At 44.8% G+C, this 72,089-nt stretch overlaps 1 long non-coding RNA gene across 1 annotated transcript; it reads left to right on the plus strand.

The window, feature by feature from the left end:
- Positions 1-11,869: 11,869 nt before the first annotated feature.
- Positions 11,870-44,831, plus strand: LOC134943687 (uncharacterized). The gene is made up of 5 exons (XR_010181678.1): positions 11,870-11,932; positions 24,040-24,063; positions 32,001-32,039; positions 42,061-42,084; positions 44,642-44,831. It is a non-coding gene; the product is annotated as an uncharacterized LOC134943687 (long non-coding RNA).
- Positions 44,832-72,089: the final 27,258 nt, after the last annotated feature.

A 72,089-nucleotide genomic window follows, 5' to 3' on the forward strand; every position in this document is an offset into this window, starting at 1 on the left:
TTACTCATAGTATATTATTATAAACTCTATTTAATCTAAAACAGAAAACAAGAACAAACAGGTTTAACACACATATATATTATAATAAAACTGGGGTAGATTGTAGGTTTAAATTGTGCATGAATATTCAGCATTTGGAGCCTTCAAACTTGGAAATATCCCAATAAAAGTCCAAAGTATAAATACAAACGGGATGGATTCATGTGACTGGTGGACGGGAGACTGCTGGTCACCATACAGACGCCATACCGACAGTACATCCCATACAAACACATGAAAAGTCCAATTTGGGATAGGCAATAAGGCATAGTCCCAACAAATTTTGTCATTAAAATCCAAATCCAATGATTATCTATCTATCTATCTATCTATCTATCTATCTATCTATCTATCTATATATATATAAATAAATGCGAAAGCCCTCACTCACTCACTGACTCACTCACTGACTCACTCACTGACTCACTCACTCACTGACTCACTGACTCCTCACTAATTCTCTTACTTCCTGATATGTGAGGAAGCTGAAATTTAACATAGGTATTCTTCATGTGGGAAATAGGAAAACTACATAATTAGACTTTTAATAAACCTCCCCTAAGGGAATGAACAGTGGGTTGACATAATGACATCATTACCGATGCGTGGCTTGCATTGCGTGAACGCTAACTCCCAAACGGATAATCAAATCAAAATTTGTGTTACACCTCCAGTGGGTAGAATTTAATAAACTACAAAAATGGTCCTGTCACTTTTTATCGTATTTCTACGGGTGCTCCTCGGGTAATGCCAAGAACCATGGATTAATACTTACTTACATTAAGACGTCTCAAATTTACATCTCTATACATTTACCTAATTTTTAACACTCATTTATATGTACAACCGTGAAAATCAGAAACTTCCATGCGAAGAACGGGTAGATCAGCTAGTTGAAAACTAAATGTGTACTGACTGTATGACTTTGTTTTCGCCAAGACTAATTTTATTTTATTTCTTTTTTTAAGACCCTGCAACATTATGTCCTGACCTCCATTGTGGTGCCTCCTATATTAATGTCACTTTTAACAAAAGCGACCTTAATGATTCTAATGTGGATATAGAAAACCTGCATGTCAATCAAAAACAGTGTCATGATTTATATGAGAGCGGAATTAGTGTGTCAATAGGATGGCCTCTTGGAAATAAAGTATGCGGAACCACACTAACTGTAGGTATCATACATGCTAGTTTTCTTTTAGTTACCTTCACATAGCTCCACAACAGACATTGAATTATAAATAGGGGGATATGTACTAAGCAGTGATACAAGTGGAGAAGTGAGCCAGTGGAGAAGTTGCCCATGGCAACCAATCAGCTGCTCTGTATACTTTTATAGTATGCAAATTATAAATGTTACATCAATGCAACTTCTCCACTTGCTCACTTCTCTACTTTTATCACTGCTTATACATCTCCCCGTCTTTAATCTTGAATATAATTTTTCTGTAACTTTTTCATACTGTATAAGTTTGTACCTTTCTTATAGTACATGCTTGTTTGCTTTTAGTATTTATTAATATCATTAAGCAGATTTGTTTATACTTGCTATACTGGATACCAACACAATTCTGTGGAGCTCTCTGCATTTGTTATAATTGTATTCAGAGATTAGTTTTGCATCATACCCAATGGCAACTGAAATAAACAACTGTGCCTGATGTAATAAATTAAGAATAAAATGCTCAGAAGTCAAAAGTAGAAAAACCAACAGCATATTTAGTTAATAAAGGTGGTTTGAGAGCATGTTCAAGCCATTAATGTCATATGAAGATGAAAGACCATTTTAAGGTTGCCAAAGTTGCATCATAGCCATTATGTCAGTACCCGAGGAGTATTAATCAGATGATGTTGGACATGAGCAGGTGGATTTTTTCTTCCCCTCCTTAGGTTATATAAAAAGAAATATGTTTATGTAGTGTGCAACGACCCTCTAACCTCAGGGCTAATTTTGGTCTTGCTCACTAGAGCTCCTGTGTACTACCTACCTCAGGCTCGGTATTTGGTCTATAGAGCTACACTAAAAAGGTCTACAGTCAATAGGTCGACCACTAATGGTAGACATGCGTTAGGCCGACAGGGTCAAAAGGTCAACATGGTCAAAAGGATGACAGTCAAAAGGTCAACACATTTTATTTTAGGTTTTTTTTTCTTTCCATTTTTACAACTTTTGCTGCATTTACTATCCATGTCACAAACTATTAACTTTGGTTACTTTCTGGTGAGCGAAGCGGAACAAGCCACCGAGCCCGTGAGGGGACAAATTTTATAAAATTGACTATCCATGTCACAAACTATCACCATTAGTAACCTTGTGACGAGCGAAGCTGAACGAGCCACCATGCCTGAAGCTTGGCGAGCGAAGCGATCCTGCGAGAGGACTTATTTAAAAAAAATGGGGTAAGACTAAAAAAAACCACAAAACAACATCCAAAATAGTTTTTGTGTGTTGACCTTATGACCCTCTTGACATTTTGACACTGTCGGCCTTTAGACTGGCGACCGTTTGACCCTTTCGACCTTTTGAGACCTTTTACTGTCAACCTAATGACTGTCTATCTTTTAATGTCTATTTTCTGTATCAGAACCCTCTGGCTCATACATGATATATTAGTGAAAGTCTGACTCTCACATGGTGACCTGTTGCAGTTCCTTACAAGGTCATTTTAGTGCCCCAGGGTAGTCCCTCAGTGGCACATAGATTTAATCAGTGGCAGCTTTAGTCCTAGACTGCAGTGCCTACTACCCAGTGCAGGGGGGAGCCACTAAGCACATATAAACATACATGTTTAGATGTATGTAATATATGTGCTGGCAGTGATTGCATCTGGACCTGCAGCAGTGCTGTGTACCATAGCCACTGTGGTGAACCTGGGACTTGGCATTGGCTTCACTCTCTTAAACCTGCCCCCAGACTCTCATTGGCTACTTTCTCAGAAGTCTGGGGGCGGGCTTAGGAGAATGAAGCCTAATGCCGGGTCCCAGGTTCACTACAATTGCTATGGTACACAGCGTTGCTGCCGATCCGAACACACTGCCAGCATATATACAGTATTACATACATCTGCACATGTATATTTATATGTGCTTAGCATCTCCCCCCCCAAGCACTAGATAGTCGGCACTGGATTTAATGTAAAGTAATCGAGGTTCTTACTATGTGTGTTATAGGAAATCCCGGCAATCAAGATGCCAGTGGTCACATGACCGCGGCATCTTTACTTCTAGAATGCCAAGGGATGGGGTAATTAATTTACCTCTCTCCTGCCCCCTACCCTTACCCTAGCCCGTTTGGGGTGGCAGCTAGGGCTATGATAGGGTGGGTGGCGGCTATGGCTAATCACAGGGTGTGTCGGCTAGGGCTAAGATTTTGGGAGGGGGGGGCACTATGGCTAACCCTCCTGCAGTGTCTAGCCCTAACCCCCTGCCCCCGGTGCCCTAACCCTCACCCCAATACTTACCTTCGGGATGCCGGGGGTCGGGTTACAGCACCGGTTTTCCAAGAAGTGTCGGGATTCCAGCGTCAGTCACTTGACTGCCGGCATCCAGACCACCGGGTTGCTGCCCGCATCCCCTCATTATACATGACAACATTTACTAATTATCATTTTTGTTTCCTTGCAGATGAATGCAACACATGCCATTTATAAGAATTCCATTTATCTGGCACAAGTCCCTTCACAAATCATCTACAGAGAAGAATATTTCCTTAATGTGTCCTGCACATACCCACTGGATCTGAATGTGTCCCTACACAATTTTCTGAATCCCATTATAAGGTTCCTATGCTAGTTTGTCTTACAGCATTAACAATATTTACATTTTTTATAAAACATGATTGATACTGTATTTCTTTTACAATTTATTTTTCAATTCACGCCATCCTTTTTAAGGTACATATTTTTGCTAACTATTTTGCCTCATTTCCTAGACATTTAACAGAACATTTTAATATAATAATGTATATGTAATAAATCAATATTATACACTCTGCTGAGTAGATATAAAGCTGGGGAGGTTACAGCCTCAAAAATATAGTAAATTGTATGAGGAATACAATTTATCCACTCTTCTAGTTAGCTCAGTCCTGGCTACCATTAATAGGTACCCCATCTCTGGTATGCAATACAGTACATATTGTATCTACAATGGCAGTGAGTGATTATAGATTATATTATACATGGTCGAGTCACATTATTATGACCACCTCCTACATTTGATGTCAGCAGGGCGTAGCCCATGAAGTACGTCACGTGTTGTGCGCTCACTTGGCGGATGTATAAGGTGTGCGATAGGCTGTCTGCACATATATCACTCGAACCTGTCATGGGTAAAAGGGGCTAATTTATATGCATTGCAAAAAGGGATGATTATCAGCTTTCAGGCCAAGGGTGGCAGTATTTCTGAAACAGCGCAGTTTATGAACTGTTTACGTGATGCTGTGGTGAAGGTGTATCGTGACTGGACTAATAGCACCATTGTGAATAACTGAGGTGGAAACTGTGAAGCACCACGTGTCATTGATGTGAGAGGTCAACATCGGCTATGAAGGTGCTCACCATCTAAATGAGCTGCTGTCCGTGCTGCACATGGCGGTTACTCTGGCTATTAGTTGGTGGTCACAATAATGTGACTAGACCGTGTATAATAAATTAAAATAAGGCAGTGAGTGGGTTATTATATTAACCACTAATAATGATCACTAAGGGTGTTCTTAGCTTACAAGTCCTATTATGCTCAGCCAGTATATTTTTATTTTCTATGTATTTACAGCACAATGTATTTGTTAATTGAAGGCAACGGGGAATTTGAAGTAATAATGGCTGCTTTCACTGATCAGAGTTATCGTATACCTTACAAACCAGGAGAATTGGGGTTATCTACCAAGGACAGACTATATGTTGGAGTCTTTATCTCCAAAGGAGACATAAGTCGATTTGACATAGTTCTGCAACAATGCTATGCCACACCTACAAATAAGGTGCAAAATTCGGTACGCTATCCAGTCATCGAGGACAGGTAATTTCATGAGATATAAAAAATTACAATATATGAAAATGAAATGTTTGCATTGGTTTCCTCTGAGTGCTTTAGTTTCTTATCACAGTAAAAAACATAAGGAAATGTTAATTTACTAGTGACAAAATGAACCTGGTAGCATGTGTGGATCATTGTCCAAATGTTACGTAACACATACCATAAGCTCCATTGTGACATGGAAGGATATAAATAATTGAATTGTCTGAAAATTTCAATCTGTGTAATATGTAGCCACTATGTAAATAACTGTTACTAAATAACTGTTAATAAATACATACACTAACAGAAACTAATTCATAATTTAAAAATAAAAACATATTTCTAACATTACATTATGGTATATTACAATGCAAGGGGCTATAGGGTTTAATAGGACAGAACCATGCATTAGAATGAGGAAGCACAGCGTCACATTGGGGCAGGCAATTTAGTTTTACTTTGAAATTAGTTAGAAGTCTTTAATTAATGTGGAAAACTTGCATAAATGAATTTCATGTTAGAAGGCAGAGGAGGGTCAGCACCAATTCTTTTTTTCTTTCAATTTTCGGGCAAAAACACATACAGCCGTAGCCAAAAGTTTTGAGAATGACAAAAGTATTTGTTTTCAAAAAGTTTGCAGGTTTAGTGTTTTTAGACCTTTTTATCAGATGTTACTATGGTATACTGAAGTAGCATTTCATAAGTGTCAAAGGCTTTTATTGACAATTACATTAAGTCTATGCAAAGAGTCAATATTTGCAGTGTTGACCCTTCTTTTTCAAGACCTCTGCAATTCGCCCTGGTATGCTGTCAATCAACTTTTGAGGCACATACTGACTGATGGCCACCCATTCTTGCCTAATCAATGCTTGGAGTTTGTCAAAATTTGTGTGGGTTTCTTTGTCCACCCACCTCTTGAGGCTTGACCACAAGTTCTCAATGGGATTAAGGTCTGGGGAGTTTCCTGGCCATGGACCCAAAATTTTGATATTTTGTTCCCCGAGCCACTTAGTTATCACTTTTGCCTTATGGCAAGGTGCTCCATCATGCTGGAAAAGGCATTGTTTGTCACCAAACTGTTCTTGGAGGGTTGGAAGAAGTTGCTCTTGGATGATATTTTGGTACCATTCTTTATTCATGGCTTTGTTCTTAGGCAAAATTGTGAGTGAGCCCACTCCCTTTCTCTGAGTAGCAACTCCTAACATGAATGGTCTCAGGATGCTTTATTGTTGGCATAACACAGGACTGATGGTAGCGCTCACTTTTCCTTCTCCAGACAAGTGTTTTTCCAGATGCCCTAAACAATCTGAAAGGGGATTCATCAGATAAAATTACTTTACCCCAGTCCTCAGCAGTCCAATAACTGTACCTTTTGCAGAATATCAGTCTGTCCCTGATGTTTTTCCTGGAGAGAAGTGGCTTCTTTGCTACCCTTGTCTGGAGAAGGAATCAGTCCTATGTAGGGTGGCCAGTCCTGGGATCGGGATCAGCGGGATCCCAGGATCCCGGACTAAAATTGGCTGGGATTCCAATCCCTGGGATTTCGGGATTGGCCACTAACCTATTTTTGGATATGTCGGGCAGCGTTGAGTGTCCTCAGGACACTCAGACTCTGCCCATCTCCCTTGCTCACCTCCCCTTGCTCCAACAGAGAGATCCAGCAGCTGCGCAGCGTGACCACTGACTTTACGTCATGCTGTGCAGCCGCAGGACCTCACCGCCGCACTGCCCGCCCAGCCACCAGAACACAACGAAAGTGTCCCTCCCCCCTACCTGGTGAGATTTTTGTGCTTTATCTGACCTGGGCAGGGCAGAAAGGGGAGGGGACACTGAAATATAGCCAATCTCGGGTATCACAGGGGGTGGTCTTCTGTATGCCGGCGGTCGGGCTCCCGGCACTCAGTATACCGGCGCCGGGAGCCCGACAGCCGGCATACCGACACTTATTTTCCCTCGTGAGGGTCCACGACCCCCATAGAGGGAGAATAAAATAGTGTGGCGCGCGCAGTAGGGTGCCCGTAGCGTGGCGAGCGCAGCAAGCCCGCAAGGGGCTCATTTGCGCTCGCCACGCTGTCGGTAAGCTGGCGGTCGGGCTCCCGGCGCCGGGATGCTGGTCACCGGGAGCCCGACCGCCGGCCAGCCGTAGTGAACCCATCACAGGAATCCCAGGATTGAAAAAACGTCCCAAGATTGGCCACCTTAGTCCTATGTCATGCCAACAGTAAAGCACCCTGAGACCATTCACGTGTGGGGTTGCTTCTCAACCAAGGAAGTGGGCTACTCACAATTTTGCCTAACAACACAGCCATGAATAAAGAATAGAACCAAAACATTCTCCAAGGCAACTTCTCCCAATCATCCAAGAACAATACCAATAGCCTTTTCCAGCATGATGGAGCTCCTTGTCTTAAAGAAAACATGATAACTAAGTGGCTCTGGGAACAAAACATCAAAATTTTGGGTCCATAGCATGTAAACTCCCCAGAACTTTATCCCATTGAGAACCTGTTGTCAGTCCTCAAGAGTCTGGTGACCAAAAACCCACAAATTCTGACAAACTCCAAGCATTGATTAAGCAAGAATGGATTACCATCAGTCAGTATGTGGCTCAGAAGTTGATTGACAGCATGCCAGGGTGAATTGCAGAGGTCTTAAATAGAAGGGTCAACACTGTAAATATTGACTCTTTGCATAAACTTAATATAATTGTCAAATAAAAGTATTTGACACTTGCTTCTAATTTTACCTCAGTATATAATAGTAACATCTGATAAAAAGGTCTAAAAACACTGAAGCAGCAAATATTGTGAAAACCAATACTTTTGGCTACGGCTGTACAGATGTGTCCTCCTACATTTTTGCTGTAGTCTCATTAAACAGCCCTTCTAGTCTCACCTACTATTGAGAATGTCTTTTTGTGCATTTCCCCCCCGAAAATGCAGCATATTCACATCGCTATGCAGATAAAAAAACACACAGGATCTGGCGTTCGGGATGACATCAGTCAGACTAACAATGCCGAATCCAGACACATTTTGCAATAGATAACATGTCTATCCTTGATATGGTTTGGGAAAAGGTTTAAAAAAAAAGAGAAAATAAATGTAAAAATGTTATCCTGCTTAAGCTTATGGACTAAGCAAAATTAAACTTTATTGAATTGATGCTCAGAGCCAGTATCATGTACAGGACCATGAGGGGGCTATCTGTCTCAATAGTCATACAGTAAGTTCATATCATCTGGTACACAGATGAGACACAGCAAGTGGGGGATTTTACCTATGGGCTGCAGGACTGCAATTCCCCCCCCCCCCCTTCCTCTCCCCCACCCCCATCACCAGGCCCAGTAAAATCTGCCACTTCTGTAAGCTCAACTGAACCAGTTGCAGTCCGTGCCTGCCATGGCTCAGTGGCTTCACTGTGACTGGCAGTCCTACCTGCCAGTCACCTGCAGATCAGGCAGTCCCATTGGGAGGTGTTTCCTTCACTCTGGACTGCCAGGCTGGGCTGCAATTAGCAGAGAGCTGGCTTCCTGTAGGAAGCCACTCCCTGCCTGATTGTCAGATCAATCCAATTTCTATGTGTTGCAGCCGATGCAGTCCATAGAAGCTGGGGGTTTACGCATGTGCCGGTCCTGGCACCTGTCAGCTCCATTGTGCAGGCGCAGGGACCCGGCTGGCTCTCTCCTCTCCGTCATGGGTAGCGGCAGCTCCCTACCCAAAAAAGCTAGGAGCCGCCACTGGACACAGCTAAAAATGATTCTGTGCAGAGTTTACTAGGCTGCTTATAATAATAGCTGCATATCTAAAAGTCACATTTCAGTAACATTTTATACTGATTACTCATTTAACTCTAACAGCATTGAAATGATTTGGGTTTTTTCTTAATCTTGTGCAGTTGTCCTAATGATGCAGATGGAACAGTGGTAGTGTATGCAAATGGAATTTCTAGCCAAGCACAATTCTCTTTTCAAATTTTTAAATTTATAAATCACGATTTGGTTTACCTGCATTGCGAAATTCATCTGTGTCTTAAATCAAGTGTTTGTGTTCCTGTAAGTAAACATTTTAAACTATATTCTGCTAATTTCAATTGTATCAATTGTGTAAATAATTATTTGTTTAAGACGAGTAGATCATAATGATATCTCAATTCTATGTCTATGAGACTTCATTAATTCTAGTTTTTTTCTTAAACTAAATGAATAGCTTAGACATTTGTCCCACTTGTAGTAAGTCTGTGATGTCCTTAATGATCTGAGTAGTATGGCTAGCATGCATGCTTTAACAGTAATTGTTGTTGTACTGTATACTGTATTTCTCACCTCTCAAATTACAGTTGGATTTAATAGCTCTTGGTTTCCCATCATGCAGAGCCATAATGAGGGGTGGCTTCAGAGGTGGGTCTGCAGCGCACTCCAAATTTCAAATCGGCCAGCAATGTTTGGCAGTGTTTGGGGTGGTAGTTGGTGTGGCTCCCCTATGTGAATTTTGGACTGCGCTGCAGCCCCACCTCTGGATCTGCCACTGATCGCAACCATAGTGGCACCTCACCACCCTTTTCTACCTTGTGGAGTGCCTGGAGAGGCATCCTGTTGCAAGGATAGATATAGGGCCTAAATCAGACCCGATTGCAGCAGTTTTTTTCTTCTCTAATGGGCAAAACCATGTGCACTGCAGGTGGAGCAGATGTAACATGTGCAGAGAGAGTTAGATTTGGGTGGGTTATATTGTTTCTGTGCAGGGTAAGTACTGGCTGCTTTATTTTTACATTGCAATTTAAATTTCAGTTTGAACACAACCCCACCCAAATCTAACTCTCTCTGCACATGTTATATCTGCCCCCCCCCCCTGCACTGCACATGGTTTTGCCCATTAGAGAACAAACTGTTCCTCTGCTTCAGCCCTTAGCGCATGCTGTATGATGTCGTGAACATTGGGTGGTGGGGGGTTCAGATTCAGGGCAACTGTGCGCCCCCAGCAACTGCCATCAGGAGAAGCAGAAGTGTAAATACATAATTTTCCAGGTCTTGATCAATCAGAGAATTTGCAGCACCTAAAGTTAAGAGAAAATGTATGTGAAACCTAGTGAGCTGAACAGTCCTAAGCTTGCTGGCTGGTATCACAGTTAGATGTACTGTAGAGTGTTGTTTATTCAGGGCCAGTTCTACACCTTGTGGCGCCCAGTGCAAAAGTTTCCACTGGCTCCCCCCTGCATGGCAAAACAGAGGCGTGGCTTCATAGGGGAGGGTCGTGGTCACAGATAATATGCCCCCAGTAGCTGTGCCCCCAGATTTGCCCCAAGTAGTTGTGTCCCCCATTAGATTTGCCCCCTGTAGCTGGCTATGCCCCCAGTAGTTGTGCCCCCCTGTAGATTTTCCCCCATTAGTTGTGCCCCCAGCAGCTGTGCCCCCCGTTAATTTGCCCCCAGTATTTGTTCCCCTAGTAGTTGTGCCCCTTGTAGCAGTGCCCCTGTAGTAGTGCCCCATGTAGTAGTGCCCCCAGTTAACTTGCCCCCAGTAGCTGTTTCCCCTGTAGCAGTGCCCCCTGTAGTTGTTCCCCTAGTAGTTGTGCCCCTGCAGTAGTGGGCCACCAGTTGATTTGCCCCCTGTAGATTTGCCCCCAGTAGTTGTGCTCCCAGTAGCTGTTTCCCCTGTAGCAGTGCCCCTGTAGTTGTTCCCCTAGTAGTTGTTCCACCTGTAGCTGTGTCCCTTGTAGCAGTGCCCCTGTAGTAGTGCCCCAGTTGATTTGCCCCCAATTAATTTGCTCCCAGTATGTGCCCCTTGTAGCAGTGCCCCCAGTATGTGCCCCCTAGTAGTTGTGCCCCCAGTATGTGCCCCCTGTAGCCGCTTTGAAACCTAAAAGAAAAATCACAATACTTACCAGCCTTGCACCTGCTTCCGGACCAATGCTTCTGCTGCTTCTGCTTTCTCCGGGCGCCGGCTCCTCTCTATGGGAGAGACGTCATGACGTCTCTCCCATAGCAGCGCCGCACTGACATTAGAGGTCAATATTGACCTCTAGCCAGAGTCAGCAACGCCGGCTGCAGCGGGCACACACGGCACTCACTGCAGCCGGGGGCCGGGAGCCAGGGAGTGGGGAGGGAGGATAATAGTAGCGACTCTTGCCACAACGGCACCCTCAGGGTAGCGGCGCCCCGGGCAAAAAGCCTGCTTGCCCGTGGCAAGAGCCGCTACTGTGTTTATTGTTTCCCTTTTATTATCTACAGTCAAGCTGACTCATGAAATTTTATTCTGAACAATCATGCTATACAGTAAATGATTTATATTAGAAGCGGTGTAGAGCCAAAATGCTGGTAAATGACAGTAAATGGTTCTATTTCTGCTTTTTCCTATTCAACAAAGGATTTTAGCCTACAACACCCTAGTAATGCAAATGAATGCGTTCCTGCAGATCTCTATAGGGACAGCTGATTGAATCAATTTATATGCTGTTTGCTGCTAGCCACTGCTATCCCAGGATTCCCAGTAGATAAAAAAAACTATGCCCATGTGCTAGTCTCTAACAGCCTGTAACATGGCAGTTATGAGCTGGTTGGTTGGTACTTTATCCCCATTTATCACTCTCCAAGACTTCATAAATCTAAGCGTAAGACACTGTAATTTGGACAGCCTTATACTGGAACTGTTATCTCTTTTATGCTGCCATGAAATGATGGTGATAGCCTTACGCAGAGATTACATTCTACAAAATTTTCACTTTGCTCTCAACATCATTTGGGTTTGAGTTTAACATGTCTGGTGTAACATACTACTGTAAATATCATTTTTTATTCTAGATTTGTCCTAAAGTAAAAACTCGCAGTTCTAATCAGGACACCGGAACTATGAGCTTTGGGCCAATTCAACGTATTGGTAATATTTCAAAAGTTACATTTTTCTGTAAAATACCTACCTGTAGAATAGCTTTTTGTAACTGTTACTGTATTTTATTCCTTGTTGCTAAATACCAATCTTTGTCTCTCTCTCTCTGTATATGAGTCTCTTTGAACCTGGGTCTCTATAATACAGGGCTGGCCAAACCGGTCCTCGAGATCTACCAACAGTTCATGATTTCCAGGCCTCCTGGAGATCTGTAGAATTGACAGTTAGGAATGAATGCAGCACATCTTCATTAGTAATGACTACACCTGTGCACCAGCTAGGTGGTCTGGAAAATGTGTACTGTTGGTAGATCTCGAGGACTGGTTTGGCCAGGCCTGCTATAATAGAATAGAATGGGGCCCCCATGCCAGAACAATTTTTTGTCCAGCAACAAAGTCAAGGTTCACAATTTAAGCCCCACCCCTCATGACATTTGGCCACACCCCTCTCTAAATATTTGTGACTCACACTGCAAGGGAGTGAGGCCTAATGCACCTGACTCCCACCCTCATCAGTGACAATGTTTGAGAGAAACAAATACAGTCTTTGGTGTTTATTCAAAGATTATGCTGAGTACCCTTACTCTACTTACAATATAAATTCAGCCTAAAAATTGGTTTCATAAAGGTTTTTTTTTTTTTTAATTAGTTATTGTCTGTGCTTTCTGAAACACATCTCCAAGGCAGCTAAGTGTTATTCACTGTTACCAACAAAACAGGGCCCAGAACAATAAAAGTTATATTACAATCTTTTTAAGGAAGCCTCCTTAGATATGGCCATTGGTGGGTTAAACATCGATGGTCAGCAATGATGGTGCCATTAGTGATTTCTACCGATGGTAAAAAAACATAGACAGTTAATCATCGATGGTTTGCACTAGAGATGAGCGGGTTCGGTTCCTCGGGATCCGAACCCCCCCGAACTTCATCTATTTTACACGGTTCCGAGGCAGCCTCGGATCTTCCCGCCTTGCTCGGTTAACCCGAGCGCACCCGAACGTCATGATCCCGCTGTCGTATTCTCACGAGATTCGTTTTGCATATAAAGAGCCGCGCGTCGCCGCCATTTTCACTCGTGCATTGGAGATGATAGCGAGAGGACGTGGCTGCGTTCTCTCAGTTTCTGTGTTCAGTGTGCTGCAAATATCTGTGCTCAGTGTGCTGCAAATATCTACGTTCTCTGCCTGAAAACGCTCCATATCTGTGCTGCATTGTAGTATATAGTAGTAGGACAGTGCCGAATTTTGCTGACCACCAGTATATATATATATATATATATATATATATAGCAGTACGGTACAGTAGTCCATTGCTCTACCTCTGTGTCATCAAGTATACTATCCATCCATACCTGTGCTGCATTGTAGTTGTGCGCAGTATATAGTAGGAGGACAGTGCAGAATTTTGCTGAACACCAGTATATATATATATATATAGCAGTACGGTACAGTAGTCCATTGCTCTACCTCTGTGTCGTCAAGTATACTATCCATCCATATCTGTGCTGCATTGTAGTTGTGCGAAGTATATAGTAGGAGGACAGTGCAGAATTTTGTTGACCACCAGTATAATTATATAGCAGTACGGTACAGTAGTCCATTGCTCTACCTCTGTGTCATCAAGTATACTATCCATCCATATCTGTGCTGCATTTTAGTTGTGCGCAGTATATAGTAGGAGGACACTGCAGAATTTTGCTGACCACCAGTATATATATATATATATATATATATATATATATATATAGCAGTGCGGTACAGTAGTCCATTGCTCTACCTCTGTGTCGTCAAGTATACTATCCATCCATATCTGTGCTGCATTGTAGTTGTGCGCAGTATATAGTAGGAGGACAGTGCAGAATTTTGCTGACCACCAGTATATATATATATATATATATATATATATTTATCTCTGCATTATGTGCTGTTTGGGGACTATTTTTTTAAGATCCATCCTGTCTGACACTGCAGTGCCACTCCTAGATGGGCAAGGTGTTTGTGTCGGCCACTTGGGTCGCTTAGCTTAGCCATCCAGCGACCTTGGTGAACCTCTTTTTTTCTTTGCATCATGTGCTGTTTGGGGACTATTTTTTTAAGTGCCATCCTGTCTGACACTGCAGTGCCACTCCTAGATGGGCCAGGTGTTTGTGTCGGCCACTTGGGTCGCTTAGCTTAGCCATCCAGCGACCTTGGTGAACCTCTTTTTTTCTTTGCATCATGTGATGTTTGGGGACTATTTTTTGAAGTGCCATCCTGTCTGATACTGCAGTGCCACTCCTAGATGGGCCAGGTGTTTGTGTCGGCCACTTGGGTCGCTTAGCTTAGTCATCCAGCGACCTCGTGCAAATTTTTGGACTAAAAATAATATTGTGAGGTGTGAGGTGTTCAGAATAGACTGAAAATGAGTGCAAATTATGGTTATTGAGGTTAATAATACTATGGGATCAAAATGACCCCCAAATTCTATGATTTAAGCTGTTTTTGAGGTGTTTTTTTTAAAGAAAAAAAACACCCGAATCCGACAAAAAATTTTCAGGGAGGTTTTGCCAAAACGCGTCCGAATCCAAAACACGGCCGCGGAACCGAATCCAAAACCAAAACCCAAAAAAATGTCCGGTGCACATCACTAGTTTGCACCCATTAATGGCCAATGCTGCTGGGGGACATGACGGGCGAATCTGCATTGAGGGCAGGGCTTTGTGGTCAGGTTGGGCAGGGTTATTCTCGATGCCTCCGGCACTGACAGGTGAAAAAAACATGCAAACCATCAATGGCTGGTAACCATCAATGTTAGGTGGTAATAACACTTAGTGTTATGTTTTTATGTACAGTGTATCTTAGTTTCCTCAATCTGGTGATAAGGTCCACTGTGCGGCCTTACAAATCTATAATAATAATAATAATAATAATAATAATAATAATTATTATTATTATTATTATTATTATTATAGGGTCATGTACAGGTATCATAGTCAGTGCTAAAAAACAGTAACACTTATGTACAATAATATAAGTAAAATATATGTACTGGACTCAGCTCTTGCAATACAAGTTGATGGTTATTCAATCCCTGACAAAGCAAAAGATATTAAGACAGTGCCTCTAGAGATGAGCGGGTTCGGTTCCTCGGAATCCGAACCCGCCCGAACTTCAGGTTTTTTTACACGGGGCCGAGCGACTCGGATCTTCCCGCCTTGCTCGGTTAACCCGAGCGCGCCCGAACGTCATCATCCCGCTGTCGGATTCTCGCGAGGCTCGTATTCTATCGCGAGACTCGGATTCTATATAAGGAGCCGCGCGTCGCCTCCATTTTCACACGTGCATTGAGATTGATAGGGAGAGGACGTGGCTGGCGTCCTCTCCGTTTAGACTAGAGTACTAGAGAGAGACACAAATTTTGGGGAGCATATTATTAGGAGGAGTACTACTTGCTGCTGATAGTGTGACCAGTGACCACCAGTTTAATTAATCCGTTCTCTGCCTGATAAAAAACGATACACAGTGTGACACAGTCACATACCATATCTGTGCTCAGCCCAGTGTGCTGCATCATATGTAATACTGTATATCATTATCTGACTGTGCTGAGTGCTCACTGCTCACACAGCTTAATTGTGGGGGAGACTGGGGAGCAGTTATAGCAGGAGTACATATTTTAAGTACAGTGCACACTTTTGCTGCCAGAGTGCCACTGCCAGTGTGACTGACCAGTGACCACTGACCACCAGTATTGTGATTGTCTGCTGACCACCAGTATATTGTGATTGTCTGCCTGAAAAAGTTAAACACTCGTCGTGTGGTGTTTTTATAAACGCATTCTGCAGACAGTGTCCAGCAGGTCCGTCATTACATAATATATACCTGTCCGGCTGCAGTACTAGTGTGATATATATATATTTTAATTTTATCTCATTATCATCCAGTCTATATTAGCAGCAGACACAGTACGGTAGTCCACGGCTGTAGCTACCTCTGTGTCGGCAGTCGCTCGTCCATCCATAATTGTATACCACCTACCCGTGGTTTTTTTTTTTCTATCTTCTTGATACTAGTAGCTTACTTTAGGAGTCTGCAGTGCTGAGTCTGACAGACAGTGTCCAGCAGGTCCGTCATTACATAATATATACCTGTCCGGCTGCAGTACTAGTGTGATATATATATATATTTTAATTTTATCTCATTATCATCCAGTCTATATTAGCAGCAGACACAGTACGGTAGTCCACGGCTGTAGCTACCTCTGTGTCGGCAGTCGCTCGTCCATCCATAATTGTATACCACCTACCCGTGGTTTTTTTTTTTCTATCTTCTTGATACTAGTAGCTTACTTTAGGAGTCTGCAGTGCTGAGTCTGACAAACAGTGTCCAGCAGGTCCGTCATTACATAATATATACCTGTCCGGCTGCAGTACTAGTGTGATATATATATATATTTTAATTTTATCTCATTATCATCCAGTCTATATTAGCAGCAGACACAGTACGGTAGTCCACGGCTGTAGCTACCTCTGTGTCGGCAGTCGCTCGTCATCCATAAGTATACTAGTATCCATCCATCTCCATTGTTTACCTGAGGTGCCTTTTAGTTGTGCCTATTAAAATATGGAGAACAAAAATGTTGAGGTTCCAAAAATAGGGAAAGATCAAGATCGACTTCCACCTCGTGCTGAAGCTGCTGCCACTAGTCATGGCCGAGACGATGAAATGCCAGCAACGTCGTCTGCCAAGGCCGATGCCCAATGTCATAGTACAGAGCATGTAAAATCCAAAACACCAAATATCAGTAAAAAAGGACTAAAAAATCTAAAATAAAATTGTCGGAGAAGCGTAAACTTGCCAATATGCCATTTACCACACGGAGTGGCAAGGAACGGCTGAGGCCCTGGCCTATGTTCATGGCTAGTGGTTCAGCTTCACATGAGGATGGAAGCACTCAGCCTCTCGCTAGAAAAATGAAAAGACTCAAGCTGGCAAAAGCACAGCAAAGACTGTGCATTCTTCGAAATCCCAAATCCACAAGGAGAGTCCAATTGTGTCGGTTGCGATGCCTGACCTTCCCAACACTGGACGTGAAGAGCATGCGCCTTCCACCATTTGCACGCCCCCTGCAAGTGCTGGAAGGAGCACCCGCAGTCCAGTTCCTGATAGTCAGATTGAAGATGTCAGTGTTGAAGTACACCAGGATGAGGAGGATATGGGTGTTGCTGGCGCTGGGGAGGAAATTGACAAGGAGGATTCTGATGGTGAGGTGGTTTGTTTAAGTCAGGCACCCGGGGAGACACCTGTTGTCCGTGGGAGGAATATGGCCATTGACATGCCTGGTGAAAATACCAAAAAAATCAGCTCTTCGGTGTGGAAGTATTTCAACAGAAATGCGGACAACATTTGTCAAGCCGTGTGTTGCCTTTGTCAAGCTGTAATAAGTAGGGGTAAGGACGTTAACCACCTCGGAACATCCTCCCTTATACGTCACCTGCAGCGCATTCATAATAAGTCAGTGACAAGTTCAAAAACTTTGGGCGACAGCGGAAGCAGTCCACTGACCAGTAAATCCCTTCCTCTTGTAACCAAGCTCACGCAAACCACCCCACCAACTCCCTCAGTGTCAATTTCCTCCTTCCCCAGGAATGCCAATAGTCCTGCAGGCCATGTCACTGGCAATTCTGACGAGTCCTCTCCTGCCTGGGATTCCTCCGATGTATCCTTGCGTGTAACGCCTACTGCTGCTGGCGCTGCTGTTGTTGCTGCTGGGAGTCGATGTTCATCCCAGAGGGGAAGTCGGAAGACCACTTGTACTACTTCCAGTAAGCAATTGACTGTCCAACAGTCCTTTGCGAGGAAGATGAAATATCACAGCAGTCATCCTGTTGCAAAGCGGATAACTGAGGCCTTGACAACTATGTTGGTGTTAGACGTGCGTCCGGTATCCGCCATTAGTTCACAGGGAACTAGACAATTTCTTGAGGTAGTGTGCCCCCGTTACCAAATACCATCTAGGTTCCACTTCTCTAGGCAGGCGATACCGAGAATGTACACGGACGTCAGAAAAAGACTCACCAGTGTCCTAAAAAATGCAGTTGTACCCAATGTCCACTTAACCACGGACATGTGGACAAGTGGAGCAGGGCAGGATCAGGACTATATGACTGTGACAGCCCACTGGGTAGATGTATGGACTCCCGCCGCAAGAACAGCAGCGGCGGCACCAGTAGCAGCATCTCGCAAACGCCAACTCTTTCCTAGGCAGGCTACGCTTTGTATCACCGGTTTCCAGAATACGCACACAGCTGAAAACCTCTTACGGCAACTGAGGAAGATCATCGCGGAATGGCTTACCCCAATTGGACTCTCCTGTGGATTTGTGGCATCGGACAACGCCAGCAATATTGTGTGTGCATTAAATATGGGCAAATTCCAGCACGTCCCATGTTTTGCACATACCTTGAATTTGGTGGTGCAGAATTATTTAAAAAACGAGAGGGGCGTGCAAGAGATGCTGTCGGTGGCCAGAAGAATTGTGGGACACTTTCGGCGTACAGGCACCACGTACAGAAGACTGGAGCACCACCAAAAACGCCTGAACCTGCCCTGCCATCATCTGAAGCAAGAAGTGGTAACGAGGTGGAATTCAACCCTATATATGCTTCAGAGGTTGGAGGAGCAGCAAAAGGCCATTCAAGCCTATACAATTGAGCACGATATAGGAGGTGGAATGCACCTGTCTCAAGCGCAGTGGAGAATGATTTCAACGTTGTGCAAGGTTCTGCTGCCCTTTGAACTTGCCACACGTGAAGTCAGTTCAGACACTGCCAGCCTGAGTCAGGTCATTCCCCTCATCAGGCTTTTGCAGAAGAAGCTGGAGACATTGAAGGAGGAGCTAACACAGAGCGATTCCGCTAGGCATGTGGGACTTGTGGATGGAGCCCTTAATTCGCTTAACAAGGATTCACGGGTGGTCAATCTGTTGAAATCAGAGCACTACATTTTGGCCACCGTGCTCGATCCTAGATTTAAAACCTACCTTGGATCTCTCTTTCCGGCACACACAAGTCTGCTGGGGTTTAAAGACCTGCTGGTGAGAAAATTGTCAAGTCAAGCGGAACGCGACCTGTCAACATCTCCTCCTTCACATTCTCCTGCAACTGGGGGTGCGAGGAAAAGGCTCAGAATTCCGAGCCCACCCGCTGGCGGTGATGCAGGGCAGTCTGGAGCGACTGCTGATGCTGACATCTGGTCCGGACTGAAGGACCTGCCAACGATTACGGATACGGACATGTCGTCTACTGGCACTGCATATGATTCTCTCCCCATTGAAAGAATGGTGGAGGATTATATGAGTGACCGCATCCAAGTAGGCACGTCAGACAGTCCGTACTTATACTGGCAGGAAAAAGAGGCAATTTGGAGGCCCTTGCACAAACTGGCTTTATTCTACATAAGTTGCCCTCCCACAAGTGTGTACTCCGAAAGAGTATTTAGTGCCGCCGCTCACTTTGTCAGCAATCGGCGTACGAGGTTACTTCCAGAAAATGTGGAGAAGATGATGTTCATTAAAATGAATTATAATCAATTCCTCCGTGGAGACATTGACCAGCAGCAATTGCCTCCACAAAGTACACAGGGAGCTGAGATGGTGGATTCCAGTGGGGACGAATTGATAATCTGTGAGGAGGGGGATGTACACGGTGATATATCGGAGGATGATGATGAGGTGGACATCTTGCCTCTATAGAGCCAGTTTGTGCAAGGAGAGATTAATTGCTTCTTTTTTGGTGGGGGTCCAAACCAACCCGTCATTTCAGTCACAGTCGTGTGGCAGACCCTGTCACTGAAATGATGGGTTGGTTAAAGTGTGCATGTCCTGTTTATACAACATAAGGGTGGGTGGGAGGGCCCAAGGACAATTCCATCTTGCACCTCTTTTTTCTTTCATATTTCTTTGCGTCATGTGCTGTTTGTGGAGTAGTTTTTGGAAGGGCCATCCTGCGTGACACTGCAGTGCCACTCCTAGATGGGCCAGGTGTTTGTGTCGGCCACTAGGGTCGCTTATCTTACTCACACAGCTACCTCATTGCTCCTCTTTTTTTCTTTGCGTCATGTGCTGTTTGGGGAGTGTTTTTTGGAAGGGCCATCCTGCGTGACACTGCAGTGCCACTCCTAGATGGGCCAGGTGTTTGTGTCGGCCACTAGGGTCGCTTATCTTACTCACACAGCTACCTCATTGCGCCTCTTTTTTTCTTTGCGTCATGTGCTGTTTGGGGAGTGTTTTTTGGAAGGGCCATCCTGCGTGACACTGCAGTGCCACTCCTAGATGGGCCAGGTGTTTGTGTTGGCCACTAGGGTCGCTTAGCTTACTCACACAGCTACCTCATTGCGCCTCTTTTTTTCTTTGCGTCATGTGCTGTTTGGGGAGTGTTTTTTGGAAGGGCCATCCTGCGTGACACTGCAGTGCCACTCCTAGATGGGCCAGGTGTTTGTGTCGGCCACTAGCGTCGCTTAGCTTAGTCATCCAGCGACCTCGGTGCAAATTTTAGGACTAAAAATAATATTGTGAGGTGTGAGGTGTTCAGAATAGACTGAAAATGAGTGGAAATTATGGTTTTTGAGGTTAATAATACTTTGGGATCAAAATGACCCCCAAATTCTATGATTTAAGCTGTTTTTTAGTGTTTTTTGAAAAAAACACCCGAATCCAAAACACACCCGAATCCGACAAAAAAAATTCGGTGAGGTTTTGCCAAAACGCGGTCGAACCCAAAACACGGCCGCGGAACCGAACCCAAAACCAAAACACAAAACCCGAAAAATTTCAAGTGCACATCTCTAAGTGCCACCACTTCTGCTATACAATTTAAGATACAGATCACTCTATTTGTATCTGGATGTAATTATGTGACCTCCCCCTACATCCCGCACCCTCACAATCCCTACGGTCGGCATGCCGATCAACAGGGACTAATCCCACCCACCCATATAGTGGGAATAGAACCCGTGGTGACTGCAAGTTGCTTGTTGCGCCCGCCCCCCCCTTGCCGGCATCTCCCATTTGTATCTCATGGTGGAATCTATTCATAGAGCAGAGAAAAGCCCTCTCCTGTGTAAAACAGGGCTTTTCTCTGCTATTCACGGAGTGGGTTTCTATGCAGCGGTACCCATGCTCCGCGCCTGAATAGCATCATTATATGTTAGTATGGTGAGTGATCTGCTTTCCGCGTCTCCAGTGTCGCATATCAGGATAGCGTAATCTGTACTTCAGTGCAGAAATGGCGGGGAGGTTTAATGCTTCCCAACTCTCTGCCTGCCTCCCGGCGCTTGCACCGGCCTCTTGATATCCCAGCAGCTCCTGCAGCCAGGGCCGGTGCTAGGGTGTTCGGCGCCCCCCTGCAAACTATAAATTTGCGCCCTCCCATATTCGTGCCGGGAAAAGGGGTGTGGGCTCACAAGTAAGGGGCATGGCCACACAATAGTACCCCCATTTAAAATTACGCCACAATGTAGCACAATCTTATTCCTCTTATACATAATGCCCCACCCGTAGTAGTAGCGTCATATGTAATGCACCCCAGTAGTAGTAGTATCCTTATACATAATGCCCCCCCAGTAGTAGTAGCATCCTTATATGTAGTGTGCCCCCAGTAGTAGACGCGTCCTTATACGTAGTGCACCCCCAGTAGTAGAAGCGTCCTTATACGTAATTCCCCTCTAGTAGTAGTATCGTCCTTATACGTAATGCCCCCCCCCCAGTAGTAGTAGCGTCATTCTGCGTAATGCCCCCCTGTAGTAGTAGCGTCCTTATACGTAGTGCACCCCCAGTAGTAGTAGCGTCCTTATACGTAGTGCACCCCCAGTAGTAGAAGCGTCCTTATACGTAATTCCCCCCTAGTAGTAGTATCGTCCTTATACGTAATGGCCCCTCCAGTAGTAGTGTTGTTTCACAAAATGCCCCCCCGGTAGTAGTAGCGTCCTTACATGTAATGCCCCCCCCCCCCAGTAATAGCGTAATTATACGTAATGCCCCCCAGTACTACCATCCATAAAGTGCGCGTACACAGACATACCTCACACACACACATATATGCACACACATACACACCCACCATATACACACACACACACACACCGTATGCACACACACACACCGTATGCACACACACACACACCATATACACACACCCACCATATACACACACACACACACACACACACCATATATACAAACACACACTTCTCTCTCACCCTCTACTTACCTAAGCCAGTCTCCCTCGGTACAGCAGCCTGGTCCGTGTAGCCCCGCCCCCTTCTGGCCCGTTTAGCTCCGCCCCCTTCCGCCCCGTTTAGCTCCGCCCCCTTCCGTCCCGTACACAGCCGCTGCCACACAGGTGAGGTGAGGGAGGAGGCTTTTCACGCTGCAGGCTCCGCTGCCAGCACTGTCACAGTCATACAGTGACAGACACAGCAGCAGCAGCAGCAGCAGCAGGGGGGCCAGGACGGCGCAGCAGGGAAGGAATGCAGAGCAGGGGTAGCGCCTCTCCGTCCCAGCGCCTCCCTGCACTGCATCCCTTCGCTGAGCGGGTAGCGCCGGGCCTGCCTGCAGCTTCCCCTGACCTCAGCTGCTGGCGCATGCGCAGAACTGACCTGACTGCCAGCTCCACACTTCGCAGGGGACCGCAGCTGAAGACAGGATTGCTGGAACCCTGATCGTGTTCCCAGAAAGCGTACATGAATTGTTACCTAAATAAGCTATATATCGCATCAAACTGATGTGATATATAGAGAAAAGTAGCAATGCAGTTCTCACTTTCTTTATGAATAAAAATATTTGTAAACACAATGTCACAGGGCCTGAGTAACATGCCATGCAAATGTTCACGTGGTAGAGCAATTTTCTGCTATTGTTAATGTATGAAAATCCCCAAAAATTCCTACAGCACACGCGTTATACAGTGTGTGCGCATTATTATTATTACCAGTTATTTATATAGCGCACACATATTCCGCAGCGCTTTACAGAGAATATTTGGATATTCACACCAGTTCCTTCCCCAGTGGAGCTTACAATCTATATTCCCTACCATATTTGCATGTACACACGTTCACGCTAGGGTTAATTTTCTTGGGATCCAATTAGCCTACCAGTATATTTTTGGATTGTGGGAGGAAACCGGAGTACCCGGAGGAAACCCACGCAAGTACTGGGATAAACTACTCCCATAAAGGTACTGTTACTATTTAGACACATAGAAATGTATTGAAAAAGTGCTGGGCATCCCGGGGTGATGACTGGGAGGTTGCTAAACCAATGCACAGAGATGGTCCATCTTATGGGCTTCTTATGGGAGTGTCACAGGCGTGTCACTGAATTGTTTGCGTACACAGGTGCTCAATCGTACACCTACTCAGATGGAAAATCTGCACCTGCCATAGGGCTGATGCAATTTCCGATGGTGTGTGACCGATAGCGGCATAAAGATACATGAGGTGGCATTACAGCATCTGTTGATGGTAAAAGTGGGGGTCTCAGTCCTTGCACACTCACACTCAGGGAGACATTTTGTAAAGGCATTTGCACAGTCGCAAAGTCGCAAATGACAACCACCTCCGAATCAGATCGACAGCCTCCAAAACATGAATATGTGTTTTCCTTTACCTGGTCACCTCATTACTCTATGGGGCCCATTTATCAACAAGTGATAAAACTCATTGTGAATGATAAAACTCGTTGCATATGATAAATGGTTCTCCGGCCAATCAGCTCTCACCTGCCATTTTTCAAACACATGACAGGAGCTGAACACATGACAGTTAGGAGCTGATTAGCTGGAGCATCATTTATCATACGCAACGAGTTTTATCTTTCACAGCGTGTTTTATCACTCGTTGATAAATGGGACCCTAAATGCATCATTCTTATAGTGAATGAGAATTTTTCCATGTGAACACTTGAATCTGGACAGTGGGCACAGCTGACAGAAGTGAGAAAATGCTGGGACGTGGTTGTGGAGGAACTTCAGGAACAACTGTTGATAGAATTACGTTTTGTGTAACTACTTGCTGGAAGTTATTCATTTGCTCTATTAAAATATTTGTTTTATCTTCACAGAATTGCCTGATAATACTCCCACAGGTAAATCTTTATTTGCATTCATTTTCTTTTCGTTCTTTCTGTTTTTTAATCATAATAAATGGAATAAATAGAAAATTTGTTAATTGTCAAACTGCACTAACTGTGCCCATAGCTTTAATACGGGTGTGGTGCATAGGGTCGACCACACTTAGGTTGACAGTGTCTAGGTCGACCACTATTGGTCGACACAAGCATTAGGTTGACATGACAAAAGGTCGACATGATTTTTTTTTAAAAAATTGTGTCGTTTTCTTCATAGAATGACCGGGAATCCCAATTAGTGCACTGTGACCTCTCGCCATGCTTCGGACAAGGTGCCTTGCTCCACTACCGCTGCACTCGGCACAGGTTACCGTTCCCAATTGTAATCCCCGTGGATCCTAAAGTATGAAAAAATTAAAAAAATGAAAAAAATTGTATAAAACTCATGTTGACCTAGTGACCATGTTAATCTAGAAACCAATAGTGGTCGACCAATAATGGTCTACCTAATGACTGTCAACCTAAGTGTGGTCGACCAAGAGACCGGATACCCTGTATCAAGTCTTATAAAGAGGTTGTGGAAATGGATGTGTTTACCACAGCAGCAAATTCTATAGCAATCATTTATCTAGTACATTTAAGGAAATGATAACTAGAATCTGATTGGTTGCTATGGCCAGCACCCGCACTTGTCCTCTTTATGTGGTTTGATAACTCTCCCCCTAAGTGCAATGGGACATATATTTCTAATTTGACCATAACTGGTGCTCGCTCCTGAATCTTCCCATACAGTATTCTCTAAGGGCACTGCTACAATATGAAATATTGAGGCTTCCACAGGGGAAAACAAGGGTCCTGCTTCAGAGGTGCACGCTAACTGCACGTAATGCTAATGTCCACATAGGTGAGCAGTTATTGGCTACTATACATGCACAAATTGTTCTGGAAACCCCTAAGGTGCATGCATTACCCTGAGTGTATGCACAAATGTGCTATTGCATATGGAGCAGTAGGTATCCACAATGCTGAGGTAATACCATAGATGTTCCTTTGCGATGATTGGGAGGTGGCCTGTTAGACACATACCATTTCCAGAGAGGCCTTGTTCAGACAGAGACATTGCAACAGCCATAGGGCAGATGCAAGTGTCGATGGTGTACGCGAAGATGCACCAGTGGTGGAATGTCCATAACCATAGGAGGAGTTATAGGGGTATATGCAATTGCCGGCGAATCGCGGCAATTTTTCGCCCGTTTTTTAATTCGACACAATTCGACCGTCGAATTCCGGCAAGTGGGTGCCGGAATTTAACATATTCAATAAAAAACGAATTCGACACTCCCGCTGTCGAAAAACGGCCGGTTTGATGGATTTTGATTACATTTTTAAAAAACGGGAAAAGAAGGGAAAAAACCCGAAAAAAAATTGCGTGGGGTCCCCCCTCCAAAGCATAACCAGCCTTGGGCTCTTCGAGCCTTTCCTGGTTCTAAAAATCCGGGGGAAAAACTGACAGAGGATCCCCCGTATTTTTAAAACCAGCACCGGGCTCTGCGCCTGGTGCAAAAAATACGGGGGACAAAAAGAGTAGGGGTCCCCCGTATTTTTTACACCAGCATCGGGCTCCACTAGCTGGGTAGATAATGCCACAGCCGGGGGTCACTTTTATACAGCGCTCTGCGGCCATGGCATTAAATATGCAACTAGTCACCCCTGGCCGGGGTACCTTGGAGGAGTGGGGACCCCTTCAATCAAGGGGTCCCCCCCTCCAGCCACCCAAGGGCCAGGGGTGAAGCCCGAGGCTGTCCCCCCCATCCAAGGGCTGCGGATGGGGGCTGATAGCCTTTTGAAAAAATGAAAGAATATTGTTTTTTCCAGTAGTACTACAAGTCCCAGCAAGCCTCCCCCACAAGCTGGTACTTGGAGAACCACAAGTACCAGCATGCGGGAGAAAAATGGGCCCACTGGTACCTGTAGTTCTACTGGAAAAAAAATACCCAAATAAAAACAGGAGACACACCGTGAAAGTAAAACTTTATTTCACACCTGCCGACACACACATACTTACCTATGTTGACCCGCCGACTGGCACGTCTCCAATGTCTCCGACGATCCGGGGTACCTGTGATTAAAATTATACTCACCTGATCCAGTGTCCAGATTATAATCCACGTACTTGGCACAAAAAAAAAACGAACACCCGGACCAGGCGGACTGAAAGGGGTCCCATGTTTACACATGGGACACCTTTCCCCGAATGCAGAGACCCCCGTGACTCCTGTCACAGAAAGGTCTCTTCAGCCAATCAGGAAGCGCCACTTCGTGGCACTCACCTGATTGGCTCTGCGCGTCTAAGCTCAGACGCGCATTGCACAGCTCCCTCCATTACTTTCAATGGTGGGAACTTTGCGGTCAGCGGTGAGGTCACCCGCGGGTATTGTACATGGGCTGTGAAAGTGAGCATCTCAGGATTGCACTTTCTGGTGCACGCAATTACACAAGGGGAAGACTGAAATGAGCAGCTACATATTAGCGCAGCTGCAGTACTGCAAAAAGGCGCAGCCGCTGTGGTGACTGCATTCCCTCTGGATGAGACCCAAGATGCTTAATTTTGGGACAGACAGTTACCCTTAATGCTACGAGTCCAAAAGTCAAGCAAAATAAATACTGTCATGTGATCAGGGATTTCCCTCCACTTTAAAACCAAAAAGTTGTTTTTAATTCCAAAGATAAATATTTTTATTATAGCAATGCTCAGTAATATCAGTAACAAAAATAACACATTCATATTAGGGGTTATATTTACTAAAGGTAAATTTTCATTGATTTCTATTGAATTTAATTCAAAGACTATCTAAATCAATCTTGTTTTTAAGGAGTAAAACACACATTTACGTCAGACAGTTTTTTATATAAATTTTTAATTTGTTAGTAGAAATGTGTTTCAGCTCCAGAAACACAACATTGTTTTACATAGATTTTCCTCTATTTAAATTTTTTAGAAATTGAGGAAGTTGACCTTTCGTAAATATACCCCCATATAAACTTTTTGAGGAGTCTTGTAATCTGTGGTATGGCATATTAATATTTAGTAAAGAAATAATGAAAATGTTATACAGGTGGGTCCTCCGTTATCTTGGCTGTTTCTGCGCGTAGACGGAGGTTTAGTCACGCCTAGGCGATAGCTTAGGTTGCTGAGTTTAATCACTGACAGGCGCGTTGATGCACAATTACATACTCAGCATGCAATACACCTCCACCACTGGGTGGCTAATGCTCCACTAATCCAGTACTTTAGATCGAATAGCGGCGGATTGATCTACAGTACAAGCTCTATCAAATGGTCAGTGATGACTGCAATGTTAATAGACAGTCCTGTACTACATACTGTACACGCAGATGGTGACCCATGGTCAGATGGAGAGAGTAAAAAAAATTTGTTTATACAGACGCAAATGAACGTGTTAAAACACTTGTCAATTGCCGTGTTACTGCATGTGAGTGTCCAAGTCCCATAGACAAAGCAATAGACTAATGTAGTCCATTGACTTTAAAGTATGTACAGTGCACTAAATACCATGTTTTGTTTATGAGCGTCCAAGTCCCCTAACGGCATAAATGAACACCAATGGCAAGGAATCGCTGCTTGCAGTACTTTTACACATGAACTTGTGTATGTTCCATGCAGCAGTGTGGGCAAGCGGTGAAGGCTTCCACCTCCCATGCTTAGAGTCCCGGGTTCGATTCCCAAAGTGCCAATGTACTTTTTCTTCCCTGACATTCACTTTATTAATTTTACTTTTCTTTGTAATACATTGTAATACATTCAATGGAAGGGTGCACACAGGTTTCACATAAATCAGGGTAAATCTGCAGGAGCAACTCATTCTGCTGTTTAAAATACACAGTGGCTATGAGGACCCATAGACATACCAATTAATATAAATTTGTGTATTCTGATGCAACTAACTGTTCGAGCAACACAGTACTGTAGATCATCTGCATTAGAAAATCTGTGTTGTACTTTATGAGAAGGGATCACTGCTACTATACCATTTGTACATCTATCAAAGCAACTGCAGTTCTCAGTCTGATTTTCATATACAGTACAGCATTGTGTTGTACATTCATTGTAACCTGACCTCCCTCCTTGTCTACTGTATGAACTGTGCAGGCTCCCTGGGGGGAAGTGGGATTGGGTTAGGGGGAGGTGGTGGCTTAAGACCTTGTTCTGCTATATGAGCATCCAAGTCCCTTAACGGCATAAAGGGGAGGGGGAATGGTGATGGGGGAGGTGGGGATTAACCAGCGGAGTTCAGAGATGCTGTCAAAAATATTAATTGTCTGTTGGGACCCAACCCCCCCCCCCCCAATAAATCAATAAATAAAAATAGTGTGTACAGACACAAAAGAATGTGTTAAAGGAATGGTCCATTGACGTTTGGTTTATGTGAGCTATTGCATTAAATTCAATTAAAATGGGCTTAAAGCTTAGTATCTCTGGTCAGGGTCCAATCTGCTCAGAATCAGGTTGGAATGGAAGAGGAGATGATTAGCTACCGGAGGATACCAACTCCTAGTTTCTGTGACCCCCACAAGGCTCATGGCAAGCATCGGAACCCATGGTGGGTCTGAATTACCGGGCCCATTATAGTCTATGGGAAAATGGGTCCACTTTGCGTCCTGATATCTCTGGTTCTGGATGTTCCAGAGACTCGGGACTGTACCACATAAAAGAGGAGACTATTGGCTTTTGGAGAAGATAAACCACTAGTTTATGTGATACTGCAACGGAAAACAGCAAGCAACTGTGTGTCGGGTCCCCTCCAGTTGTCCGCCCAGCTTGCACAGGATGCAGGGTTTCTGGCTAGATAGAAAATAGTACTGTACAGATGACAGGTTTGGCATCCTGGAACTTAGGGAGGAGCTTTTATCTCTCCCCATTATACTTATAAAGATAACACTTGCCGCTGTAGCAATTACAGCAGAGTACGTTACAAGCTGTTTGTGCTATTCAGTACTCAAATTAAAAATACTGTACAGAGACGCTAAGCACAGTGATTTGACATCCAGGAACTTAGGGAGGAGCTTTTATCTCTCTCCATTATACTTAGTAAGATAACACTTGCCGCTGTACGTTACAAGCTGTTCATGCTATTTAGTACTCAAATACAAAATACTGTACAGAGATGCTAAGCACAGTGATTTGGCATCCAGGAACCAATGGAGGAGCTTTTATCTCTCCCCATTATACTTAGGAAGATAACACTTGAGATACACTGCTGACCACACAAATACTGTACGGCTGGATAGATCATCTGTCAAACACGGCTGTTATTTTATACAACTCGGGAATTTACTAGGAATTTGTATTCTCAATCACTGCTGACAATAGCCAAACACTGCCGGGAAAGCATAGAATTCGTAAAAATATTGAGCTTTCAAATAGAACTGCTTTTTGCTGGCATGTTTGGATAGTCATGCATGGATCAGTGAGATCCATTCATACTTCTCTGTGTAAAAGGCTTAGAAATAGTTAAAAATGGAAAAAATAATTGCTTGGGGTCCCCCCTCCTAAGCATAACAAGCCTTGGGCTCTTTGAGCCGTACCTGATAGTTTAAATACCGGGAAAAAATTGACTGGCCCCCCCCCACTATTTAGACAACCAGCACTGGGCTCTTGGCCCGGCCTTGGTTCCAAAAATATGGGGGACAAAAGACGTAGGGGTCCCCCATATTTTTAAAACCAGCACCGGGCTCCACTAGTCAGAGAGATAATGCCACAGCTGGGGGACACTTTTATACTGGTCCCTGCGGCTGTGGCATTACCCCTCCATCTAGTCACCACTGGCCGGGGTACCCTGGGGGAGTGGGGACCCCTTAAATCAAGAGGTCCCCCTCTCCAGGCACCAAAGGGCCAGGGGTGAAGCCCGAGGCTGTCCCCCACACCCCAGGGCGGTGGGTGCAGGGCTGATAGCCTTTTTAAGTGTAAATAATAGAATATTGTCATTTGTTTTAGAACTACAAGTCCCAGCAAGCCTCCCCCACATGCTGGTACTTAGAGAACCACAAGTGTCAGCATGCGAGTAAATAAAGGGACAGCTGGTACCTGTAGTTCTACAACAAAATAAATACCCAAATGAAAACAAGACACACACACACTGTTAAAGTACAAATTTAATATAACACACACACTCACACATACTTACCTACATCCCATGCTGGACAATCACATCCCCTTGTCCAGTAGAATCCAATTGGGGTACCTGTGAATCAAAAACCCAAAATACTCATCTATTATCTGGTGTTGATCGGTCCTCTTTATTCCTGAAGTAATCCACGGCTTTAAAAAAAAAAATCTGAAAATTCCGAGCCACGCCAGTAAAGGGGTCCATGTTTACACATGGAACCCCTTTTCCCAAATGCCGGGACCCCCTGTGACTCCTGTCACTAGGAGTTCCAGCAGCCAATCAGGGAGCGCTACGTCATAGTGCTCTCCTGATTGGCTGTGCGCTCCTGGCCTGTCAATTAGGTTTGAGCGCACTGGCTAGACTGGAGCTTAGCGCAGCTTCATTCTAGCCTATGATGGGAACTTTGCGGTCTGCGGCTAACCGCAAAGTTAATTGGGGTCACCCACAAGAGTGACCCCAATTACCCTCGCAGTTAGCGGCAGACCGCAAAATTCACATCATAGGCCAGAATGGAGCTGCGCTAAACTCCATTCTAGCCAGTGCGCTCCACCTGTTTGACAGGCCAGGAGCGCACAGCCAATCAGGAGACTGCTATGACATATGTTGCTATGGCGTGCTGTGTATGCCCCATCGTGACTAACGCCTCAGCCAGGTAAGATAACGGAGGACCCATCTGTAAATATATACAGATGTGTCCTCATACATCATACCTGCAGTGGCGCCAAACAGCCTCTCATTACATGCAAGGTCCCGTGAGGCCCTGCTTGCGTTGGTGTCATTTTTCGCATCTTTTTTACTAAAAATGCGAACTAGTCGCAATGCGATAGATGCACCAGTAGACTGTGCTGATAAATGTGATATGTGACACTTGTATATCTGTATATGACTGAGTCTCTGAATCTGTATGCAGAGTGCTACAATGTAGCAGCTGCAGCTTTTTTCAAATAGAAGTTCCATTGTGCTCCGTATACAGACACATTCACACACACAGATATACAAGTGTCACATACTGTACTAAATTAATCAGCACATTCTCCTGGTCCTAGTTGCATGGTATCTAGTTGCTCACTCACACCAGGCATCTCATGCTGTGTGGCGTATTGAGGCAAGATGTACATCTGTATAGTTAATTTAAAGGCACATGTTGAGTGCCGTTAATCTAGTACTAATTATATATTCAGCTTAGGAATTGATTTTATAGTGCAAAATGTATTCTTGATTTGTGTTGCAAAACCACAGAAGAGCAACTTGTTGTTGCGAATTGTATAATTGTTTGATATATACTGTGTAACCTCATTATTATTCTACATAAATATAAACTATTTTATTTATGTAAAGAAGTAAATCTTTTTTTCAAAATTATGAAATTCAAGCAAATTATAAAATGTAAGTTTTTTTTTCAAATGCCTTCCTGAGATAGCATTACCGGAACTGTATCGGAGATGTACAAGTACTGTCACAAAACCTGTCTTATTGAATCCCCAAACAATGACACATCTTATCATAGGCTGTAGCCACTTTGATTTCTGCTGAAAACATCCAGGTTACATCAGTCTTCCATAAATATACCCAATACTGAGCTCTGGTATATACTGATATATAACTCTGGCTACCAATATAGAATACTGGCTGTAGTGTTTATGTTATGCACTAAAACTTTATAACTGATAAAAGATTTTGGTACAATCTATTGCTAAATATTAAAATAATACTATCAATAATTTTTAACAATTGTAACATATATTTTGCTGTATTTTGATTCTACAGCTACCACTATTACAGTTACTGCTCCAAAGGATGCTGCTGGTAAGAACAATTTTGTTACTTTTTTATAATTAAAGTATATTGCAAAATATAACTATTTTGACACTTCCCCAATTTTTAAAATATTAAAATGTCTATCGTAGACTATCCTTCATTCATACACATACTCAAGACATACTCTAAAGAAATAACGGACACCGACAACTGAAATAATTTTGCCAAATGAAAATATCAGCTTTATTATTAGAAAGTGGTATGGTGGCAAGGAGGGATGGCCTATTTAAATCAAGTCCCTATTTATTCTAAACTTTTTCCCTTTTTATTGTGGCTGACCCAAACAACTTCTAAGTTTCAAACCACAAGAAGAGGCAAGGGCCCAACTTCAGCCCTGCTCCATCACATCATAAGGGGCAATATGGGGCCATTTGCCACCCCTTGTGTTGATTAATTTTGACTGGGGATACCGTGGCCAACTCTCCACTCAAGGTATTCCCCAACTCCAAGCCAAAAGGTGCTCAGGTGTCTACCCACTCTACCAGAGACCAAAGCCCATCTGGTCTGATGGTACTCTGGCCACGTAATGTATCAAACTCCACCACCTTCTCATCTCCTGAGCACCTATAAACCCTTTTTAACTATAGCCACAATTTCAGGCCGTCCCAACCCACCACAGTTTCAATGAAACTCCACCACCACACCTCTAACTTTAACCACTCCACTTACTCCTATTTACTAAAACGCCTACTACCTAACTACTAAACTCCCAACTATAGATGGATGACAACAAGTCCTCCAGAAATATTTCCATACCCCTCAAATTTAAATGGACACTATCAGCCATGTAGACCTGAGGGGTAGAAATGGAAATGGAGGGATGCGGGACCACAAACCCCCAGTTCTCACTCACAGCTTGGCCCACCACAGATTTGATCTGGCGCTGGACCAACTCTATGGCGGCCGGTCTCTCTGCACCTCTCCACACTAAACGTGGAATGTTGTCCGACCATCCCACACTTAAGAAGGGTAACCTGACCCCAATTAACTTTGCAGTTTACCGCAGACTGCAAAGTTCCCATCATTGGGTAGAATGGAGCTGCGCTAAGCTCCGTTCTAGCCAGTGCGCTCCTCCTGATTGACAGGCTAGGAGCGCACAGTCAAACAGGAGAGCGCCATGACGTGGCCCTCCCTGATTGGCTGGTGGGACCTTCAGTGACAGTAATCATGGGGGGTCCCGGCATTCAGGGAAAGGGGTCCATGTGTAAACATGGAACCCCTTTAAGTGCGTGGATCGGGTTTTCATTTTTTTTATTTTATTCAAGTCCCTGGATTACTTCGTGAAAAAAGAGGACAGATCTTCACTGGATTGGTTGTACGTATAATTTTATTTTTACAGGTCCCCCGTGGATTCTACATGGACAAGTGGACGTGAATCTCAGCGTTGGAGGTAGGTAAGTATGTGAGTGTGTAAGTGTGTCTGAATAAAATTTTACTTTCATGGTTTGTCTTGTGTTTTTTGGGGGGTATTTTTGTTGTTGTAGAACTACAGGTACCAGCATGCCTGTTACTTCCCCTCATGCTGGTACTTGTGGTTTTCCAAGTACCAGCTTGCGGGGGAGGCATGCTGGGACTTGTAGTTTTACCACAAAAAAAGGCTATCAGCCACCCATCCACCACCCAGGGATGGGGGGGACAGCCTCGGGTTTCACCCCTGGTTTAAGGGGTCCTCACTCCTCCAGGAAACCCCCGCCAGTGGTGACTAGTTGGGGGGGGGTAATGCCACGGCCGCAGGGACCTATATAAAAGTGTCCCCCGGCTGTAGCATTATCTCTCTGGCTCGTGGAGACCGGTGCTGGTTTTAAAAATATGTGGGACCCCTACATCTTTTGTCCCCCTGTATTTTTTGAACCAGGACCAGACGCAGAGCCCAGTGCTGGTTGTATAAATATGGGGGGACCGTACGCATTTCCCCCCCCTGTATTTTTACAATCAGGGCCGGCTCAAAAAGCCCAAGGCTGGTTATACATAGGAGGGGGGATCCCATGCAATTTTTTTTTTTACTTTTAACTCTTTAAACACTTCTCACTGATCCGGCCGGACTTAATTGTGTTATGTCTGGCAGTGTTTTACTAATCAGTCCCGTAAAACACTACCCGACAATACGAATCACATCAACATCGGAAAATACGAAAAATAGAAAACTCGGCAGCTTAGTAAATTACCGAAAATGGATTCAAATAGTTGCAGGAAAATATGTCCGATAAAAATCGAGATTAAACTCCCATCAAATTGGACCAAACGCGATTTTTAGTAAATATACCCACAGCTGTCGCTCTTTATAACTTCCTGCTAAAGACCTTACACATTGGAATAACCCTGCAAGCAAAATTAAGCGACCCCAATAATGATTGAACCTGTTTCAATGTCACCTTGCCATTAGCCAAAGCCACCATTATATCCTCTCTCAACTTTTCTACTTTTTTCATGAGCAAATGACAGCAACCCTTAATCATATCAATTTCAATACCTAAGAAGGTCAACACCGATATAGGGCCCACCGTCTTTTTATCTGCTACCGGAACCCCCAAATCAGCGAACAATGACAATGCATTTGCTAAAATATTACCACAAATATCCGACTCAGCCGGGCCCATGAGCAAAAAAATCATCTAAATAATGAACAATTCCAGACTCGCCTGAATTTTCTGAAATACACCAATGCAAGAAACTACTAAACTTTTCAAAATACGAACAAGATATAGAACAACCCATAGGAACATATTTATCCATATGGAAACCATCCACCAGGAGAAAAACCAAATAGCAAAAAAATTCTGGATCAATGGGCAACAGACGGAAAGCCGACTCTATGTCGATTTTACTCATCAAAGCTCCTCTATCAAATGACCTAACCTTTGTCAATGCATCTTTGAAAGATTGACAAACTACCATTGTCAAAACCTCCAGAATGGCATCATTAACTGAAGACCCCCTTGGCATGACAAATGCTGAATTAATCTAAACTTTCCCAGGGTCTTCTTAGGAACAACACCCACCGGGGACAAAATTAAGTCCGACACTGGCGGAGAACTAAAAGGCCCTACCATTCTTCCCAAAGCAACCTCTTTATCCACTTTTTCTTTCAAAATTTTCGGAAACCGCTCAGCGCAAATTTCAAACCACACCTGAAAAAACTTGGCCCTCATTAGGCAAAGGGAAGCCCCAGGAAAAACCCAACCTTAACAAATCAGCATCTTCCCTGTTTGGGTAATAGTCTAACCAATAGGACAATTTATCCAATCTCACTGGAGTAGGAGCACTACTTAGTACTGGCAACCGCGGGGGCGCAGTTCTCCTGTCTGTTGAAACCTCCTCTACCACCTGAGGGCCGCGTGCAGTCTCTAATGGGATGTGACCCCCCACAGCGGATACAAACATGCCGAAAACAACACCTAGACCCTAGGGTACATTGGCCGTTACTAAAAGCATAGCACCTACCTTGACTTTTTTTCCCTGACGTCCATCTACTACTGTTACCACCATGTTTATCACTAATCGCTTCAGAACCACTCTTCTGTGGTTGTGTAATGTCTACAAAAATCTCAACATCTTTTTTACCAAAATCCATGACAGCTCTACCATGCTGCTTCCTATGAAAATCCTCATCATAAATCATCCAAGCTGGCCCACGCCCTGATCTCACTAATTCATGCAACAAATACATATATTTGATTACGTTCAAATGCACTTGTGGTCTAGTCTCTAAATAACAGGCTGCAAAGACCAGAATACCTTTTTGCCAATTTGAATATGATTTATATGCCTCCTCACCTATACCCGATTTCTTTCTGGCTGCAGCTAATGCCTTCTTTGCTTTGTTTGTTAATGAAAACATGTTAACATATTTGTCCTCCCTAATTCTGGGCCGGATTCCTCTTAAAACAGCCGTACTAGCACACTGCAGAGAATCCGCAGGACTCTCCTCTGAGGACATGCTAGAACTGCTGTGTTTGCGCTTCCTTTTGTGTTTTCTCTTACAACCACTGCAATCACTATCCTCCGAATCTGAGGACTCCGAGGAAGATGCGGCTGAACCACTCTCCTTCCTGTGCCTACACTTACACTTATCCACGGCTTTTTGCTTCCATGTTTTCTCTGTAACCACTGACTTAAAAACAGAGCTGGCTTCCGCACCCTTCTAAAGTGCCTCAAGATCAAAATCAGACTCACCATCACACCTTCCGCCATTGTCGCGAGCGGATTCGACCACAGCCACTGATTATCCTGAATCCTCCTGTAACTCGGGGACAATCAAAGACTCTGAAGGACAAATGCAAGGGGAAACATCCACTAGCCACTCATCAAGTATCTCATGACCATTCCTTTCCCCGCGTGCTCTAGCACGTGAAACAGAAGCCGCTGCTTCACTTACACTACCCTCATTAATCCTGGTGAACTTCAGCCCCCTCAAAACTCTCCTCTCTTCATGACCGGCAGTGAGAAAGTGGACAAGTGCTGATATCACAGAGGTGCATATGGACGCCACCTCAGACGAAGTCCAGCCAGCACCTTTGCGCCCTCTCGCCTGGTGACAGCACCCTGAATGCACTGCATCTGCTTATGATCACCCAGGGACCATGAGCCTACCTTGTGTTCCTTCAGAAACCACAGTTCTGCCCCTCACACTCACGTTAAAAGGCTCAACTCTCCGCTGCATGCAAGCATTAGCGAGGCCTGAAGTACCCGTGTGCTGACCAACTCCCTTTGCACTTCCATTGCCACCCTGTAAACTGGCCCTTTCCTTGCTACCGACTCCATTGGGTGCTCCCAATCCTTGCACCGCTAATTGTTTACATGTTCCCCTAACTTCCCTTCCAGACTGCTCACAGCTAGAAAGTCCAGTTCTGTCACGAACGCCTCTGCCTGCCACGGTCCCCCGTGGGCCCACAGGTGACCACAACAAACCTCCGGAACATGTAATCCTGAGGTAACACCTCTCGATGCTACAGCTCTCCGCATCACCCCACTCCGTGATTCCACCAAAGTGCCAATGCTCCGAGACATTGTACCTACCGTTTGCACTTCCAATGCAGTGGCACTCACTCCACTATGTCTGCCACCAGAGCGTGTCACAGATGTGCTGGTCACCTGGCCTCTGTGTGACGCAGCTCCGCCAACCACCACAGCTCTCTCTGTAGGTTGAGCTTGACCCATGGCGGTGGTACTACCACCCTACACCCCACCATCTTCCCTGTACCGTTCTGCCCTGGCCCCCTCCTGACACTGACTCTGCGGTACCCATTCCTCCACTTTCAATAACACGGATAGGGGGACCTACAGCACAACTGGGCCTAGGCATGTTAAAGCAAAGAACAGATTAGATAAAGGAAAGATTAGAGAAAAAAGGGGGGAAGGAAAATATGAAAGGAAAATGAAAAGAAAATACAATAAATTCACAAATTATCAGTTCAGTACAACACAAACATAGAGCACTTCATTGTTCATTTTTTTTCTGAGGAAAAGAGGGAGAACTTAATCCTCTCCTCGTAAGTGATAAGCCCCTCCCATCGCCTGATTTCTCAGCAACCCCATAGGTTACCATAGAAACACCTCTACCTGTCCTTGCTGCTTCATTCAGTATACTACTCAGAATTTTATGTCACTAAAATGTCCTCCATTCTCTAAATCCTACGACTGATTATATCTGGAAACGGGTGTAGCGAGGGTGGCCCCAATGGAGCGCAAGCTCCGGGCGCCAGAAAAGTTAGAGGGCAAGCCGCCACCTGCCTTCCTCTCCCCCACCCGCTATACTGCAGGCCGCTGTACATACAGCCACAGAGAAGGAGTAGGAGAAGCAGAGGGGCACACACTGACTCTGAGACTAGGTAGAGAACAAGTCAGTCCAGAGGCGACAGCAGGAGACACTCACAGCACATGCCGGAGATCTGCTGCCCTATTTATATGTCTCACTGTCTGCTTGTAGCTGTGCAGCAGGGTTACTTCTGTCTTGCTACACCACTCTCTGCCCTTGTTGCTGCATCACCTCTTTCTGCCAAGGCTGCTGCAGCACCTCTCTGCCCCAGCTGCTGCTACTGTAGCACCTCTCTTTGCCCCAGCTGCTGCTACTGCAGCACCTCTCTTTGCATTAGAAGCTACAGAGTAACATATATAAGCAGCTCTACTGTGATGTAACATGTATAAATGTCTCTAAAGTGTTATGTAATGTGTATAAGGGGCTCTACTGTGTGGCTTAACGTGTATAAGGGGCTCTAGTGTGTGGCATAAAGTGCAAAAGTGGTACTACTGTGTAGTGTAATGTGAATAAAGGACAATACTGTGCGGTGTAATCTGTGGCCACTCCAATTCCCAATTAAGCCACAACCCTATATTTTTGTTGTGCACCTTATGCGTCCCTATTTTAAACATGGGGGTGCCCACAGGAAACTTTCACACTAAGATCCACAAGGGCTAGCACCAGCCCTGTCACCAATTTAGGAATTTTGAATATTTATTCTTTTCAAATGTAACATGCACCCAATTCAGTACAGTAGAGGGGTCGCCAAAACATACTCTTGCTCCGGACACCATGGCACCTAGCTACACCTCTGTCTGGGAAGAGCCATTAGGGCAGGGGTTCTCTAACTTTTTTGAATCACGGCGCCATAGGGTATCAGAATTTTTTCCATGGCACCACTAGGCCAAAAGTTTCTTAATGAGAAAGAAATATCAACTGAAGTAAATTGTGTTTATACTGTATGTCATCCTTAGGTTCAGTTATGTGGTAGGAGACAAGATTTGCTTCTGTTTGTTCACATATTTTATGATGGAGAGTTACTAACACTGGTTTTGCCTATTACATTGACCATAAATAATTTGAATTGGTCCTGGACCACCAAACCAGGGCACCCCTGCAAGAACCTCGCGGCACCCCAGGGTGCCATGGCACACAGTTTGAGAACCACTGCATTAGTGTCTGGTCTTCCTCTACTAAAACCATTTAGTCCAAGTGATGGACACTCTGATTAAGGATAACCCCTGGTGTTTAGGGTCTGCTGAATGATGTGGATAGTATTTGTAGATCCTGAATGTGTAACATGGTGACATTAGTGATACGTGCTGGGCCTTTATTACCCATGAAAAGGAGGGGCATGACCAAATATGAGCGGCATGACCACACTGCCTACTAAAGATAAATTTGGTGGTACATGCTATGAAGGGAAGCATTTGTCCCCCTCATAAGATGACCCATGCCCCCACCATGCCCCTGGAATAAGTGGAGGCATGGGTAATTAGTATCAGCTCTGAAGGCTGCTGTAATAAATTATAGGGCCCAGTACACAAGGAAAGAGGCAGGAGAGTATTCATGTGGGTGCAGAGTAACTACTCAGGGTGTATGCACAATCCTACTATTGCAACAATTGAGTAAGAATGTTGGCTGCCATACTCATGATACTCCCATGCAGTGCCGTAACTAGGCATTTTAGCGCTGTGTGCAAGAACGGCATTGGCGTCCCCCCTTTATACAAGACAGGGCAGTGCACGCCGTAGGCACAGGAAAATATATATATGGGCGTGGCTTCATGGGGAAGGGGCGTGGCCACAAAATAATACCAATTCATACTACGGTGCACAGTAGTCTCCATTATTCACATTACGCTGCACAGTAGTGCCACTACACCAGGTAGAGCCCCTTTTACACATAACGGCAGACAGTCCCCCTTTTTACACATTATGGCAGACAGCGTCCCCTTTTTACACATTACGGCAGACAGCGTCCCCCTTTTTACACATTACGGCAGACAGCATCCCCTTTTTACACATTACGGCAGGCAGCGTCCCCCTTTTACACATTATGGCAGACAGCATCCCCCTTTTGACACATTACGGCAGACAGCGTCCCCCTTTTTACACATTACGGCAGACAGCGTCCCCCTTTTTACACATTACTGCAGCCAGTCCCCCCTTTTACACATTACGGCAGACAGCATCCCCTTATTACATATTACGGCAGACAGCGTCCCCCTTTTTGCACATTATGGCAGCCAGTCCCCCTTTTTACACATTACGGCAGACAGCGTCCCCTTTTTACACATTGCGGCAGACAGAATAGATAGAGAGAGAAAGATAGACAGACAGATAGATACTTCCCCGCTGGAAGTCAGGCTCCTCGTGCTGGCAGATCCCGGGCAGCCGCAGGGGACAAGGAGGAGGAGGGAGGGGGACTGGAGTCGCAGCAGCGCTATGTAATTGGTAGAGGCGCCACTGCAGTAGTCCCCCCTCCTTCCGCATTGGCTGGCCGCTGCTGCGAATGCTGGGATGAGGGAAGCGCATCCCAGCATTCACAGCAGCAACGGGCAGCCAATGCGGAAGGAGAGTGGACTGCTGCAGCGGCGCCACTACCAATTACATAGCGCTGTTACAGCTCCAGTCCCCTCCCTCATCCTCCTCCCTTGCCTCCGGCACTGCTGCTCTCCTCCCCTGCCTCCGGCTTCAGCGTAGCGCACACAGCAGAGGCAGCTTGTAATAAGTCAATTTGACTCATTGCAAGCCGCTTGCCGTTGCGCCTCCAGGGCAACTGTGCTGTGTGCCAGGCACAACTGGCACACATGTAGTTACAGCGCTGCTCCCATGAAACTGCAAATAGAAAGAAACCACCATTTCACTGAAAGTATGGTCCATTGTTGGATGAATCAATCTGTTAGCAGTACAGGTTTAGTCTCCCATATCCAAAATGCTGGGGACCAGAGTTACTGTATTTTGGATATCAGATTATTCCGTATATTGGAATATTTGCATCCCATAATCAGATATCTGGGAATGGAACCCAAGTCTAAATGCATTTATGTTTCCTATTCTTCTTATACACATAGCCTGAAGACAATTACATACAATATTTTTAACAAACCGCACATCTCAACCTCTCATCCATCATATCACATTACTCTATACTGCTGCTCTGCCTTTGGATGCACAGCCAAACAAAAGCTGGCTGAACTTTCTGGAGCTTGTAGTTCCACAATAACTAAAACCGAAGAAAAACATGGTTTAGGGTCAGATTTAGTAAGTCTTGGAGAGAGATATAGTGGAGAGAGATAACGTACCAGTCAGCTCCTGTCATTTTTCAAACACAGCCTGTAACATGGAAGTTAGGAGCTGATTATTATTATTATTATTATTTATTATTACATTTTATTTATAATATATATATATCTCTGACAACCTACTGTATGTACTGCTTGTAATGTTGAGTCTGTACTTTGAAACAATGGGCTGGATGTAGTGACACCCAAGTTCGGCGGCCGAGCGGGATGCTTTTTTTTAAAGGGGCAATCATTTACAAGGCAAAACCGTGCCTTGTAATCAAGGCTTTGTCTATTAAATGATTGCCCGTTTCATCCCCTTAGGGGAGGTTTATTCAAATTCTAATTATGCAGTTTTCTTATTTCCCACCTGAAACATACCCATTATAATTTAGCTTCCTAACATATTGGGAAATAAAAGAATCATACCCCTTTCACATTGCACAAATAACCCGGTATCGACCCAGTATATTGCCGGGTCGACATTGGTCACTGTGCGATGTGAAAGGGGCCATGGAGAATTCCCAGGTTGTCTGACTCAGTAATTCAACCCAGGTTATAAGAAGGGTTATTCCCGGGTTGAATATCGGGTCAGTGGCAGTGTGAACGAGTTGCTGGGTCGATGGGACCCGGGACCTGTCCACTACATAGGGAGATGAACTCATCTCCAAGCGGCGCCTCTGCCCCCACTGCAGGCTCCGCCCCTGCTGCTATGCAACCCGACCTGGCATATTGTTGGGTCAGGAAGCCTGCTGTTAGGGTCCTGCTGTTTCCAATTCCCGGGTGGGATCCGGCATTGGAGATGTGAAAGGGGTATTAGTGATGAGTGAGTGAGTGAGTGAGTGAGTGAGTGAGTGAGTGAGTGAGTGCTTTCGCATTTATATATATAGATTTTAAACATTATAACTGATACAGGGTTTTGAAACAATATATTGTTAAACATGAAAATCTGAGTAATTAATGTGTCCTGTGTTTGTTTTTTATAGCTACTACTCCAAAGTATAGCGCTGGTAAGAAAAATATCATTATGAATGTTTTAATTAAAGTATAACGCAATATATAACCATAATAACCATATAAAAAGGTGTTACATTCCAAATAAATAGCCACTGTATTTGGGAGAACTAAAGTACATATATCACCTTATCAGAGCCATAGCAGTGGACTTGGACTGCCTCCCCCTCCCACAGCATACAGTATGTGACAATTTGACACCATGATGTTGAACAAGAAGTTGGTAGCCATATACAGTATGTCCAAAGGATGTGCCAGATGCCTCTTTAGGCAGCTAGGTGACCTTTCAGGGACAATACAGGCCAGAGATAGGTGCCACCAGGACAGGGACGATGCTGACCGCCCACCCTGACCTCGCTGGACCTTGGTCAGTGGCTTCAGCAGTGCGCCCCTAATTACAGCCCTGCTAATATATTTTGTTTTTCCTCTACTAAAGGAAATCAGGCCAACCCAAAGGCTGGTAACTATAATTGTTTGTAGAGCACAGGCAGAAGGATTATCCAAATGGACAGATGGCAGCTTATATACCAAAAGGCAGAAGGTGGATCCAAAGTGGTCAGAGAAAAGTTTACAGATCATAGGGAGAAGGCAGAGTCAAATGTACAGGCAACACTCTGCAGAGCATTAGCAGAAGTCAGAATCCAAATAGGCAAGTCATAGTTTGAAGAGCAGAAGCAGGAACCAGATTCAAAAAGACAGCTAGAAGTTTGCAACAGCAAGGTCAGAAGATTAATTAGGTTGGTATGCAAAGAAGAAAATAGGCAGGGTAGGTACACAAGTCAGTCACCTAGCACAGAATGTTAAGTGATACTTCACTATAAACAATTAGGTGGCATGACTCCTGCTCTAATGGTCTCTTTAGCCACACCTGTGCCGATTGTATACCTACATACCAGGAACCAGTAGCCCTTGTCAGCTTGCCTTACTCTGGAACCTCTGTGAAGCATATCACTGAACCAATCCTTCACAGTGAGCGGCACAAGTCTGAAACACCAGAAGCCACGGCATATACAGTATAGCTGACCATGATAGCCACAAGCATTGAATGCTTACCCATTGCCCAGTGATATGGTTGATAGGAAGGCTCTTACTGCCAAATTTCCAAACACAACTACACACACACATGTGGGTGCATGCACCACACATACACACACTATCAAATTAATAGAGTCATTGGAGTGCTGGATGAAATATGAGAATTTAGAAGGCTCTAGTTAGAAATGTATCTCATGACACCAGTGTGTGAGGCAACAGTGCCAACTACTGTGCCACTGCGCACTACACCCCTCGCTGGCACCATACCACTAGTGACAGGTATGGGACAAGGGAAAATACTGACACCATCAGGCAACAGTGCTAACTACTGTGCCACTGCGCACTTCACCCCACACTGGCACCATACCACTAGTGACAGGTATGGGACAAGTGAAAATGCCACCACCTACTGTATTCAAGAATGGGTATTATATTCAATAGGTGCCCAAACACATCAGGTGAAGCCATGTATGGATGGTGTAATGGTTAGCATTACTGCATCACAGCACTGAGGTCAAAGGTTCGATTCCCACCATGGCCTTAACTATGTGGAGTTTGTATATTCTCCCTGTTTGAGCGTGGGTTCTCTCTGCGTCCTCCGGTTTCCTACCACAGTCCAAGTAGGTTAATTGGCTTCTGGTAAAAAATTAACCCTAGTGTGTGCGTGTACATGGGCAGACTATATGGGCCAAGTGGTTCTTATCTGCCCTCAAATTCTATGTTTCACGTAGGGCCAAAATCTGTAAGCTGGGAGACATTTTAAATACACCCACACTCATATTTAATATCCTGGTTCCACTGCACTAAGATTGTAAGTATATTTAATTATAATTTTATTAACATGACTGTCCATTCAATACAGTCTTTTCTGAAAACTGCCTGGGATTACATTAACCAATTGGCAATTTCAGCTATAAAATCGCTGGCATCTCCCTGCATCACTGTACTTAACAATTATGTTCACTTTACAATTACTTTAGTCGGGCAAGTGCTGGAATCCTGCATTTCTTTGAATTTCTTTGCATATATATAATAAAAGGCTAAACTGCTCCTCACCTCTATGTGCGCCAGGGGCCACTAGAGGCCGCCACATAGAATAGATAAAAGTGATACTGCAGGGAGATCTCACACCCTGCTGCTAACTGAATCAAAATATTGATCCGACCATCTCACCCTTGCTGCTTATGGAGAGCGGGTGCTCTAGAGAAAAAGAGTGGGGGGTAGGGGTAAGGCCCTGATATCCGTCATTTTGGCTTTTTACTAGCAATATATATATATATATATATATACACACACACACACACACACACACACACACACACACACACACACACATAGGCACATCCTTAATACATCATGTATCTATTAAACAAAATATATGCATCCAACTTGTTAATAAATTACAAGCAATCTAAAATAATAATGTTCGTTATTGCCTTTTGAATACGTAATTGTGCATGCCATTTAAGACCATATATTTTGGGTTAGTTTTAACTTTCATTTTATTTTTATTTTTAGGAAAACAAACTCCCCTGGATGCTCTGACAATCCTCCTTGTATTACTCTGTTTGCACCTTTCAATTTTTTCTTAATGTTCAACATTTTATTAGCCCTGTGGTTGATAGACTGAAGCCTGTGAAGAAAATTACTGGTGGACTTTTATAGGAAGCCAAGGGTTGTTTCTTGCACCAAATATAATATATCTGCAAAGCACTTCTGTATTTTCTGCAATATTTCAAATGTTGAGACTATTTTTATATGATTTTACATAAAAACTTAAAAATATTTATGAAAGCCTATTTATGAGACATTTATATCCAAACTGTAAAACTGAAGGAACTGCAGTTCTGGATTTGTAGAAATTCTTGGTTTATGGAATTTTCTAGGAAGAGAGATTGTAACTAAACCTGGGAAGAGAGTGTAACTAAACCTGAAGAACTTGAAGAACAAAAAAGCATACAGTATTTTATATGGTAAAAAGGGGTATGGGTCATTGGGTAGACACAACTTAGGTATACAGTCATTAGGTCGACCATGGAAAGTCAACATGCATTAGGTCGACAGGGACAACAGGTCGACAGGTCAAAAGGTCTACGTGTTTTTTTTAAACTTTTTTGGGCGTCGTTTTCTTCGTAAAGTGAGGGGTAACCCCAATTAGTGCACCGTGTCTCCTCGCATGGCTCGCTTCGCTCGGCACAGGTTACTGTTCCAATCGTAGTCCATAGGGATCGCGAAGTATGAAAAAATAAAAAAAATTAAAAGAAAAATGTGAAAAACTCATGTCGACCTTTTGACCTGTCGACCTAGAACATGTCGACCTAATGACCACGTCGACCTATTGACCATGTCAACCTAACGAATGTATCCTGGTAAAAGGGAACATCTTTTCCATGTGAATGTCTAGAGCAGCTATTTACCGGGAAATCACTTAAAGGTTGCTCAATGATCTCTGTGAAAAAGTTAATAAGGCGCCCATAATTTTATTGTGATTACATAAACACTTCTTTAAGCTTGCTTACCACTAAAATAACGACACACTAAAATAACAACACAGACACGGTTAGCTGTAGTTAAAGGTCAGACGATATTTATTGATCGCTGACCTGTTCGTTAAACTATAATTGTAATTGAATTGATTTTATATTGGAGGATGGCAAAGGAAAAGTCGCTACCAGACACCAGCGCCAGTCATTTAGATTGAAACACAAAAACTGAGGAGGGGACTAAACCACAACACCGCCTCCTACCTGCATAACCCGCATTGTGCAGGACTCACCACTCTTATCTCTGGCAAATGTCGGTTCCCGCAGGTGAACGTCTAAATGTCCACCCGCAAGGTAAGGACACACTCGCCGTCCTTCTAAAGAGGGTGCCCCACAATGACCACTTATGCCTATCTGACCGCTGGCTGGTAGCAACCTCCCGCCAATCTGGCTGTCAAGAGCCAACCAAAGAAGGACAAGAACCAGTAAAAAATTGTCAGGGATGGCGGGCGGGCATTCCAAAATGGCAAGAGGAAGTCTGAGGCACATGACTGGTATTATATACTGTCCTAAACCCACGCCCATAAAACCTAGACGGACAGCCCAACAATCCTATGGGAAAAAACCCACAGAAACCAAACAACTACCTAGCAACTGCTTAGTCATAGATGATCAATCACAAAAAATTGGGCTCTTATATGGCCTCTGGCTTATGCAGCCTTCAGCTAATTTAAGGCGCCCATAATTTTATTGCGATTACATAAACACTTCTTTAAGCTAGCTTACCACTAAAATAACGACACACTAAAATAACGACACGGACACGGTTAGCTGTAGTTAAAGGTCAGACGATATTTATTGATCGCTGACCTGTTCGTTAAACTATAATTGTAATTGAATTGATTTTATATTGGAGGATGGCAAAGGAAAAGTCGCTACCAGACACCAGCTCCAGTCATTTAGATTGAAACACAAAAACTGAGGAGGGGACTAAACCACAACACCACCTCCTACCTGCATAACCCGCATTGTGCAGGACTCACCACTCTTATCTCTGGCAAATGTCGGTTCCCGCAGAGGAACGTCTAAATGTCCACCCGCAAGGTAAGGATACACTCGCCGTCCTTCTAAAGAGGGTGCCCAACAATGACCACTTATGCCTATCTGACCGCTGGTCAGAGGTTTAACAAAACCGCCCCGCCATCAAAGGTTTAACAAAACCGCCCCGCCATCCAAACAAAGAAAACAAAGAAAACAAGATCGCCAACGGAAAGGACCAAAACCCCATCTATGAAAACCTGAAACTCCAGCCGGAGAAAACGAACCCCAACCTCCTTGTAGCACTGCCGATTACGCAGCACAAACAAAGGATGCTTAACCACCACTCCACCTAAAACCGTAACCAACGACGTAACAGCTGAATTAACTTTCCTGCGGGCTTCTACCCAGCTGAAAAACGCACCGCCCCTCCCCTACAAAGAAAACACAAGACTAACTCTGACCACACAATCCGGATTACCGGCCAGTGACAACATATCGCCCAATAAACCTTATAACTGAACAGCAATATTCATGGGACAAGAATCCATGGGACTACATCGATTTGCCTCTGACCATGTGACCACAGCCCACTGGGCTATGGGAGACACCCAAATCCAAAGAAATCATCCACGGCACTCAGTCAATAATACGCAAGGAGGCAGAAATAAAGCAATGTTTCGAAGGATTTATTCCCTCATCTTTGGATATATTGGTGTACTGCCTGTGCACCTACCGCTGGCACCAGGACTTTAAGACTCTTGTATTCAACAGGTGTGCTGTCCGTTTCCATGTATATATATATATATATATATATATATATCCACAACGTATCCTGCACTCGCATCAATACGTGGTTCAATTAAGCGGGTGCTCCCAATGGCCTTGTCTTAAGACCACTTGTATACCACATCTACCACGTTGAGGAGGGTGCACTCTCGCAGATAATGGATCACTCAGTGCTTTGATTCATAAAGTTTAATCTGGTCACAGGGTGCCTTCACAGTCGACGTTTCGGTTCGATCACGAACCTCTTTCAAGACAGGCTGTACATCTGGTCTAAAATACAACAATAACCAGAACTAATATATATATAAACAGTGTATATACAAAAAAATGGTAGACACAAGACAGGCCCCTCAACGGACAAGTTATCCGTGTCAAAAATAATGACAAACAAATAATGTAATAATATATTGTGAACCACTACCAACTTCATAAAGTAATGCATACATAACCAACATGTGTCAAAACCTGAATTGAACACATCTGGTCAAAAAAGGGACTAAATACCTATGATGCATTGGGTGACAATCTCAAGTTCACATATTCAAACTGTAAAAGCCAGATAGGGGCTCCAAAATAAATGTCTCTATAAGAAACATATACTGTATGTAAGTAAACATATGCATCAATCCTCCAGAACACTCATTAATCCATATCACCAGGACAGAATCATACCTAATATTCTCACTTTTTTGTATATTATTTCTTTTTTTGTTTCACACAATTATTGTCTATTCTTCTATTTGGTACTGTTAGCTAAGGGGGATTATCCCTTGTACATCATGGGCCTAATTCAGATCTGTTCCCTCGCTAGCGTTTGTCACTGCGCAGCGATCAGGTTACTACTGCGCATGCGTATGCACCGCAATGCGCAGGCACGCTGTACGGTTACAAAGCGGATCGTTGTTGTGCACTGGTTCTAGCGAAGAAACATTTGCACAGCCGTTCGCAAGGAGATTGACAGGAAGAGGGCGTTTGTGGGTGGCAACTGACCGTTTTCTGGGAGTGGTTGGAAAAATGCAGGCATGTCAAAGCATTTGCAGGGCAGGTGTCTGACGTCAATTCCGGGCTGAAGTGATCGCAGAGGCTGAGTATGCATGAAACTGCACAAGCTATTTTTGTACAGGGCGGCTGCACACGCATTCGCACACTTGCAAAGCTAAAATACACTTCCCTATATGCGGCGTCTATCTGTTCAAAGCGCTGCAAAAAATAGCTAGCGAGTGAACAGATCTGAATTAGGCCCCATGTCTCAGAGTGACGTTTATCTGTTGGACGATGGGCTCTTGGCCCAAGCAGAAATAGGCACTGTTTCATTTACAGACGAAGAAATAGAAAAATTGTTATTTGACAAACTTGATTTCAAATCATTACCTGCTGATACTCCTATTGATATATTTTACACAGTATTGAAGCACCGACAAAGAGAGGTTAACCTTACATTACACAGTCAATTCTTATCCGAATACCTCAGACTTAAACAATTACCCCGCGACTTTCGTATAGCCAATGTGCCTACTTTAGACAGAAACAATCCGGTATTTTGCTGCCGTTGGTGCAGAGTACTTAACAAGTGCTCCCTAGACCTAATGGCTTTAGTTGTTGAGGAAGTTGGACACGAATGAAAGCAATTACAAACGGAAATCGAATCCACGACTACATCTAATACCACCGCTCTTCGAGAGGATAAATCCTAGAATTGGGTGGAACGGCTCCAATCACAAGTTGACAACTACTGACGCGAATTGATCTCTTTTAAATCGAAAGAAATTGTCCGCTGTGACCAATGGCTATCAGAACCGCACGGTATATCATTGGCTATTAGGTAACAATACTAGTGAACATTCTAATAGGTAGTACACTAGATGACAAGCTCCCATGAATTTGGATCATCAATATCCACCTCTAACACCGAGTACAATGATAGACAAGCCAACTCTGCTCGTTTTTTAGAGGCAGGTGGCAACCATCCCACCATTCAAAGCAGGATGCTAAGAAGCGGCATAGACCGCACCAGAGGCGAGGGGGGTACCAGGAGAAGGGGTCGAAGGAGGTGCAACTAAACACGGTATTCAGTCTATCCAACACCACTTTGAAGGAGGCAGAATTGAAATTATTATCACAAGGTCTCTCTTTTGTCCCGACGTGTAAGACCAATTCTTTCCAACAGTCTATTGCCAATATAAATTTGGTAGAACCCTGCGTCTGCGTGAGTTTTTTGCTGATAAACCCTCCGATGGGATAAAGGACGAGATTTAAAGCAAAATCTACATTCGACCGTCCTTCCTCGAGTCCCTGCCTTAGAACTTTTCTCCGGTTGGTACAAAAAGATTCCAAGGTCACTCCACCTAAGAAACTATATGACAATTTATCTACAGCAGAAAGAAAGGCTCCGAAAAAACTCAGGGAGGCAACACATCTCGTAATATGCCCAGCTGATAAAGGCGTAGCCGTAGAGTGGTCCAAAATTTGACTGACTATGATCAGGAGGTGAGCAGGCAACTGTCTGACAGTATGACCTATCAACAGTTGGTTTCTAACCCAATACCTAGCATCAAGTCCAAGATATATATGTGCCTGAAACTTGGATTCGAACAAGGAATGATCTGTGAAGATCTATTGAATTTTCTTACAGTGGACTATTCCAAATGTCCTATTATTTACATGTTACATAAAATTCCTAAAACTCTTATTCACCCACCAGGTAGGCCTATCATTGCGGCCGGAGGCTCTTTATTGCAACCGTTGGCACCATTTATTGACAGCATTCTACAGCCCATGATCCTAAGGATCAATAGTTATCTCAAGGATACTGGAGATTTTTTGACACATCTAAATAATATCCATGACATCAATGACGGTACACTGTTGGCCACTATGGACATCTGTTCCTTATACACCATCATCCCACACCAGCAAGGCCTGGACATCTTACGCAATGTATTACAGTGTTCTCCTTGTAAGGACTTTCCAACAGAATTGCTTTTGGAATTAACAGCATTAGTTCTTAAAAGCAATCATGTTATGTACAAGAATGATTTTTTCTTACAAGTATCAGGGACAGCGATGGGGTCAAATTTAGCCCCGTCGTATGCCAATCTGTACATGGCCTGGTATGAGAACACCTACGTATTACCCCATAATGGTCACAAAATCTCTTTTTTAAAATGTTTTATTGACAATGTCTTCCTTTTATGGCAAGGAACTGTGCTGGAGTTTGATCAGATGGTCAATGACCTGAACGCCTTGGACAGTCCCATTCGATTCACTCACACTGTATCTGCCATGGAAATTAATTTCTTGGATGTTACAGTGATAAAGACGGGTACCAATCTCAGTACTACACTGTTTCATAAACCCACTGACCGCAACATGATATTGCATGCCACTAGCCACCAGCCCTTAAGGAAAGTCTACCCATATCTGTTAGGGTCTCCTGCCCTGTGCTGCCACGTCGTCATGGCATACCGGGAGACAAGTGCTAGCGGAGTAACCTGAGCGCAGCTGATACTCCGGTTCGGGTCTTTTGCTGTGCAGTGGTTACAGGCAGGGGATCCGGTGCTGGTTTTTGTGCTCACAGTCTGTGAGGTCTGAGTGGGGCGTGGACAGCACCTGCTTTATAAGGCCTCTTCTCAGATTAAGCAGATGCTGCTGAATCTTTTTTGGTTAGTCAGTTCCTGAAAATTAGCCAGTACTGTGTAGCTTTGTATTTGTTATTGCTTACTGCAAATAGGCCTGGGGATTTGGTACTACACTCTGCCAATCCAGACCTAGCAGTAAGACTGGAGTCAGTCGTTTAGCCTGCTGAGGTTCTTTTGCTATTCTGTGAACCCAGCAGGTTTGTGGCTGTACTTTCAGACCTGCATGCTTAATCCTCTCTCACTGTGCAGGGCGTCCATGTGTCAGTTTAGTGGCAGTAATCTGAACCTGGGCCCTGCAAGTGAGAATTAGGATTGTGGAGACTCTCCTTGTGCCTACTATTCCATCTCTGACCAAGGAGTTTGCTGCCACACCCGTTGGTAACCCTTTAGGGTTTTGCTGTTGCCCTTAGCAACAGCATTTCGGGTTCTCTACGTATTAAAACACAACATCTTGCTTTTTCCATCTTAGCATTTGTAATACTAGGGAGACACCCAGTTTCTTAGCCTCTGGGCTTCTCTGTTCACTTTGTGTTGGTTTTGTTACCCTATCACTTTCTGTGTACGTGATGTCATATTTCCCAGTCTGTCTGTTAGTTCATTTGTTTTGCATCCCTCTCTGTTCAGACACCAGTACATTCCTGCAGGCACTGGTGTGCATAACATATTCAGCAGCCCAATACTCCTGTTGAAATTTTGTGGGAATATGGAGCATACCCCTCAAAATACGTTGCAACAGGTGGTCGATCAGGTGCAGGTCCTGACTCGTCAATTTAGTGATTTGTCCATTAAAATGCACACCTCCCAGGCCGCTGGTGGAGCTCCCGCAGCAGCAGCACCTTCAGGGGTTAAGGAGCCGAAAGTAAATCTTCCGGATCGTTTTTCTGGAGATCGCTCGCAGTTCTTTTGTTTCAAGGAGAGCTGCAAGCTATATTTCCAGCTTAGGCCTCAGTCTTCTGGGTCAGAGATTCAGCGGGTGGGCATAGTGATTTCCTTGCTTCAAGGAGACCCACAGGTCTGGGCATATGGGTTGCAGCCTGACTGTCCGTCGCTTAAAAGTGTTGATGCTTTTTTTACGGCACTGGGCATGTTGTATGATGACCATGACAAGACGGCCTCAGCCGAGGCTCAGATTTCGATCCTTAAGCAAGGGCGAAGGCCAGTTGAGGTTTACTGTACGGAGTTTCGGAGGTTGGCCCATGATACCCAGTGGAATGACCCAGCCCTGAGACACCAGTACCGAAGAGGTCTTTCTAACCAGATAAAAGACCAACTGGTACAATATCCCTTGCCTGATAGCTTGGATCAGCTCATGCAGTTATCCATCCGGGTGGATAGACGGCTGAGAGAGCGTAGGCTTGAAAGGGAGACTGAGGTTTCCTTCTTTCCCAAGGGAACCTCAGACTCTGAGGAATTTTCCGAGGAGCCTATGCAGATTGGGGCTACCCGCCTCTCCTCGCGTGAGAAGACGCGGAGGAGACAGCAGGGGTTGTGTTTGTACTGTGGGAATAAGGGTCATGTGGTAGTATCATGCCCAGAAAAGCCGGAAAACTTCAGGGCCTGAGGGTGATGGGAAATATCCTGTCAGGCCAGAAGTCAGAATTTCCCAAGAAGACTTTTATCATTCCGGTGACCTTGAAGATCCTCGGTCAAACTGTCAAGACTGAGGCCTTTGTGGACAGTGGGGCCGACGGGGTTTTTATGGACCGCCAATTCGCCCTGAAACACTCTGTTTCCTTAGTACCCTTGGCGTCGGAAATTGAAATTTGTGGGTTAAACGGGGAACCATTATCCCAGGGTAAAATTACCTCTTGCACTAGCCAGATTTCTTTGTTTATTGGAGCCACACACTCTGAAAAATTGTCCTTTTATGTGACTGTCTGTACTTTTGCCCCATTGGTGTTGGGGTTACCCTGGTTAAGGGCCCACAATCCTCAATTTGACTGGGTCTCTGGGGAGATTCTTAGTTGGGGTACTGATTGTTTCAGGAGTTGCTTGAGCCTTCCAGTCAGGCTCTCGCAGCTAAGTTTGCCAGGATTGCCAGGGTGTTATGCAGATTTTGCGGACGTGTTCTCCAAAAAAGTTGCAGAGGTACTACCTCCCCATCGCCCCTATGACTGTGCCATTAATTTGTTGCCGAATGCTAAGCTTCCCAAGAGCAGGTTGTACTCCCAGTCACGTCCTGAGACTCAGGCTATGGCAGAGTACATTCAGGAGAACTTGGCTAAAGGATTTATCAGACCTTCACAGTCTCCAGTTGGGTCGGGGTTCTTCTTCGTGGGTAAAAAGGACGGTTCATTGCGACCCTGCATCGACTTCAGGGAATTGAACCGTATCACGATTAAAAACTCATACCCACTGCCTCTCATTTCGGTCTTGTTTGACCAGCTTCGTACTGCCACCATTTTTTCTAAGATTGACCTACGCGTACAATCTAATCCGAATAAGAGAGGGGGATGAATGGAAGACTGCCTTTAATATCCACTCAGGGCATTATGAATATTTGGTGATGCCTTTTGGGCTCTGTAATGCCCCGGCAGTCTTCCAGGATTTCATGAACGATGTGCTCAGGGAATATTTGGATAGATTCTTAGTCGTATACTTAGATGACATCCTAATCTTCTCCCATTCCCTGGAGGAACATCGGAAGCATGTACGCTTAGTCCTCCAGAAACTCAGAGACCACCGGCTTGGGGCGAAGCTGGAGAAGTGCGAATTTGAAGTTCAGCAAATCGCATTTCTAGGATATATTATCTCCCCAGAAGGTTTCCAAATGGAGGGTTCCAAGGTACAGGCAGTCCTGGATTGGGTGCAGCCCACTAGTTTGAAGGCGCTTCAGCGTTTCCTGGGCTTTGCAAATTTTTATAGACGATTTATCGCTGGATTTTCGTCTATAGTGGCGCCCTTGGTGGCACTCACTAAGAAAGGGGCGGATGTTGCTCACTGGTCTTGTGAGGCTAAAGCGGCTTTTGCCCGTCTCAAAAGGGCATTTGTTTCGGCCAAGGTGCTGCGACACCCAGATCCAGAGCGTCCTTTTGTGGTGGAGGTGGATGCCTCTGAGATGGGTATTGGGGCAGTGCTTTCTCAGATGGGAGTGTCTGATAATCGCCTTCATCCCTGTGCTTACTTTTCCCGTAAATTTTCGCCTGCCGAGATGAATTATGACGTGGGTAACCGGGAATTGTTGGCTATTAATGATGCACTCGAGGAGTGGAGACACTGGCTTGAGGGGGCTAAGTTTGTGGTCTCAATTCTCACCGACCATAAGAATTTGGCATATTTAGAGTCAGCGAAGCGTCTCAATGCCAGGCAGGCACGATGGGCTTTGTTTTTTGCTCGCTTTAATTTTTTGATAACATATCGCCCTGGGTCAAAAAACATCAAGGCTGATGCGCTCTCGCGGAGTTTTGCTCCAATCCAAGAGACCACCGAGGAGCCGTTGCCCATTGTGTCCCCATCATGTATTAAAGTGGGCATTACCCAGGACCTCTTGTCATTAGTCCTTAGAGCACAGGAGCAGGCTCCTCCAGACCTTCCGGTAGGTCTTTTGTTTGTGCCTCCTAGGTTAAGACAGCGAGTGTTCCTGGAATTCCATGCCAAGAAGTCGGCAGGTCACCCGGGTATTGCCAGAACTCGGGAGTTGCTATCTAGGGCGGTGTGGTGGCCCTCGGTGGCTAAGGATGTGGATCAGTGGGTTCGGGCATGTGACATCTGTGCCCGAAATAAGACTCCTAGAGGGGTTCCTGTTGGCCCATTACATCCACTCTCTATTCCATCTAAGCCATGGACCCACATTTCAATGGATTTTGTGGTGGACTTGCCCAAATCCTCGGGGATGACAGCCATCTGGGTTGTCGTTGACAGGTTTTCGAAGATGGCGCACTTCGTTCCACTGGTTGGGCTGCCATCGGCCAGACGCCTGTCTGAATTATTTATGCTGCATGTTGTGCGTCTCCACGGGTTGCCACTTGATGTGGTCTCTGACCGCGGATCCCAGTTTGTGGCCAAATTCTGGAGGGCATTTTGTTCCGATCTCCAGATTTCTGTCAGCTTGTCGTCAGGCTACCATCCGCAGTCTAATGGGCAGACTGAAAGGGTGAACCAGTCCTTGGAGCAGTTCCTCAGGTGTTATGTCTCCAAGTGTCAGACTGACTGGGTTGCTCATCTGTCCATGGCGGAGTTTGCCTATAACAACGCGGCTCACACTGCTACAGGGATCTCTCCCTTCCTTTGTGTGTATGGGCATCATCCTAAGGCCAATTCTTTTGACCCCCTGGACTCCACGCCTGGTGGTTCCTCTGTCGTTTCGGTCCTTAGAGGTATTTGGAGGAAAGTGAAGAAAGCCCTTGTGTCTGTGTCATTAGTGACCAAAAGGGTTTTTGATAAGCGGAAAAGACCCTGCAGCTTCAAATTAGGAGACTTCGTCTGGTTGTCTACCAAGAATTTGAAGTTGAGACAGCCATCTCATAAGTTAGGCCCCCGGTTCATCGGCCCTTATAAGATCACCAGGGTTATCAATCCAGTGGCATTTCAGTTAGATCTGCCCCGTTCTTTGGGTATCAATAAAACATTTCATTGTTCCCTTTTAAAACGGGCGATTAGTAATCCTTCTTCCAGAGGAAGACCTTCCCCTCTTCTGATACGTGGCCAGAGGGAGTTTGTTGTTGAAAGGATTCTTGACTCCAAGATGGTTCGGGGTCGGCTGTCATTTTTGGTGCACTGGAAGGGGTATGGCCCGGAGGAGCGGTCGTGGGTGCGCAGTTGTGATCTTCATGCCCCCAGACTGATACGCTCTTTCTTCTCGCAGTTCCCCGATAAACCCGGTGGTAGGGGTTCTTTGACCCCTCGTCAGAGGGGGGGTACTGTTAGGGTCTCCTGCCCTGTGCTGCCACGTCGTCATGGCAACCGGGAGACAAGTGCTAGCGGAGTAACCTGAGCGCAGCTGATACTCCGGTTCGGGTCTTTTGCTGTGCAGTGGTTACAGGCAGGGGATCCGGTGCTGGTTTTTGTGCTCACAGTCTGTGAGGTCTGAGTGGGGCGTGGACAGCACCTGCTTTATAAGGCCTCTTCTCAGATTAAGCAGATGCTGCTGAATCTTTGTTGGTTAGTCAGTTCCTGAAAATTAGCCAGTACTGTGTAGCTTTGTATTTGTTATTGCTTACTGCAAATAGGCCTGGGGATTTGGTACTACACTCTGCCAATCCAGACCTAGCAGTAAGACTGGAGTCAGTCGTTTAGCCTGCTGAGGTTCTTTTGCTATTCTGTGAACCCAGCAGGTTTGTGGCTGTACTTTCAGACCTGCATGCTTAATCCTCTCTCACTGTGCAGGGCGTCCATGTGTCAGTTTAGTGGCAGTAATCTGAACCTGGGCCCTGCAAGTGAGAATTAGGATTGTGGAGACTCTCCTTGTGCCTACTATTCCATCTCTGACCAAGGAGTTTGCTGCCACACCCGTTGGTAACCCTTTAGGGTTTTGCTGTTGCCCTTAGCAACAGCATTTCGGGTTCTCTACGTATTAAAACACAACATCTTGCTTTTTCCATCTTAGCATTTGTAATACTAGGGAGACACCCAGTTTCTTAGCCTCTGGGCTTCTCTGTTCACTTTGTGTTGGTTTTGTTACCCTATCACTTTCTGTGTACGTGATGTCATATTTCCCAGTCTGTCTGTTAGTTCATTTGTTTTGCATCCCTCTCTGTTCAGACACCAGTACATTCCTGCAGGCACTGGTGTGCATAACAATATCACAGTATCTAAGGGTCATGAGAATCAACTCAACTCCAACACTCAGGGATGAACAATGCATTGAAATTACAACACATTTTTTAGAACGAGGATCTGTGAAGAGGGTTCTCAGACAATGTTTAAATAAGGCTAACCATATATTCATGGGGGAAACAACTAAAGATAGGATGAAAAGGGAATGGATGATCTTCTCTACACAATTTTATGGGAACACGGGCATGAACAAGAAAGCACTATATCAGCATTGGCTCATTGTGTCTTCAGATCCCAATTTACCTTTCTCTAAGACAGCAGCACCATCCCCCGGCTACTGATTTCCAGCCCTCTTGCGAACTAGTATATATAGTATATGACACTATACTTCTGCATGTATATTCTTAAACCTTAGCAACACGCTATATTGTGTGGCTGCTACTATCGTGGTAACATAATGATTGGACTTTACTACATTGGACTTGTGGATGCTTATATCTTAGTAATATATTAGAATGTGTGGCTATCACTATGTTATTATTTTTTTGTTTTTTTAAACAATTTTTTATTGAGACATCATGGATTGTTCATACAATAATAGTTTGATCATAATGACATTTGTAAATGAAGAGACTGTATTTGAACAGTGTACGGTAAATTCTCATCTCCTATATAATAGCCCTGTGATTCTGTGCCTGGGTTTCTAATGCTGGGCGTGGCTAGGAGCTCTCATTGGGTTAGTGGCAGGTCTATCACACCCAGTCCAAAGCTGATTGGGCGAGAAACGCCTTCCCACACAGGTTACATCCAATGGGAGGCTTTGCCCTTTGGCTGCTGTGTTTTCACAGAGCAGGATTAGCAATGCAACTGATGGAGCTGCAGCACCAGCCCCCACCCCAAAATAGTCCCACTGCATCTGCAGCATCATACCCTCCAACACTTTACACATAAACATTGATACACATTCGAAAAGTAGGCGTGGCCACGGGTACAGCAGCGTGGCCACGCCCCCTTTCATATACTTTCAATGGAAGCTTGGAGAGCCAGAAATCGGTACAGACCATTAAAAAAAAGGGACTGTACCTGCCTAAAAGGTGCAGCTGGAGGGTATGCATACCTCCCAACTGTCCCGATTTTCGCGGGACAGTCCCGTTTTTTTGGGTCTGTCCCGCTGTCCCTCCCGCGGGCCGCATGTGTCCCGCGGTGGGGGGAGGGCAGTTGGGAGGCTCCTGATCACTCACTGCTCTGCTCAGTTGAGAGCAGAGCAGCGGTGAATAGACGCTGTGCGCACGCGCACAGCGTCTATTCCAGTGAGTTAGAGGGAGAGGGGGCATGCCAGCAGCTCACAGAGCGCTGGCCATGCCCCCTCAGTGATGAAATCAGGGGCGTGACTCGCGATCGCGGGCCCTCCCGCGCAGCCACGCCCCTTCTACATAGGCCACACCCCTTTCGGTCGCGGGCGCACTTTGCACGCCAAGATGTCACTCCTTCTTCTACTTCAATGTTGGGAGGTATGGGGTATGCCACTGCATCTGCAGCAAGTCTGTGCTGTAGATAGTAGGGAAAAACATTATTTTACTGCAGCGTCCTATGGGGGTCATTCCAAGTTGATCGCTAGCTGCATTCGTTCGCTGTGCAGCGATCAGACAAAAACTCGGCACTTCTGCGCATACGTATGCAGCGCAATGTGCACGTTGGGCGTACTATTACAACGAACGATGTAGTTTTACATAGGGTCTAGCGATGCTTTTCAGTCGCACAGGCAGCCGCAGAGTGATTAACAGGAAGTGGGCGTTTATGGGTGTCAACTGACCGTTTTCAGGGAGTGTTCGGAAAAACCCAGCAGTGGCTGGGCAAACGCAGGGCGTGTTCATGACGTCAAATCAGGAACTGAATGGTCTGAAGTGATCGCAAGCGCTGAGTAGGTCTGAAGCTACTCTGAAACTGCACAAAATATTTTTGTACCCACTCTCCGATCCCTTCGTTCGCACTTCTGCTAAGCTAAAATACACTTCCAGTGGGCGACGGCATAGCGTTTGCATGGCTGCTAAAAACTGCTAGCGAGCGATCAACTCGGAATGACCACCAATGTCTTGCTGCCAGTCCACCTGCCCCCTCCGGCATCAACAATCCCCACTCCCTAGCCACGCCGAAGGTGGAACAAAAGCTGCTGCGGCCACCGGCATAGATGTGTATGAAAGCGGTGCAGCGGAAGGCTTTCATAGCCCTCCCTGCGCCGCATACTCTCTGAGCCCCAGAGCCTCCTCTGCGTGTGATGTCACAGAAGTGCCTCCTAGCCACAGCCGTGCCCAGAGGCCCTGACTCCGCAACACAGCACAGCACCTGGCCTGCCGGCCTGGAAGCCCCAAGATGGCTAATGTAGCGGATAGAGAGGGTGATATCGCGGAGGGTAATGTATGGACGCTGAATCAATGTAAAAGGTGACAGTGCTGTGCAGTGCAGTGGGTGTGCAGTCAGGGCCGGTGCTAGAGTGTTCGCCGCCCCCCTGCAAACTATAAATTTGCACCCTCGCATACTTTACGAACGCACAGCGCACATAATGACCCCTGTAGTAGAGACACTTACACATGTAATGCCCCCTGTACCAGAGACGCTTACACATGTAATGCCCCCTGAACCAGTGACGCTTACACATGTCACGCCCCCCCTGTACCAGTGACGCTTACACAAGTAACACCCCCTGTAGCAGTGACGCTTACACACATAACGCCGTCTGTACCAGTGCCGCTTAGACACGTAACGCCCCCTGTACCAGTGATGCTTACACACGTAACGCCCACCTGTACCAGTGATGCTTACACATGTAATGCCCCCTGTAGCAGTGATGCTTACACACGTAACGTCCTCAGTACCAGTGCCGCTTACACACGTAACGCCCCCTGTACCAGTGATGCTTACACACGTAACGCCCCCATGTACCAGTGACGCTTACACGCGTAACGCCCCCCTGTACCAGTGACGCTTACACACGTAACGTCCCCTGTACCAGTGACGCTTACACACGTAATGCCCCCTCTACCAGTACCGCTTACACATATAACGCCCTCTGTACCTGTGCCGCTTACACACGTAACGCCCCCTGTACCCGTGTTGCTTACACACATAATGCCCCCTGTACCAGTGACGCTTACACACATTATGCAGCAGTCACACACACACACACACACACACACACACACACACACACACACACACACACACACACAACAGACACATATATATATATATACAAACACACACATACATACATACTGTACATACATTACACACATACACAGTCACACATATATACAGTATACACAGACACTGTATATACACACACACTCACTCTCTTTCCAGACACTTATCTAATGAAGTCTGGCTGGCCGAAGCTGTAGCAGCTCATCCTCCTACTGCAGCATGGTCCCGTGTAGCTCCGCCCCTTACTCCCATCTAGCTCTGCAACTGCTCCTCCCCCACCCGCAGTGGCTCCGGACCACCACCCGTGGCACCTACGCACCCTCCCCCACCTGTGGCACCACCACTCCAGCCCCTCCCCCACCTGCGGCACCACTGCAACCGCCCCTCCCGCGGCACCCCAGAGTCCCATCCGCATCTTCCCCGCACCCGCCACTCCCCCAACCACAGCACCTACTAGGTGATTCACAAGGCCCTGCGTGCGCTGTTCACGCCGTTGCAAGGGGCTTCGACCCCTTAAACATTGCACGCCCTTTGTCCGTGCAATATTTAACCACTGACACAATTATGATTGGATGTAATACCCCATATAATAAAAATATTGCACGCCACAAGGGTGTGCAAGGGTTAAGGGGACGTAGGCCCTTACGATGGTGTGAAGAGCGTCCGTAGGGCGCGATGAATCACCTAGTAGTATCATAATTAAAATACATTAGGTGATACACAGAATATAATCATTCATTAAGTCACTCGTGTTGTAATAGCCCTCAAACCAAAGATATAGGCGGATCTTGTGCAGCCAATCTGGTTAAGTACCACGTGGTGTTCCTTAGACTATAGTAAATTTGTAGTCGTGTGGTGAAGGGGAGACTGGAAATATATGAATCCCATAAAGTGAAAAAAACACCCACTTGTTTACCCAAAATCCAAAATTGCCTCCACCCAATCCATCCGGAATAGGTGATGTAATTTAGTCAGGAATAAAGGTATTTGTGGAGGCGTGTTATCTATCCAACCTTAAAGTATCGTCTTTTTCCCTGCTGCACTATGGGCTATAAGCAGTTTTTTACGCTCTGATGGCATCCGAAGATTAGGATCGATAATACCTAAAAGCGTCCATTCGGTGGTAAATGGCACAAAATGTATTAGTATAGCTTCGGCGTATCTTCTAATGAGATGCCAAAAGTACTGCACAATGGGACATGCCCATAAGCAATGGTATGTATCTACCTCACTCTGGTGGCATTTTGGGCACGAATGTGTTTCCGACGTTCCCATATTGAAACTCCACAATGGGGATAAATAAGTATTGTGATATACATTTAAAAACAATTCAGTGTACATACTTGCCGACAGAACCTTTCGGGAGTATAATAGGGCTTTCTCCAATATGGGTATAGTCAGTCTAGGAAAATGAGTCAACCATTTAGACATACCGCCTGTTATGGTAGCATGATCCAATATTGTTCTTAGAAACATATAATGAATAGATATGGCTTTATGATAAGGTACGGGGTACAGTAAGAGGTTGTCCAGTGAATTATTCCAATCTCCTTCCGTAAAATGTTGAATGACATGTCTGACATAAATCGTGTTTGCAAAAATGTCAAGGGAAATGGAGTAACCATGGCGTGTTGTGTAGATACCTCAGAAAAGGTTAGCATGCGGCGGTCGCCTACGGAGACCAATGATCGAATTGAAGTTATTCCTGCCAACCTCCACATACAGTAGTAAAGGGGTGAGCAGCCATGCCATCCAAAAAGTCAGGGTTTTGTATTAAGGGTAAATGTAAGGAATGAGATATTGATTCAGTTTCACACTGTGGCGCAAAATGTGCCAAATTCTCCTGGTGGACCACAAGAGCGGATTTCATTTAATATGGTCTGGAATTTCCTGGTCATTCTGGTGGAGGAAACACGTTAAATTAGTGTCCGGTAGAAAATTTTGTTCCAGAGGGGCATTCATGTAAATTGAGCTGTTTTGTAGCCAATCCCTCAAATGCCTTAAAAGGGCAGCTTGGTTATAAACTACAAAATCAGGGAAATTGATCCCTCCATTGGATTTGGGCTGGGCAAACTTACGCAATGCTATACGTGCATGGCCCCCCTTCCAAATAAAATTTCTGATAAGTTTATTAATTGATTATGTGTCCGTTTTCGTCAATAAGACTGGGAGCGTTTGTAGTGGGTATAGTAGGCGTGGAATAGCTACCATTTTAAGTAGGTTGGCCCCACCCAAGTATGACAATGGCAAGCGTTCCCATCCCCTAACATCATCAGTTAGGGTATGCATGGCTTTGCTTACATTAAGTTTATATAAATCTGATATATTTCTTGGCACCATAATTCCTAGGTACAAAATATGTGTTGATGTGCAGTGAAAAGTGTGTAGTCCAGTGCGGACAAGCAGTAGTGCCAAATAGCAGTAGTGCTTTAGATTTGTCCATGTTAATGCTAAAGCCTGAAATACAGCCAAATAATTGGATTTTTTCTAGAATATAATGAAGGGAGTGTTCGGGGTTGGCTATATAAAGAAGGATATCGTCTGCAAAGGCCGATAACTTAATTTCTTGCCTGCTTACTTTTATTCCCCGAAAGACCGACCAATCCTGTAGTGTCTGAAGCAGTGGATCGAGAGCTATGTTAAATAATAATGGTGATAGGGGGCATCCCTGACCGGGGGGCCCCTCTCCAAGAAGAATCATTGACCTTTGATCCCATTTATTTAAAGAGAGGCAGATGGTTCATGGTAGATATAATGTATATAGTTAATGAATTCAGGGTCAAAACCTCTTTTTTCCAATACTGTAAACAATTGTGGCCACAGGACCATGTCAAAAGCCTTATTAGCGTCGAGGAGCATGTTCGAATCCGTACATGGAGTTTGAGACGCTGCCACTGCAGCCAATGCCATGCGAATTGCCTTGACTGCGTGCCTGCCATTCACAAATCCCATTTGTGTCGTGGTGAGGAGATCTGGCAGTATAGATTGAAGCCACGTCGCCATTATTTTGGCTAGTAATTTATAGTCGACATTTAGTAGACTGATAGGTCTATAAGAAGAAAGGAGATTTGTGTCCCTACCGGGTTTAGGTATAAGGGTAATAAATGCTTCATTGTAAAAGGGAGACGGACAATTTCTTTCATGCATAGCCTGAAACAACTCTAACAAACTAGGAACAATGGGGGTCATTCCGAGTTGATTGCTGCTGTTTTTCGCAGCATAGCGATCAGGCTAAAAATCGGCTGTTCTGCGCATGCGTATGGGCCACAGGGCGCACGCGCTAAGTAATTTCACACAAAACAAAGCAATTTTACACAGGGGCGAGCGACGCTTTTCAGTCGCTCTGCTGATCGGTGTGTGATTGACAGGAAGTGGGTGTTTCTGGGCGGAAACTGACCATTTTCCGGGAGTGTGATAAAAAACGCGGGCGTGTCAGGCTAAAACGCAGGAGTGGCTGGAGAAACAGGGGAGTGGCAGGCCGAATGCAGGGCATGTTTGTGAAGTCAAAGCAGGAACTAAACGGACTGAGGTGATCGCAATCGAGGAGTAGGTCTGGAGCTACTCAGAAACTGCAGGAAAAGATTTTCAAGCAGTTCTGCTAATCTTTCGGTCGCTATTCTGCTAAGCTAAGATACACACCCAGAGGGCGGCGGCCTAGCGTTTGCAATGCCGCTAAAATCAGCTAGCGAGCAATCAACTCGGAATGAGGGCCAATATGTGTTTGTAATATGTGATAATAGTCTCCTGACAGGCCATCGGGACCTGGAGATTTGCACATTGTTCGTGAGCAATTGTGCTTGTATATTGGTATTCACCTGTGAAGAACTAAATAAGGACTGAAAATAGTTATGAAATTGCGCTGCTATTTTCTGAGATTTGGTAATAATATGACCTGGCACAGGGTGTTTTAGTGCAGTAATGGTATGTCTTTTTTTGGGAGGCCGGGAAATAACCGCTAGTAATCTCACTAGCGCACGCAGGGGGGGTTTCTGAGTACCCAGAAACCCCCCCTGACAGACCAAACTGATTTTTTAAGGTAAACAAGCCATTGCCGCTGCCTGCGATTTAAGCCCCGCCCGTTGGATTTGGCTCCGCCCCTTTCCAAAGACCCGCAAATCGCGGGTTGTGCGCTAGTCAGGTTTGCTGTGTGTCTTGGCAGCTGGACAGCTGCTGCAATCTCCACTCTGCCAGTCTCTCCACTTGCTGCTGCTTCCTATCTGAGTGACAGATCCTCTTCCTAGATGCCCTTGAAAGTGCTAAATAAAGCCAGGTATTTCAAGTTTAGATTCTTCCAAAATACTTCTATATCTAGTTACACCTGCAAAATAATTTCAATTTTATATATATATATATATATATATATATATATATAAAAATACCAAAAATGGACCGGCACTCTCCTAACCGACTCTTCTTACCCCGGTGCCTTCTGAGACAAATGTGTAAACTCCAAAAAAGACAGCGGCACTCGAGGGTTTAAAATGAGAAAGTGTAATCAAAAAATCAACAGGTAGCCGACGTTTCGGGGCTCACATGCCCCTTTGTCAAGGTGTGTTACGTAACACACCTTGACAAAGGGGCATGTGAGCCCCGAAACGTCGGCTACCTGTTGATTTTTTTTTGATTACACTTTCTCATTTTAAACCCTCGAGTGCCGCTGTCTTTTTTTGGAGTTTATATATATATATATATATATATATATATATATATATATATACACATACACACACACACACATATGTATTCACATGCCACACACACATATATGTATATATATATATATATATATATATATATATACATATATCTAAATGGTATCTGGCACTCGGGGACAAATAAAGCAGGCTACAGATCAAACGGTTACATCATGGTCTGTGGCCTGCTTTATTTGTCCCTGGGTGCCAGATACCATTTGGAGGTCTGCATGTGAGAATCGGGGCACGGTGCACATGTTGCAGGAGTGCTGGACACCTAGTGGCGCATATATATATATATATATATATATATACCACACAATGTACGGAGAGCACACCAAGTAAAAAAATAAACAGTCCCGGTGCCAGCGCTAGGTATTTCTTGCCGAAATCCAATATAAGCGTGAGGGTGATCCGCAGCACACGGTAATAAATGCAAACGAGAGATGGCAGAATAACTGCAACGTTGCAGTTATTCTGCCATCTCTCGTTTGCATTTATTACCGTGTGCTGCGGATCACCCTCACGCTTATATATATATATATAGAAATTCAGGTAGGGTCAACTACCCCGGTGCCCTCCTATATAAATGATATAGTCACTGTGGTCCCTAGGGAGAAATGGCACTCTCCAAAACAGTAAAAGAACCAGGCGGCACTCTGGGGACTTAATGCAAAAAATATCAAAGTTTAGTGAGAAAAATCACATCTCAAAGTGGCAAAGCTATGCCACTTTGAGATGTTTTTTCTCACTAAACTTTAATATTTTTTGCATTAAGTCCCCAGAGTGCCGCCTGGTTCTTTTACTGTTTGGGAGAGTGCCATTTCTCCCTAGGGACCACAGTGACTATATATATATATATATATATATATATACATACTATATATACACAAATGTGTCCTCTAACATCCTTGCTGCAGGAGGCTGCACATCGTGGTGTTGCTGTGATGCATACTCATCGCAACATAGCGCAGCCGCCCGCAGCTTTTTTCCCATAGTCTGTCATAGAACGTACTGTCGCCTTCCCGCTACGCAAGTAATGGGTAGCGGGAGCTCACATTTATTACCCTGTGCTGGCTCCCTTTATATCGCACAGCTGCCTTTTACGTGCTACAGCTCCCCCCGCTCATTAGACTGTGTTGGTAGCGGAAGCGTGTAATGGAATGGGATGCCGCCACTTACAGCCCACCATGCGAACGCATCACAGGCAACAATATATATATTAGTCTGGCTTTTAGTTAACCCCCTTAAGGTGCACCACCTAACATTGTCATTTTCCATACAGTGGTGATTTTCTAATACATCTTTAGACTGGAGATTGCCCTTTGACTATTATAAAATACATTTGGTATCTATCTATCTATCTATCTATCTATCTATCTATCTATCTATCTATCTATCTATCTATCTTCTCATGTAGGTCTATCTATCTACACTAGTTTAACAGACCCAGCAAATACTGGGTCACCTCAGTCTCCACCTCTCTCTGGAAACCCCCTCTTGCAAATCCTGCGTTTGCCCCTGAATCTAACTGCCTTATTACCCCATCTATGAAATGTATTCTTGGTATAATCCAAGGAGTGTTTCGCCTGAGTTGCTAAGTAAGTTTCAAGCTATTGTCTCGCTTGTTTATAAGCAGTGAGAGTGGCATCTGTAGGGGTGGAAGTATAAGTTTGGAAAGCTGTTGACATTGCTGTCTTTAATGCAGTATATTCCATTCTAGTTTCCTTTTTCTTCCGTGTAACATAGCTGATTATATGACCCCTCATCACTGCCTTAGAGGCATTCCAAAAGATGTTGGGCCGATCCCAGTATACTATATTTTCATCAACATAATTAGTCCAGTGATATGTGGGAAACGCCATATGCGATCCGTTGAGTGCATGTGAGAGTGGGTAAGAGCCAATGAAACTGGGGCATGGTCAAAAATTAATATATCATGTATATCTACCTGGCTAATATTAGAAATCAATTCATCAGCAATCAGAAATTTGTCGATACGAGACAGTGTCCCATGGGCCAGTGATAAGTGGGTATGTGTTCTGTCGCTAGGATGCAGCAGTCTCCATGGATCCGAAAGGTCTAAAGAATCTCGAAAAGCTAATAAGTATTTACTGTGAAGGTCAGTAGTTCTCAGTGTTATCGGTGACCTATCAACTGTGAGATTATCCACCATGTTCATAGCTAGTAATGTATATCTTCTGGCTGGGACTCTAGCCGCATCACTTTCGGTTGGTGGAACGCTAGGACTTCCGGCCGGTGGAACGCGTGGACTTCCGGCTGGACGGCTGTTTCGAGCAGGTTGCGGGCATTGAGGGTGTTCTGGTGTGAGCACGGGCGCCTGTTTACCATCACTGACAGTGCGGAATGCCCTGCTCTGGTACATGATATCTGTTTAATTGTAAGTAGTGTACATTGGCTATTTGGGGCACTTCCGGTCCCGGAGTGGCACTCCCTGCCAGGGACATTAAATAGCTGACAGCTGGGTTTATCCAGCATGCAGCTACAAACATATCCCCATCATCCGAGTGTGTGAGTATACTGGTGATTCTTGTTGACAATATTGCTATTTAGTATGTATCTAGTGATCTCTGTGGACCATGACTGTCTAGTGATATATTTCTCTATTTGATTCACAGAACCAGTGTTTATGTATTATGGTATTAGCATGAACCGATGGATATGTAGCTGCAGTGAGAATATTAGGTATGATTCTGTCCTGGTGATATGGATTAATGAGTGTCCTGGAGGATTTATGCATATGTTTACTTACATATATGTTTCTTATAGAGATATTTATTTTGGAGCCACTATCTGGCTTATACAGTTTGAATATGTGAACTTGAGATTGTCACCCAGTGCATCACAGGCAGGGCTGTTTCTAGCCAATTTGACTCCCAGTGCGAGATTTAAAAATGCACCCCCCCATTGACATAACCCAAAAATGCGCCCCCCCCATAGATATAAAAAGTAAAAGGAATGCCCCCAACAAAGGGGGCATGGTCTCAATAAAATGGGTGTGGTCTCTGTAAAATGGGCGTGGCCTCATCTGAAAAGACTACCTTACACCCCAGTTTTTGACCTTGCACCGACAGATCACGGCGAGCACAGGAAAAAAATACAAAATATATATTATGCCATACACCGCAATGCCCTTGATACATTAAAACCCCATTTTCCACATTACGGCAGGCAAGAGTCCCCATTTTCCACATTACGGCAGGCACGTGTACCCATTTTACACATTACGGCAGGCACGTGTCCCCATTTTACACATTACGGCAGACAAGAGTCCCCATTTTACACATTACAGCAGGCAAGAGTCCCCATTTTACACATTACGGCAGTCAAGTGTCCTCATTTTTAGTGATGAGCGGGTTCGGATCCTCGGGATCCGACCCGCCCGAACTTCACCTTTTTTTTACACGGGTCCGAGCGACTCGGATCCTCCCGCCTTGCTCGGTTAACCCGAGCGCGCCCGAACGTCATCATCCCGCTGTCGGATTCTCGCGAGACTCGGATTCTATATAAGGAGCCGCGCGTCGCCGCCATTTTCACACGTGCATTGAGATTGATAGGGAGAGGACGTGGCTGGCGTCCTCTCCGTTATAGTAGAACACAGAGTGACTTAGTTAGTTATAATTGTGGGGAGGATTGGGGACGGGGAGCAGCTGTTAGGGAGTACAGTGCAGGGTTTTGATTATACCACACCAGTGAGTTTAATCCTTTGTTTCTCTGCCGGAAAAAAACGCTCCACCATATCTGTGCTCACTCAGTGTGCTGCACTGCTGCATGATATATCTGTGCTGAGTGCACTGCTCTGCTCACACTGCCTAATTGTGGGGACTGAGGAGCAGTTATAGCAGGAGTACAGTGCACAGTTTTGCTGACAGTGACCACCAGTCCAGTATACGTTTGTCTGCCTGAAAAACACTCCTGTGTTTTTTTTTCTTCTTCATACTAGTTTAGCAGTCTGCTGACAGTGTCCACCAGGTCCGTTATACAGTATATTATATATATATAAGCAGCAGTACGGTAGGCCACGGCTGTACCTACCTCTGTGTCGTCAGTGCACTCGTCGTCCATAAGTAATATAATACTATACTATCCATCCATCTACATTGTATACCTGTGGTGTTTTTTTTTTTCTTCATACTAGTTTAGCAGTCTGCTGACAGTGTCCACTAGGTCCGTTATACAGTATATTATATATATAAGCAGCAGTACGGTAGGCCACGGCTGTACCTACCTCTGTGTCGTCAGTGCACTCGTCGTCCATAAGTAATATAATACTATACTATCCATCCATCTACATTGTATACCTGTGGTGTTTTTTTTTTTTTCTTCATACTAGTTTAGCAGTCTGCTGACAGTGTCCACCAGGTCCGTTATACAGTATATTATATATATAAGCAGCAGTACGGTAGACCACGGCTGTACCTACCTCTGTGTCGTCAGTGCACTCGTCATCCATAAGTAATATAATACTATACTATCCATCCATCTACATTGTATACCTGCGGTGTTTTTTTTTCTTTCTTCATACTAGTTTAGCAGTCTGCTGACAGTGTCCACCAGGTCCGTTATACAGTATATTATATATATAAGCAGCAATATGGTAGGTCACGGCTGTACCTACCTCTGTGTCGTCAGTGCACTCGTTGTCCATAAGTAATATAATACTATACTATCCATCCATCTACATTGTATACCTGTGTTTTTTTTTTTTTCTTCATACTAGTATAGCAGTCTGCTGACAGTGTCCACCAGGTCCGTTATACAGTATATTATATATATAAGCAGCAGTACGGTAGGCCACGGCTGTACCTACCTCTGTGTCGTCAGTGCACTCGTCGTCCATAAGTAATATAATACTATACTATCCATCCATCTACATTGTATACCTGTGGTGTTTTTTTTCTTCTTCATACTAGTTTAGCAGTCTGCTGACAGTGTCCACCAGGTCCGTTATACAGTATATTATATATATAAGCAGCAGTACGGTAGGCCACGGCTGTACCTACCTCTGTGTCGTCAGTGCACTCGTCGTCCATAAGTAATATAATACTATACTATCCATCCATCTACATTGTATACCTGTGGTGTTTTTTTTTTTTTCTTCATACTAGTTTAGCAGTATGCTGACAGTGTCCACCAGGTCCGTTATACAGTATATTATATATATAAGCAGCAGTACGGTAGGCCACGGCTGTACCTACCTCTGTGTCGTCAGTGCACTCTTCGTCCATAAGTAATATAATACTATACTATCCATCCATCTACATTGTATACCTGTGGTGTTTTTTTCTTTCTTCATACTAGTTTAGCAGTCTGCTGACAGTGTCCACCAGGTCCGTTATACAGTATATTATATATATAAGCAGCAGTACGGTAGGCCACGGCTGTACCTACCTCTGTGTCGTCAGTGCACTCGTCGTCCATAAGTAATATAATACTATACTATCCATCCATCTACATTGTATACCTGTGGTGTTTTTTTTCTTTTTCTTCATACTAGTTTAGCAGTCTGCTGACAGTGTCCACCAGGTCCGTTATACAGTATATTATATATATAAGCAGCAGTACGGTAGGCCACGGCTGTACCTACCTCTGTGTCGTCAGTGCACTCATCGTCCATAAGTAATATAATACTATACTATCCATCCATCTACATTGTATACCTGCGGTGTTTTTTTTTCTTTCTTCATACTAGTTTAGCAGTCTGCTGACAGTGTCCACCAGGTCCGTTATACAGTATATTATATATATAAGCAGCAGTACGGTAGGCCACGGCTGTACCTACCTCTGTGTCGTCAGTGCACTCGTCGTCCATAAGTAATATAATACTATACTATCCATCCATCTACATTGTATACCTGTGGTGTTTTTTTTTTTCTTCATACTAGTTTAGCAGTCTGCTGACAGTGTCCACCAGGTCCGTTATACAGTATATTATATATATAAGCAGCAGTACGGTAGGCCACGGCTGTACCTACCTCTGTGTCGTCACTCGTCGTCCATAAGTATAAGTAATAATAGTATACTATCCACCCATATACATTGTATACCTGTGGTGGCTTTTAGTTGTGCGCAAAATATGGAGAACAAAAATGTGGAGGTTAAAAAAATAGGGAAAGATTAAGATCCACTTCTACCTCGTGCTGAAGCTGCTGCCACTAGTCATGGCCGAGACGATGAAATGCCATCAACGTCGTCTGCCAAGGCCGATGCCCAATGTCATAGTACAGAGCATGTAAAATCCATAACACAAAAGATCAGTAAAAAAATGACACAAAAATCAAAATTAAAAGCGTCTGAGGAGAAGCTTAAACTTGCCAATATGCCATTTACGACACGGAGTGGCAAGGAACGGCTGAGGCCCTGGCCTATGTTCATGGCTAGTGGTTCAGCTTCACATGAGGATGGAAGCACTCATCCTCTCGCTAGAAAAAAGAAAAGACTTGCGGCAAAAGCACAGCAAAGAACTGTGCGTTCTTCGAAATCACAAATCCCAAAGGAGAGTCCAATTGTGTCGGTTGCAATGCCTGACCTTCCCAACACTGGACGGGAAGAGCTTGCGCCTTCCACCATTTGCACGCCCCCTGCAAGTGCTGGAAGGAGCACCCGCAGTCCAGTTCCTGATAGTCAAATTGAAGATGTCACTGTTGAAGTACACCAGGATGAGGATATGGGTGTTGCTGGCGCTGGGGAGGAAATTGACAAGGAGGATTCTGATGGTGAGGTGGTTTGTTTAAGTCAGGCACCCGGGGAGACACCTGTTGTCCGTGGGAGGAATATGGCCATTGACATGCCTGGTCAAAATACAAAAAAAATCAGCTCTTCAGTGTGGAATTATTTCAACAGAAATGCGGACAACTGGTGTCAAGCCGTGTGTTGCCTTTGTCAAGCTGTAATAAGTAGGGGTAAGGACGTTAACCACCTCGGAACATCCTCCCTTATACGTCACCTGCAGCGCATTCATAATAAGTCAGTGACAAGTTCAAAAACTTTGGGCGACAGCGGAAGCAGTCCACTGACCAGTAAATCCCTTCCTCTTGTAACCAAGCTCGCGCAAACCACACCACCAACTCCCTCAGTGTCAATTTCCTCCTTACCCAGGAAAGCCAATAGTCCTGCAGGCCATGTCACTGGCAAGTCTGACGAGTCCTCTCCTGCCTGGGATTCCTCCGATGCATCTTTGAGTGTAACGCCTACTGCTGCTGGCGCTGCTGTTGTTGCTGCTGGGAGTCGATCGTCATCCCAGAGGGGAAGTCGGAAGACCACTTGTACTACTTCCAGTAAGCAATTGACTGTTCAACAGTCCTTTGCGAGGAAGATGAAATATCACAGCAGTCATCCTGTTGCAAAGCGGATAACTGAGGCCTTGACAACTATGTTGGTGTTAGAC

Source organism: Pseudophryne corroboree, chromosome 7 (genome assembly GCF_028390025.1).
Source record: "Pseudophryne corroboree isolate aPseCor3 chromosome 7, aPseCor3.hap2, whole genome shotgun sequence".
NCBI lineage: Eukaryota > Metazoa > Chordata > Amphibia > Anura > Myobatrachidae > Pseudophryne > Pseudophryne corroboree.